At 45.6% G+C, this 72089-nt stretch overlaps 2 pseudogenes; one reads left to right on the plus strand and one right to left on the minus strand.

Moving 5' to 3' along the window:
• The first annotated feature begins 2503 nt into the window (after positions 1 to 2503).
• LOC144373548 (myelin protein zero-like protein 1) lies at positions 2504 to 26308 on the plus strand (annotated as a pseudogene).
• A 27387-nt stretch (positions 26309 to 53695) lies between these two features.
• On the minus strand, positions 53696 to 71754 carry LOC144373532 (hexokinase-2-like; annotated as a pseudogene).
• Between the last annotated feature and the right edge of the window lie 335 nt (positions 71755 to 72089).

The raw sequence follows: 72089 nt of genomic DNA on the forward strand, positions 1-72089 counted from the left end.
TTGCACTAGCCTCACTCAGGCCACCTGCCTGGGAATTGGCACCTCTTTACAGAAAAGAGTTGGTTATAACTCATGAAAGTGGCCACTACTTCAACATGATGTTCCAGAAGAGGGTGGCAGTGGGGAGTGCTTGGTCAGGGGAATCTAGCACCTCAGATGCCTCAAGGACATGTGTCTAGTCTTTACTGTATTTATTGTATTATTTTCTCTATGTAATTTTTGCCATTCTAACAAGTGAAAAGAAGATAAAGAACCGGCCTTCATTGGAAGCAACCCAATGTTCTCAAATTAGCTTACTCTTTCACATGACCCATCTTGTTCCTTTGTCTCCCACATGATCCTTCCAAAGCTCATGGTCCTAGCCTCAGTATCCTTGAATTGGGTCAGGACCCCTGGTGTTCCCTGATATAAATAACATCTCTGACCAGTTTCTGGCACTTACCTAATCTGTGTGATTCTTGGCAGGGACAGGAGAGACCTGGAATAAGCTTGAGCTAGGGGCCCTGCCTGGGTCCCTCAGATCTGATTCCCTTAAGATGTTAGGTGATATACTGTGTCCCCAGAACTGTGGTTCACCCTTGGGAGCAGCTCTTTCCTGGGACTGACCCAGCTCACTCCAGGACACAGCTCCATATCACTGCCACCATCTCCTGCCTGATATACCTGACCTGCTTCTCAGCTTGGCCTGTGCCTTTCTTACCCAAACTCCACCTAGGTATGTGGAGTTTGAGGCTGCAGGGGAGATGAAGGATCCAAGGATGCAGTTGTCAGTAGTTTTCCAGTGCCTACATCCTCCTGTCCCTTCAAGGCTGGTTCTTCCAAGGCCCCCGGTCCCTGAGGGTGTCCAACACCCAGGCAGAGTTTTCTCATTCCCACAGAAACTCATGATGGTAGTAAAGGAGGTCAAGAAAGGTTTTTGTCCCAAATAAAAACTTTTCCTTTGGTATTGGGGATTTTGTCTTGCAAGCACAACTGCCCCCTAGCATCTGAGGTCCCAGCCACCCTGTGTTTTGAACTCTGTATTAACTGGGCCTTGTACACAGCTCTTTTCTCTCATTGCTTGGCTGAATACTAATGCACCATCTGCCAGGAATTTAAGTCCTGGGTGGGAATAGAAATGGATTATCAGTTGCTCCAAATATCCTCCCATGTGACTGTCCTAGATGTTCCATCTGGTGCACTGTCACCTCCCTTGGGTCCTCAGATCTGGTTGTCTTGGTGCATGGCAGATCAAGTTAGGTCCCCTGATCTCTGCCTTCTTCCAAGTGTTTAAGATGAAGCTGGATCCCCCATCTATGCACTGTTCAATCCCAAGTACCCCACCCCACAGAAGTGACAGTGCAAACACACCATCTGGACCCTCAGGCGACAGGGCAATGGATCCCATACCCCTGAATTAAAGGTAGTCCACGGTGGAAGAGGGCTTCAGAAATGAGGGGCGTCTGCCATGCGGCCACCGACCACCGGAGCAGGAAGCCAGGAGCAGGACGCAGCCATAGGCTCAGATTTGTGCGCAGGGAGAGAAAAGACCGGCCCCCTGTGCTCCCCTCCTTCAAGCCACCAGTCCCTCTCCCCAGCTGCATGTCCCCTTAACCGTCACCCTGCCCACATTCGCGCACCTCCCCGGGTCACAGGAGCTCACCGCTGCCACTGCTGCTTCGTAGCTCTGTGTCCTAAGTGACCTACTGAACACCCCAGGCCTCGATTTCTTGGTCTGCAAAGTGGGGCAATCACAGCAGAGCCGAAGGAGTTGACCGAGCTGGCCGAGTGAGCGGAGCGCGCAGGAACCCGAGTGGCCCTCCGGAGGCCGGGCTGTGCCATTCTTCCCCGACGCTTCCTTCGTCTCCCTCCCTTCAGAGCCAGGCACGGTGCTCTCCCACCCTCCCCGACACGTGAGCTGCTGCACTGGCTCACGCCTGGGTCACCTGGCTCCAGCGACAGTGGAGCCCCTCAGCGTGTCGCCGCCAGAGCTGCACAGCTGCGCTCGGGAGCCCTGGCTCCTCCCCAGGATGTAGCGCGGAGCCCGGCTCCAGAGGTCCCAGCTTCTCCTGGGGTGCAGCCTGGAGCCCCGCTCGGGAGCCCGACTCTTCCCCTGGGTGCAGCGCGCAGCGCAGAGCCCGGCTCCAGATGTCTTGGCCCCTTTCCGGGGTGCAGCGCAGAGCTCCGCTCCGGAGCCCTGGCTCCTCCCTGGATTGCAGCTCAGAGCCCCGCTCGAGAGCCTCGTCTCTTCCCAAGTGCTGTGCGGAGCCAGGGGCAGTGCAGGTCCTTGGGCTGCAACCCCGAGCGGTGGGAAGGCTCCAGGCCCAGAGCTCAGAGCCTCTGCGAGCCGCGTATCGCGGACCGGGAAACAAGGCGAGGCGGTGAGGCTGAAGGGAGGCGCTGGGAGCCCTGTGGCCAAGGGCAGTTCTTTGGCCTAGGGGTGCGAGAGGTCCCGGGTTCAAAGCCCGGATGAGCCTAGGCTTGTCTCCACTCCCCGCGGCCCCACTGCAGGCCTTAGAAGGCCATGGGGCCACCGCAGCTCCGGAGCCCGCAAGCCAGAGGCAGCCCCGCAGGGAGCACGACCCCTGAGGGTGGAGGATCCCAGGGCGCACCACGCACCCGCTGCACCCGCCGCACCCGCTACACCCGCTGCACCCGCTGCACCCGCTACACCCGCTGCCCACGCTGCACACGCAGGTTGGGGCCAGGTTTGTGTCCCTCACACACTTTCTACGTCTTCCCGCCACTCCTCGTAGCCGTATTTGAGAGTGAAGCGTTCCTCTAAAGTTTCGCTCACCCATCCTAGAATCTTAAAAAGTTATCTCCAGATAATGGAAAATAAAATAATGTGTGCAACATTCATAGCCCAGCTTCAAAAATGTACCAAATTTTACCTTCCTTTCTCTCCCTACGAATTGGTAATCCTCTCCTGGATCTGTGAAATTTCTATTAAAAAAAAAGCATATAAACACTGCATCAAAACATGAGAAAGAGACTGGGGATATAGCTCAGTTGGTAGAGTGCTAGGCTAGCATACATAAGGCCCTGGGTTCAATCCCCAGCACCACCAAAAATCAAATGAACACACACACACACACACACACACACACACACACACACACACACACACACACGGACTTTCCCGAAAGCATATGTAACCTGTTACTAAGGGAAAACTGCTTTTGAAAGGAGTGGGCAAGCTGCAGAGTAACCCTCTAGGTTGCCACTGACACTATTTGCTCCCCTGACTTTGTTTATCTGCTGGTCATCATTGTTAAGCAAGTCCCAGGGCATTTAGTTGCTTACTTTGCTCCTAAAGATAGGAATAAAGGCTCTGATTTGATGTGGCAGGATTGCATTGTGCCATCGGGCAAGTTTGCTATTCTTGGCCCTTCTTGATTCCCACAAAGCTTTGTGGCCATTTGTCTCATCAGCAAATTCCACCCCGTCCTGTTTTTCACGGTGGACTGTCTACTCCTCTGTCCCCAGTTCCTTGGCAGGCCTTATTCCTGGCAGTTCCAAGGGAGACAACACTTGACATCTCAATGCAAAAAGTCACTTTTATAGCCAAGGGCTCTGGGATTGAGGCACTGAAGACAGTATGAAGATAAACAAGTCTCTGACAGCCGACAGGCATTGCCAAGCACCCACTATAAATTATATTTAAGACTTTCAATCACCATAGTAAGAAATGTTATGCCCAAAACATAAGAATGGAGGCTCAAGGCTCTTCCATGTTTGCCAAAGTTCAGCTTGCTAACCCAGGATTGGATTCAGGGCTGCCCCATGGTGGAAATCTCTGCTGCTTTCTAAATTTAACCCTCGAACAGTACCTTGAAAGAAAAGATGAGGCTAGAGAGACTTGGGTGTCATGAGCCAAGAGAAAATTGGTAAATCCTAGAACACACGAGCTTTCTTCGGGTGGTCCAGGGAGAAACGCAAGAGTCCAGAGGCTAAAGGTTAGAATTGATCTGTTAAGGGAAGAAGGATGTGTAGAACACAGAGATTAGAGAACCAGGAGAGAAGAGTTAGGTTCCCTCTTTTCAGTTTTTCAATTGGGTAGAACGACTTGTCCACTATCCACCAAACAGCTTCACTCAGTGCTTATTTCATGGACTTACAAAGGCCCAGGCAGGTGAGCAAATGGTGTGGCTGATAAGAGGCAAGAGGTAAAAGTGGGAAAAGTGGAAAACTCAGGTCTGTCAACAAGGGCAGCTCTCAGGTCCCACTGACTACAGCCACATCTTACAGGTTTTTTTTAGAAGGACATGAAATTTTCAGTTTTATGTTTTTTTTCAATAAAATATAAATAGCCTGGAAGCAGCCTTCAGGTCATCAGTTTTCCTCTTCTACCCCAAAAGGCCAGAGTATTCCTACCACAAAAAAATATTAACACCAGTCCCAAAGTTGCCCAGCTTCTGAGGTATCCCAGAGCCCGAAGCTAGGTATTTATTTTTCATGTGTACTTTTTAAGTTAGGGTTAAAAAATCATCTATTATTTCTCATATAATCTGATTTGGCAGAGCAGAATTCGTAGTGAAAGTGATTAGTATTAAATCTCAACAGTTGCAGACAAAAATGACACTAATGAGGAGGGGAAAGTCAAAGGAAACCTCTGGTTGTAGGTTGAAACCAAAGACTGGAAACAAGGTGTTTTGAATGACTTTGCAGACAAGGAGATGGATGGGAAGACTCCAACACAGGTAGCAGTCGGTACCATGAACAAGGCAGGCAGTAAGGGGAGTTTGAGTTTTCCTCCCCACTTTCTCCCTTAATAGGTACATGTTGGGCCGAATAACAACTAACTGCTCTTTGAATAATTCAGAGTGCTAGAAAAACCAAACCAAACAAACAAACCCTCATCTAAAGACAGTCACCACTTAATTTAACTGATCTAATCTAATCTAAGTCGTGTGGCAGGTCCGTGACAAAAACAATTGTGAGGTCTCCTTAACCCTTCATACCTATGTGCCTCAGATCCAGGGATATTTAGGATACTGCTGCAAGGTCAGGGAACATGGGTGAAGACACTATACAAAAAAAGAGAATTTTTCTTTCTGCAAAGAGTGAAAATTCCATCTGTACCTGAGAGCAGTATGTGTGTCCCTGGAGTCCTGTGAGCTTACATAAACATCTGTATTGATTTTCTTCTTGATAAAAAAGATAAAACTGTTTCTGTCTATTGGATGTTGTCATCCATGCTGGGAACTGAGACAGTCATGGGTGGCCATTAGGGGAGCTCAGCTGGCTCTGAGATGCAGCATAGAAGGATGGGAAGAATCTTTGTTTCAAAGATGAATGTGAAAAGTGACATTAGCCACTCTTGGAAGTGCCATGTCTCCAGACCTCTTTTTATGTCAGATGTTAATTTTCCCTATTTTTAAAGGGAAAATATAGTTATGGTTTCACATTCTTCCAATGAAACTATCTCAATGTTACTTTTGAGCCTTTGTTTCACCATCAGCCATAGGGAAATAAATAGCGGGGTGTTGGAGCTGGCTTACACCAGCTGATGGTTAGACTCTTCCAGATCCACTTTTGGTGACATCACATTGGTGGTTTCAATGAAGTCACATAGATGGGTTGAAATTATTCATGTTGTGAGTCTTCTTTATGCCACAAACATTGGCAAACGTTATATATAAGGGCTTTCATTTTTTTTGACTCTGTTTACCAGCCTACCACTAGAAAAAATAAAATAAAAATAAAATAATACAAAATCATACCCAGTGTATGATACGTCAAGATCATTGTATTGTCATGAGCAACTAATAAAAAAAGAATTTTAATGCAAAAATACATGTATAATGGCATAAATTGATCTGAACATACCTTATATACAGAGATATGAAAAATTGTGCTATATGTGTGTAATAAGGATTGTAATACATTCCACTGTTGTGGAATTACTTAGTACTCACTAAGTTAAAGACTTCAGGCCTTTGTGATACTTTTTTTTCAAAACATCCTATATCTAAGGTGGACTCAGACTCACGACTCATGTGGTGTGATTTTGTGATTGCTGTTGTCTTTGATACATGAGTTACTCCCACCACTTTTGTATTTGTCTACTATCAAGGGTGTAATAAAATAAACAAAAATGCTTTTAGAAAACATTGATTCCAAGTGCCTCTTCTTTTCCTCCTTTTTCTGTGTATCTGCCAATCTCAACCAAAGACTCCACTTTTACTGTATTGCCCACCTAAAAATCCCCAGCCGTGTTTCATTTCCAACTCTTCATCCAATCTAAGCCTTCCCCTTCAACTTAAGAACTTTTCTCTCTTCGGCCAAATTAACCTACATAATTTGCTTTTAAAAAGCAAACACCAACTTACGTTTTTCTCTTTCTGCAAAGTGCCCTTCCACTCTGTCTTGATTCTGTCCACATTCCAGATAAAATCAAGGGCATCTCCATAAAGGGAGCCTGACCTCTCCATTGAATGTGACTTCAACTGCACATGGTCTGTTTGGTACTGTAGGGGAGATGATGCAGGAGGGACTTACACAGGGAAAACAGTGGTATAAACGACATGTCAGATACCGACCAGGAGGTCCATAACCTCTCTCCCACAGGCCATTTTCCGGTGTTCTGCATTTGACTAGACACTGCACACAGCACACACACAGCACTTTTCAGTACACATTCCCATGTGTGTGTCCATGTGTGGTAGCTAATGAGGCTGCATCCCCATAGAATCCAGCATTTATTAGCTATTCAATAAAGAGGTGTTTTATTGACTTCTTTTTTTTAACCTTTTTTTTTGGTATTGAGGATGGAATCCAGGGATACTTTACAATTGAGCAACATTCCCAGCCCTTTTTAAAAAATTATTATTATTATTTTAAATTTTGAGACAGGGTCTTGCTCAATTGCTGAAGCTGGCCTCGGAGTTGTGAGCCTCCTGCCTCAGCCTCCCCAGTTGCTAGGATTAGAGGCATGTACCACACCCCCATTCATTATCCTTTTTGTTCTGGTGAAGCCTTCTCACAACAGGATGGGGGACAGATGTTTCCATTCTTCATGTTTTAATTCATGTCTAAGTGTGAGTGTTTACACTTGGAGCCCTTTCTGCCAGTGAGAAATTGGTGCTGATTAGTTTGGATGCCTTTACTAGATTTTCCTAGGAGTGAAGGAGCACTTCACTGGGATTTGGGGCTCATTTAAGGGCAAATTGTTTATTGTAGTAAGACATAAATATGTGCTTCTGTTTCATTAACTGAAGCTTCACGTTATAGGGAACCTCATATCTGCCTGTCATCTGTTTTAAATGTTTGACAGCTGTCTGGTCATTTGTAGCTGCTGTTGGGGTACAGAGGCCGAGTCAGGCTCCTGCCTGGAGATGGGGGTCCCTCAGGAGTTAGGGTTAACTGTGGAGCTGGTAACTAAAGGGAGTTTGCTTCAGTGGATGGTAGCCATGGTGTGTACAGGGAGTGCTGAGTACTGAGGCAAAGGGGTGGCCGCTGGGGGCTTCAACAAGCAGGCAGGCAGAGGGTCCCAGAGGCAGGCCTGGCCTCAGGATGGGTGGAAACCAGCGTCATGCGGCCAGAGGAGCACACACTGGGGGCTTGTTGGTGTTGGATTAGAACTATGGGTTCTGGAAGGCGTGCGGGAGCTTTTCACCTGGGTTTAAATAAGAAACGGGTACAGACAGGTTAGCAGTAAGCTGGGGTTTACCCAGAGCCCGCCCAAGGATAACCCAGCAATGGACCAGCTCCATTTGAGTCACTCCCTGTGTGGGGAGGATGCCACCAGCCTATCTGTGGCCATTGGGCTAACTCTGCATGCCAGTGCGGTTCTGAAATGGCAGGGTTTTGTTAGTTCTCTGGTAAACAGTTACTGATTCAGAAGGTCATAGTGCACTGCTTTGGTCTTCGAGAAGTTCAGGTCCAAGCCTGTCCTGCTCACCAGGCACGGTCTTGTGCAGGAGCTTCGGGTCCCCACATCTCACTGGTGTGCTGGAGGGTGGTCCTGTGTTTCGAATCACCCCAGGGCCTTTAAAAGGTCCAAATGCCCGGGCCACACCCCATACCAATTCAGTCAGAGTGGGGAGAGGTGGCAGTGGGACCCAGCAGTAGTAATCTTTTTAATAGACTTTATCTTCTAGAGCAGTTTAAAGTTTACAACAAAATTGAGAGGAAGGCACAGAGGTGACCCATAGTTTCCTGCCCACAGGCCCCCCAGAGAATGTGGTGTCCCCATGGGGGTCACGCTTGCTGCTGTGTGTTTCATGGATTTGGTCTGTGGTGTTGCGATGCCTCTGCCATTATGGGGTCTCACATAGAATGGCTCATTACTTTTCAGTGATTTCAGTTTGAAGGTTTTTCCTGTCTTTTGGGCCGTATTTTGGGGTGAGGTATAACCCTGTTGCTGTCAGCACAGGTGTCCTTCAGTCTCTTGTTCTGTCCCTGCAGTGGTGTTTTGTATTGAGCTCTCTAATACACTGTGAACCACCATCTGTGAGCTCAGGGACATAGGTTGAAGGTGCAGCAGTGGTTCTTGGCTTTAGGAGTCTTTAAGTCCCTCAAGCCCTGGGAAGTGTGAAGTAGGAGTATGTGTCACCTATCGGATAAGCCCCAGAGCACTCGACACAGATGGTAAGACAGGCTGCTACAGCTTATTAGAAGTAAAATTGTCTGACTTTGTGCCCAAAGTGTCTTATTTTCATCTGCTATGATGAGAAAATGTTCAGGTACTTGGTGCAGAATGCTGGGCCGCCCCACCAGCGACTCTGGCACTGATGTGTGGACTCTAGTCTTCCATGCAGCCCCACCCCACGTAACAGCCCCTCAGTCAGGGCCAGGACCCAGCCGCTGCGGCTGCACTGGAGGTGTTTGTCCCCACTGGGCTGTCAGGACCCAGGGGCTGAGGCTGAGTCCTAGCTTGTGTGGGAAGAATGAATGGCTGATTGAGGAAAGGGAATCAGTCACCAGAGAGAGCAGAGCAGATGTCGAGGGCCAGAAAGGAACACCAGGGCTTTCAGGGACCTTGATTAGTCCATGACTGGCCCTATTCAGGACCTTTTGGATATTGCTCATTTCAGAAACAGAAAGGTCTTTGAGGCTGGGGACGTGGCCTGCTGGCCATAGATCATGGGGAAGGCGTTGGCCTGGCGTGGTGACCCTGTCTGTGAGATAGCAGGCGGGAACTCCCCTTTGGGAGTCCCCTGAGAGCACCGTCTGTGCCTCCCTGGACCCACAGCGTCATTGCTGTGAATGCTGTGCTGCTTGCAGTGGTTGGAGCCACTCAGGGGCTGAAGCTTATCTTAGGGCTGAGTTATCTGAGCTGTTTGATTTTTTTTATTCTCCTTAATTTTTTTATTTACTTTTACCAAAATTCAGACAGATATTTGTTGAACACATTGCAAAAGTCCAGTGTTCATCCAGCAATAAGGGTGTACACACCGGTGAACGGGGACATCGTCCCTGCATTCTGATGGCCACAGACATTGGTCCTTCCAGCAGAGTGTGAGCCAACAGGGGAGCACAGGATGTGGGGGGGCTCAGGGTGGGGGCTCAGGGCAGATGCTGGAGGAAGTCGGTTGAAGATTGGGCCTGCAGCATAATTTCAGACAGAGTGGAGTGGAGTGTGTTCCTGACAGTGAAAAGCTGGTTTATTAATGTGTAGGGCTCATGGGATGGAGTGTGTTTTTGTTGCCTCCCCTACTTTGTGCCATTCACCTGGGGAGCTGGAAATAACAGAGAGGAGCCTGCATCAGCCCCAGGGTGGCCCAGCTCTGAGGAGCATGGCTGCCAGATTCCATGCTTTCCCTGGGATGTTCTGGAATTTAACGGGAGTTCCCTCATCACCTTACTACAGTCTTCCTTCTCTTTTAAAAAGTTTTTATCCTAAAGTGAATGTACACATGAGAGAGACCCACTTCCAGGGTGGATGTGAAGTGAGCCCCGGGTACTCCCTCCCCACCTGGGAATTGAGCCTGCCGGGCTGTTCCCTCACACCGGCCTGCCCTGGCCCGGGGAGTCATTCCTCTAGCTCTGTGCTCAGTGCATTGTTCACTCTGCTCTTTTAGTGTCTTTTAAGAGGCCACATCTGTGCTTGTTAGGAGATGTCACAGTGTCAGACTGTCATGGCATAGCGAGAGAACATAGACAGGCCACAGTTGCTCAGTGGCTCGGGGAGATATCCTGACTACATCAAAGTGCTTCAAACAATTTTTCAAACAAAACCCTCTTTCAGTTTCAAGGAAGTAGCAGGACCTATTATAAAGATAAGGATCTTACAAATCTGCATGCTGCAGGTGGACGCTACCACAAAGTGACCAGCCAGCTGAGCGCCAGGCCAGCCTCGACTGCCCCAGTGATTTCTTCATAGCGATGCTGCTCAGTACATTTCCAGTGACTTCACGGTGTGAGGGCTAGAATCACTCGGAGGAAGCTCGTCCCGGTGGGGAGCTGGGCGCCACCGTTGCTTTTGTGTTACTTTAATAATTCAGAATGTTGAAATGGGCCACCTCGGGAAGTAGCCTCTTGGGTGAACCATTCCCAAATTTGCTTTTGTCTTTGTTATGATGGGCGTTGTTTTGTATTCTGTCTTTTCTTCATTCTTTTTTCTTTCTCAAATGTCCTGTGTCTCCATCTACCGTGTAGGAACATCAAGCTCTGAATGTCAGTCGGCCATGGGAGGGATGACCCCGGCCAGCTGGTCCTGAGGACCTGTTTTCTGCTTCTCAGATGGCTTTGTAGGTGTCGTTGGTTGGGCTGGGTCCAGGCTTGAGCGGCACTGTTACTTTTGACTACATGCTGCCTTTTAGTGGTGAGATGCATGTTAGAAGCCCTGTTCTCTGGACAACGCTAAGGGAACGGTCCTTTTGGTTCTGATTTCGTTCCTACTCTTTAAACTCTGGTATGACTCAGCAGACTTCTGCTCCTGGGAGAAGGCCCAGGGAGAAAGCAGGCCCACCCACGTCACCACGCAGGGGCTCCTACATACGTTGGCTTATGTGTAATGAGGACCTAGAGCTGGCCGTCAATTCTCATTTCACTTCATTCCCTAGGCTGTTGGTTTTCCCAGAAGTCAGCAGGAAGCTTGCTTCTGGGCCAAGGCTGAAATCATGTCACAGCCTTCTTGGCCACTGTGCCATAATTGCAAATCCTAGGTTTGAAAAGAATCTGTTCTTATTCAGACTGGGGTTCCAGTCTTTAGTGACATGGAATGTAGACTAGAACAGTACTTTCTGGATATCTCAGTGTTCTTTATGTTTGCATTTTCACCATTTTAATTAGCCTGTAAAACCTCCCTTTTATGCCTCTGAGGGGAGCTGCCTGAATCCACAATACTTTTACTATGTATTTCCATAATACTCTCAGTCACTTAAGAAGGTGAGGGTGGGGCTGGACAAAGTGCACCATTCCTAATTGTTTAAGAAAATCATCCCTTGCTTGAGCTGCATGGAATGCAGGCTGAGGGGGAAACCTGTGTGAAGTTTCTCTTTCCCACACAGGAGAGCATCTCTAACAGATGCTGTTCACGGTCACATGCACTTGGTCAGGAACTGCTGCAGTGAGCTTGGCCAAAGTCCTTTGGATTCTAGGCTGGGGGTATAGCATGGTGGTGGAGTGCTTGCTAGCATGCACGAGGCCCTGGGTTCAATCCTGAGCACCACAAAGAGAGAGAGGAAAAGGCATTTGGATTCTGCAGACAGTGAGGTGCATGGAAACCATGTGCACCTTGAAGCAAGCGTTCCGACTGAACCCTCCCTACCTGAGGCATTCTCTTCCTTGTCCCCCATAGTGTCACAGTGTCCCAGGGATCCCAGTCTCCCCATCCACAGCATCCTCTGTCCTGAGGTACCTTAGTCAATGGTCACCTTTATCACAAGGTGACCAAGGTGGTTGCTGGAGCCCGAGTAGGATGGTGGGAGATGGGGTCTGAGAGGTTTGCGAGACTTGGCCACAGAATGCAAGGACTGAGCCCATCCCTATGTGGGAGCCATGGAGAGCTTGAGCAGAGACAGGATCCAACTTGTGTCTCTCACATCATTCCTCTGGCCCTGTGGACCACCGTGCCCAGTGGGTAAGATACCAGTGTGCTCAGTGGGTAAGGCCCTGCAGCAGTCTATGAGCAAGACCATGACTTGGTGGGGAAGGGAGCTTTGTGCTCTAGTCACGGGTCTCAGTAGAGATCATCTGTTTTGCCCACAGTTTTGGAGGCTGTGGTGAGCAGGAGGAGTCAGGGAAGGGTCCCAGCCCCCAGAAGGCTGGTTGCCATGTGCTGAGGGAGAAGAGGGTGGGAAGGAACGTTGAGGGGCGGGACTCAGGAGCTGAGTTTGAGGCAGCCAAGTGACACTGGTAAGGGGCGAAGCGTGTGCTTGGCATATGGAGCTGCTTGGAGTCTGAGCCTGGGTGAATGAGAAGAGGAGTGTTGACTAGTGCTCAGGCAATGACAGGGACAGAAGAGGTCAGGGAGAGCAGGGAAGGAGTGGCAATAGGATAGGAATAGAGTCAAGGGGGAGTGGGATCCAGAAGTAGGTCTGTAAGACGAGCTGAGAACGAATCCTGATCTAACCACCTTGAGGTCGCGGCAGCCCCTGAGAAGGACAGCGCCAGTGTAGTCGCCAGTGTGGTCTTGGAGGTGAAGGCTGAATATCCACATTCAGGAGAAAATGGGAGACTGGACACGGTGAGCAGGGCACACAGTTCTATTAAGATTTGTAAATAGAGGACGAAAGGGCCACAGCTGCAGGATTGAGCTTTGCCCTTAAAACTGGGATTGAGTGTGAATGTGGCACTTAAATGGCTGGCAGTGGTGATTTCACAGCCAAAGGAAAGGTCAGGGGCAAGAGGGAGAATTGCTGGATCGGCGTCCTTGGGTGGCAGGGCAGAGGAGCTGCAGGTGGCTCTGCAGAGATTACCGGCTTGCCCGTGGTGGGAAGGCAGGACCTGCTTGCCCATGGCGGGAAGGCAGGACCTGTGAGCAGATGCTGTGGGGGCAGAGGTGGCTTGGAGGTGTGAGAAGTTCCCTTCCCGGTGTTCGGTTTCTTAGGGAAACAGGAAGTCAGTCAGTAGTAAGAAGGAGAAGCTGGCAGAGGTGGAGATTTGGAGGAATGTGGGCTGGGAAGGACTTATCTGCATCCCAGATTGCCTCATGCCTAGAATGAAAACAGGAAAAGTACCCTCTGGCCTACCTGGTGCCAGGGAAGCTCAACTTGATGTTCTCTGGCCAGCACAGCCTGGCGAATCTCCATGTGGGTGTCACTGGATTTTGTTGCAGTGAGACAGAAACAAATCTGTGGGACAGGCAGAGAAATTTAACTGCTTCTCCTGGTTCTATCAAGCTGTGTGAAATTCGCTTTTCCTTTTTACATCCTTGGCTTGCTTATTAGGATGGTGGGCAGCTGAGTCTGGCCAGCTAGATCCAGGCACTGTCCCTGGTCTGGCTGCAGTGATGGGTGGATGGGATATGTGGACAGACTGCTGGGCGTGTTAGGAGCCTTCATGAGAGGCAGGGCTGTTGGGAGTAGCCGACACACACTTAGTATGCAGGAGTTACAGGTTGTCCCCACACCAGATGAGAAAGGCAGGGTCTCCTGGAGGTCAGCGACCGCCTGTGGAGGGTGAAGCCCACCCTGTGGCTGTGTGCTTTGGAGGCTGGGCAGGGAAGCAGTGCATACAGGAGGACTTGGGGAGCGTGTGCTGGGTGGCTGGGGGATGGTGGGCTTTAGCTTCAGACCTGGCAGCAGGATCAGTGAACCAGGTGTCAGGGACACTGGGAAGCCAGAGGAGACGTAAAAAAGCCTGACTGTGAGGAATGGTGAGGATGCAGGCCCTGACACAGAGTCTGGAGCACTGGGACCCAGCTGCGGCTGTCACAGCCTGGGGCAGAAGAAAGGCTACCATCACATTCCCGACACTTGACTGTGCTCCACACACTCCCCTACAACACAGCACCGTCTGGCCCAGTTGTCATCAATGCTGAGCCAGAAAACCCTGGGTTTAGGTGTGGCCATTTGGGTGACTGGCCGGGGTAGGGCCAGTCTTAGCCAGATCACCAGAAAAGGGAAGGTAAACACAGAAACCAGGAGCTGACTAATGGCCAGGGCAAATGGCCAGGGCAGCCAGAGCGCCTTGGGGAGGACGATGGTCAGCAGGGGATGAGGGAAGTGGGCTCACTGGTCGGAGTCCCTTTCTCTTCCTGGAACTAGCCGATCGTCTAGATTTGGACTCAGTCCTGGCTTCAAGAGCTGCGTGTTCCCATTAGCCAGAGTGATGGGATGGTTCATATGAAAGGCACGAACTAGTAACCAGCTTTGGTACAACTAGGTCAGGCCTGGCCTAGAGTGCCTAAAGCCGGTTAGGCATATTGGATAATATTTCTGCTCAAAATCATTAACTGTAAACGTGGCTGCTTGGCCTCGAGCCCACAGCTCTGCAGCCAGGCCTTGATCTGGCTCAAGAATCCCTAGGAAACTTGTTTGTGACTTTAGAGCCTGGCTTTCCTTGCAGGGCTTTCTGTGGAGACAACTAGTCAACAGGGCAGAGTGAGTCAGGGCTGCTAACTAGCCTCTTCCTGCATGAACTGGTTAACTGGCTCTCCTGGCTTCCTGCTTGGTTCTGAACTCCAGTGCCCGGGCCTGCTTTTCTGTTTACCCACAATAGCAAGGGACTTCTTTTGTTTGCTTTTAGTCTGAAGGAAGGGCTTGTTTTGATGTTTGGATCACAAATAATAATCTATTGTTCCCTATAATAATAATCCACCCTCTTTTAGCAGAAAAAAATCTGCTTGATGTAGTGTGGCTATCAGTTTATTTAAAAGAATAGCCAAAGTGCCCACTGTGTCCTGAGAATAAATATTTGGAAGATGGTTGGGAGGAATGGGGGAGTGCCCTCTTCTCTCTGGCCAGAATCATCCTTAATGCCTCAGTAAGGCTCTGAAACTGACCATCAGTCCTGGTGACAGTATCGATCCTTTTCTGCCTGTTATGTTTTAAGAATCATCAGAACAATGCACATATTCACTACCAACAGCTTGTTTTAAAATATCTTATTTTGAAGGGCTGGGTGAGTTTAAGCCAAGAATTTTAAAGAGCCTCAAGGAGCAGCCGAGCTCAGTGTGCCAGCGTGTGTTTTGCCCACTGAAGCTTTTCCATTAGCTGAGCCCAGGACATGGCAGCGAAAACATCCATCACTGGCTGCATGAACACAGCTCTGTTCTCAGGATCTGAAATCAGAGGCCACTGCAGGAACTATTATGGATTGCTGCTAAAATGGGAATCTTCACTCAAAAAAACAGACTCAAACTAAGTGAAGGTTAGAAACAAACGTATATGGCCCTAAAATTCTTAGCTTAAAACATATAGTCCAATGCTTTAAATGTAGGTGAAGAAAGTTCTGGGGGTCACAGTGCAAATCTGAGAGCTGCTTAGAGGAGTAGGATGTGCCTCACTTTGCCGCAGACAGGCCACGGGGGCAGCTGCCGGCTCTCAGTGGGTGAAGGAGAATTCTGGAACTCCATGCGCCAGGGACACCATGCCACAGAGGCCATGTGGGAGCTGAAGTGAACTTTGCCAGCTGAGAGGGGCCGTCTGAAAAGTCTACACACTGGTTCCAGCTGTAGAGCATCTGGCAAAGGTAGAAACAGGCCGAGAAAGGTCACCAGGGACTTGGGGGCAGTGAACCAGGGCCCAGCTGTAGAGATACTGTGTGTGGCACTGTGACAGTGGACACATGTCATCGTACCCAAAGAGTACACACAGAGTGGCACTCACATGAGCTGTGGGCTTTAGTCAGCAATGCTGTGATGGGCTTGCTGACCAGCTGAGAACAACGTGACTAACGGGAGCCAGTGGGGACATTTGTGAGAATTCTCCACTTCCTATTTAATCTGTAAACCTACAACTGCTTTTAAAACGTCTGTTGGTTCTGAAAACATAAATATTAGGTTTAGTAAAACTGATAAAACTTACACAGAGATGAAAAATTGTGCTCTATATGTGTAATAGGAATTGTAAAGCATTCTGCTGTCAAAAAATTTAAAAAAGAGAGTACCAAAAAAAAAAAAAAAACCTTTGAAAACTTAAGACCATCAGCAGTTACTCTGTAGGAAATCTTTAGAATATCCTGCCAGAAACGTATAGTTCTGTTTTGCTTTTTTTTTTTAATCTTCTTATTTTTTTGGTGGAATATTTGTTTTGAAATGGCGGTCAAACCCAGGGTTTTGTGAATGCAAGGAAGACGCTTTGCCACTGAGCTACATTCCAGCCCCTGTTTTACTTTATTAGTTTTAGTTTTGGGACAGGTTCCATGGGTGTGTGGAGCTTGCTTGCCCTGCCCTGGCCTCCTGAGTCGCTGGGCGTAGGGGCGCGCACCACCCTGCTCTGCAGTGTGGTGTGACAGCAGTGAGTTCCTGTGTCTGTCTACCTCCTTGTGTCTTCTGTGTCACCTGGTGAGTGTAGGCGTGATAGTCACACTAAGCCTCACTCCTGTGCTTTCCTTCTCTCCAGGGACAGCTGGTGTGTCAGCCTTGGAGGCATATACACCCAAAGAAATCTTTGCGGCAAACGGGACACAAGGGAAGCTGCCGTGTGCAAGTTCAAGTCCACTAACGTGACTGGTGGGTTGACGTTCGTCTCCTGGAGCTACCAGCCCGAAGGGGCTGACACCACAGTGTCGGTAGGAGTGCCCTCTGCCCCACAAGGCCTGCCGCAGGCTTCTGTCCTACTGTCCTGTGAGGACAGTCCATTCTTCGACTGCCCTTTTCCAGAATGAGTGTGGTCCTGGTTTGCTGTAGGCTGCAGGCTGTACTCCAGGAGAACATGAGCAGCGTCTGTCCTGCTCCTGGTGCCCACTTCCCACGCTCCTCCACGGTCAAGCCCTGTTGTGAAGTCCTCTTCCCTGCAGGGTGGCCTGAGCTGACTGTGTTCCCTGGTTGTGGTGTGCCTGAAAAACACTTGCCCGGTTTCCATTTCGGCTGTTTTAGGCATTCGCCTTGCTCCCTTCCCACCTCCTCCTGAGCCCACAGGCTGACTGTGGGACAGGCATGTAGGATCATCAGGAAAGGTCCCAGCACGGCTTTCCTCTCACCTTTGGACGCCTGGAGAGGCAGCTGAGGGTGGAACAGGCAGGGCCTGTGTGGGGGGTTAGTTAGAAACTGGGCGGGTGCAGGGTGGGTGCTTATTAGACCTGGGCTAGTGGTCTGTAAAGTGGAGGTGATGCCCCAACGTGGGGCGCTGGAGGAGGAAGGTCATCAGGAGGACCTGGGGAGTGGGCCCTCAAGGCACCACCCCCATGCACCTTGTTGTGTTGCTGTTGTCCTGTCACACATCCTTGGAACTTCGCCCCTACTTCAGCAGTGCTACACATTTTAGGTTGTGAGCACTTTGCAGGGACAGAGTCCAAGTAAGAACACCCACAGAAGTACCGTGGTTTGAACATCGCAAAGTCCACGTGCTGGGAATGTGACCCGTGTTCCTGCGTCAATGGAGTGAGAGGAGCTTGGGTTCCATCACAAGGTGGAGCTCTCCATGGCCCTAGGGCTCCAGAGAAGAGGAAGAGGGAAGATCTGGCACTGGTCTATCTCACCAGGCAGTGCCCCCAGCCATGCCCTGATGTAGCAAGAAGTGCCCACACCTCCCCCTGGAGCTCCGATGGAAAGGCCGGCAGCAGTGACTGCCTGCTGGCTGTTGGGGTTGCCGAAGTCCGTGATCTCGGGACTTAACTTCTGGTGTTGAAAATATGCCCTCTGCCATTGCTGAAAGGACAGAGGATTGCCAGTCACTTGTCTATAGATCATGAGCTGCTCAGGGTCTCCTTTGGGGAAACTTCAAGTACATACAAGATAATCCTAGCGAGTGGAAGAAAAACACCATTCTGTCTGGCCAATTGGCTTAATTTTTGCATGTGGTATTGCCAAAGCCATGACCTCTGTCCCCCAGGTGAAAGCTGTTGCCCTGCACTGGAACCTAAACCTGGTTTGCAGATTCCAGGACTTAGAAAAGGAGGACCTCTGAGTGGCCTGTGTGGGAGGCGGGGAAGGATGAGGTAGAGTCAGGGTGTCAAATTCATTCAGCTTCCTCACAGGGCCATGTGGGTGTGCTTTTGGGTGGGACAGAGTGCAGAAGGCATGGCCTAGTGGTGTCTGCAAGGAGCCTCCCCTCAGGTAGCTATAAGGGTGAGAGAAGACTCCATGTAGAGGTCTCAATGACCAGGGATGGAGTCATTCAGTTGCTCTAGACAGGGAGAGGGGTGCAGCCATCAGTGTCGCAGGAGGACAGACTCCATGCATGTGTTCTCTCAACAGACTGCAGCAAACTTGTGAGGCCTTCCCTTTGCTATTCTCTGAACAGGGGGCTGTTCAGTCCACAGACAATAAAGCAGTCCAGCCACATTGCTATCCTGCCACTCAGGAGCTGCACAGGAGGATCATGAGTTCAAGGCCAGCTGCGACAGTTTGGAGAGACCTATCTCAAAATAAAATAAAAAGGGCTGGGCATGCAGCGTAGTGGTTGAATGCTCCTGAGTTCAACACACAGTGCTACAAAAGAGAGGAGAGGGGGACAGAGGAGGAGAAAGGGGAAGGAACCACCGTGCAGTACCCCAGTGCTGGAATTATCCCTGTTGTGTGGGTTGAAGAAGACCTGCATAATCCAAGGCATAATGTTAAGAGCATTGCTGGAGCTGGTGAGGTGCTGCACTCCTTGGGAGGCTGAAGCAGGAGGATCACGAATTCAAATCCAGCCTCAGCAACTTACCAAGATCTGTCTCAAAGTATAATGAAGCCTGGACTAGAACTCAGTGGTAGAGCAGCCCTGGGTTCAATCCTCAGTACTCCCCCACACACACAAATAAGAATGTGCTGTTTCTGGTTCACATTTTTACCTAATCAATTTATACTCACAGTTAACTACAGAATGCAGTTACTGATTAAAGGATTCTTTATTTCTAAAATATTAGGATGCATTTAATCAGGGACCAGGTAGCCCTTGTTAGGGCCCAGCACACCTTGGATGGCTCTCCTGGTCTGTGGACCTGGGTCCCCGCGTCTGACGCGCACTTGCCCTTCCCTGCTTCTCCTTCCCCCTTGGCTCCTGTGCTCTCTGGAGCAGTCTGTGTGGAGCTCTGGCCTGCTCCCTTCCCACCTCATCCCTTCATGCTCTGTTTCCCTCCTCCTGAGCTCTAGCCTTGTGCCATCCTTACCACCAGATGCCCCAGCTGAATACAGTGAAAACAGGTGTTTTGAGAGGAGATAGACCTGTCTTACAACTGGCAGCTTGAACTTTTTAAATACTGGTTGAAAATGAGACCTGGTTTTTCTTGTGAATTTTTACTGTTTTATTCCTGTCTTTCACTAGGTCATCTTCATCAATTCAGTTCACAGATGTGATTCCTGCTGTGTGTTAAGGAGTGCAGAGAGGCACATCTTGTCCCCTCTCTTCTAAGGTCACAGTCCAATACAGGACACCTGCCAAGAAAACCCACTGCAGAAGGCGGCTGTGGGCAGCATCGCAGAGCTGCTACCACTGCTGGCCCAGAAATGCCAGGCAAGGGCAGAGATGCTGTGGGAAGGGAGGCAGACTTCTTGCTGGAAGGGCTTCTTTCCTGGGTTGAGAGTTTGTTTATTTCCTGGCAAAGAAGGGAGTGAAGGGCTTTGAGCAGGCAAGACGTGACCATTCCTGAGAGGCATTCAGTAATGGAAGAGCACGAGCCTTGGCATCGAAGCTAGGCTTGAATTCCATCAGGAGGGCCTGTGACCTTGGGCAGATTGCTGTGTTTCTGCTGGTGAAGTTCCAGGGTGGCCATGGGAGTGTCAGTCGAAGAGGTGCACATTCCTCCTGTTTCTGCGTGGCTGGCAGCAGTGCACATTGCCTTGTTCTGGAGTTTCTTGGTAAGGTGACTGGCTTTGGAAGACCGATGCTGTTCCCCTCTAGAGGGAGGTAACATTTGCTTACTGCCCAGTGTAGTAAAGACGCTGTGACTTTGGGGTGAGAGCTGGGCTTGCCTTTTGCCCACTATTGAAGATTTGGACTTGAGGTTGGGTGTGGCAGGGCACACCTGTAGTCCCAGATGCTGGGAAGGCTAGGGAGGGGATCACTTGGCCAGTTCAGGACCAGCCTGGACTGCAGCAAGACCCTGTTTCAGACAACAGACAGAGATCTGGGCTCTGTCTTGGATTCCTCGCCAGTGATGCAGGCTCTGCATGTGCAGCATCCACCCAGGCCCCTCTGGGCCATCCCTGGGGTCTTGGAGGCAAGGGGAGCAGGTCAAAGCTTCCTGCTGCGTCCTACATAATAAGGCTCATCTCCGAGTCTTCTTCATGGAAGGAAGTCTTCCCCGGAACTGCCCTCCCACACCCCACCAGGAAATTTGTTAGTTTGCAAGTAGGTTAAAACCTCAGACCCTTCACAGTTTCTGATGAGTATTTGGGTCAGCTTAAATGCAGGGTATATATTGGATAAATAGAAATACTAACAGTTATTTTATTTCTGCTTGTTGGTGATCATTTAGCCATTTTATTTTTATTTTTATTTTTCTAGTTGTAGATGGGTACCATACCTTTAGTTATTTACTTATTTATTTTTAGGTGGTGCTGTGGATTGAACCTAGGATCTCACACCTGCAGGGCAACTGCTCTCCCACTGAGCCCCAACCCCAACCCTCATTTAGCCTAGAAGGTAGATTAGCCTCCACTCAGACTGGAGTCGACCAGTTGAGAGGCCACTCTGATGAGCATGACTCAGGTATTGCTATGGAAATGTGGAGACAGGACAGGGAACAGCAGATCCGGCAGCAGGGTGGGAGTCACCTGGAAGAAGGCAGGGATCAAGGACCGCTCCAAGGCTGGTGGCTCGAGTGAGTCTTTTCTGTCTGAGCCCATTTTGTGCTGGATAACATGTAAGGAACTAAGGTTATTTCCTATTGATGGAGGCTGGGCAGACCAAGATCAAGGGCCCAGCACCTGGCGAGGGCCTTCTTGCCGTCCAGCTCCATAGCAGAGGGCCAAGGGGCAGGAGCATGTGCTCTTTTGGTTGGACCCCTTATCATGTCATGGGCCTGTCCCGAGGGTGGAGCCCGCACTTCCCAAGGCCTCCTGCTCGCCCCCTCTTGACACTTTCAGCACGAGTTCAGACAGCAGCCTCGGTAGAGATGAGATGAGTAGACAGAAGTTTACAGCAGGTGACAAGCTTGGAGGGCAGGGCAGCCACCCGTGAAGTGGTGGGCCATCAGGTGAGAAGTCTGAAGCACAGGGACACTGTTGATGCCAGGCCAGGACATGAGCACTCACAGAGTAGAGGTGGTTATGAGGTCAGGAGGTGGGTAGGGTTATCTGCCAAGTCACTGTCCCCAGCACCACGTCACTTGTCCAGGAGGAATGAGAGCACAGGCCCCCAGCACAGCTGCTTGGCTTAGATCTGAGCACTGGGACGGTCCCCTTCCCATGGTTCTGGGTCTGAAGGTCTTTGAGAAAGTTCACTGCCAAAAGCAGGTCTGAGGAGAGCATGATGACACTGGAGGATGGGGCTGGAGCTCAGCCTCCAGAGGTGGGCACCTCTGGCTTGGGTTTCACATCTGAGACCTGTTGTGGGCATGGCATTTCTTCCATGTGGAGTCATGTGTGGTGAAGGGGATCAAACCAGGGCCTTGTCCATGCCAGGCAAGCACTACTGTCGAACCTCACCATGGCCCATCCAGGCTCCGGGGATTCTGCCACTGAGTGTGGCTCACTCTGCTCTTGCTCCAATTGCAGTTCTTCCACTACTCCGAAGGACAAGTGTACCTGGGCAACTACCCCCCGTTTAAGGACAGAATCAGCTGGGCTGGAGACCTGGACAAGAAAGATGTGTCCATCAACATAGAAAACGTGCAGTTCATTCACAATGGCACCTACATCTGCAACGTCAAGAACCCTCCGGATATCGTTGTCCAGCCTGGGCAAATCAGGCTGTATGTGGTGGAGAAAGGTACTCGGCCATTCAGCGTTTCCACGGTGGTGGCCGTCCTCTATCCCAGGCTCCACTGGGAATAAGAGTGACCTGTTGGTTGTGTTTGGAGGGAAGGCTTTAGCCAGACAGCTGTTCTGCCTGTGTTTGTGGACCTGTGGCCCACCCCCCAGCCCTGGCTGCTGGGAACTGCCCATTGTCTGGCTGTGTCACTGATTCCCCCATTAGGAGCCTGTGGACTGATCCTAGGGATATTGGCTTTTCAGTGTTGATTGTACAGAACCTGAATTGATGGTGGCTAGTTGAAGAGGACAGTGGGAAAGAAAAAAATCAATGCTGTTCTGATGTCTTCTAGCAACAAAAATTTGACATTTCTAAAAGCAGTACAAATATTTCCCCCTTTTCTTTTCAAATAAGCAGGAGATTCATGTTTACTTTGAGTAGAATGATAAAGTCCACCTCTCAGTCTTGCTTTGGTTTTAGGACCAGGGATCAGAAGTGCTCAGTTCTGTAGTTGGTTCTTTATAGCCAGCGTTTGCGTATCCTCAGTTGGGTACCGGTGTCTGGCTGGGTGACAGCTGAGTGGACAGGGAAGGTGGTGCCTGGCTCGTGGGCCAGGCCCATCTGCATAGGGAGCTGCCTTCCTCCCTGCAGAGTCCTCACCGCTGTCGTCTTCTCTCTCCAGAGAGTCTGCCACTGTTCCTAGTATGTGTGGTGGTGGGCATAATCACTGCTGTGGTTGTGGGTCACCATGATCCTGGCCGTCCTGTACCGAAGGAGGAACTCTAAGCAGGATTACACTGGGTCAGAGACTCTGACTCGGGAGGTGGAGAGACAAGGCAGGGTTTGCATGTGTGTGGGGAGAGCTTGTGAAGAGTGACCTGCATTGCCTCTGTACCCTAACTGGCCTTCTCCAGTCAGTGCCTCTCCCAGCTATGGACAGGAGGCTGGCCCCTGCTCTGCAGGTCCCTTTTGGACAGGATGGGCTGCACTGTTTGGGATGGTCCACTCTGCGTTGGGATTCTGAAGCTGCAGACTTCACTTGCCCTACCTGAGTTTAATTTCTTAGCATTAACCTAACGAGAGTCTTCTTTCTCATTGGGTCGATACAAAACTCTGGTCAGGAAGTCCTAACAGTCCTAGCCTGGTGTGATGATGTGGGGCTCCTCCTTTTAGTAATTTCTCTCCCTACCCCAAACTGGGGCAGTAAGAGTTGACAATACAATCTACCAGCAAGGGCTGGGGATGTGGCTCAGTGGTAGCATGCTCGCCTAGCATGCGTTAGGCACTGGGTTCAATTCTCTTTACCACATAAAAATAAAATAAGAATTTTGTGTCCACCTAAAAACTAAAAAATAAATATATATATTTTTTTAAATCTACCAGCAAGGAAAAAAAGTTTCTGTTTGTGACTTCTCACAGGACACCTTTAAGCACGGTGTGTCTGATTGCAGGACCTTGCCTTTCCTGCCTGGGCTGGAGATCTAACCCACATAAGCTATGTAGAGCTTGTGTGGGGACTGGGGCCCTGTCACAGGCATAGTGCTGCAGGTGCGGGACATCCTGCAGGGCTGGCACAGCACTGTGTGCTGTGCACTCTCTTGCTGGTTGACAGTGGATCCTCGTTTGCGGACTGCTGGCATGGAGCTTAGGAGTGTTGCGAGTGGACGGGCTTGAGTGCTCCGGTGCTGGTGCGGCCCGCGTGGGATGCTTCTCTGGGGCTGGCTTGGTTCGCTTGCATGGCAAGAGTTTTCCTGAGCAGGCAGAGGGTTGGTCTCAGCACAGGACTAATCCAGGTGGTGGCGTGCCAGCTCTTGCCTTGGGGCTAATAAAGGCAGAGCGACGTTCTTTAGGACCCTGCATGGCATCACAAGTGCTGCTCTTCTCACTCTGTTTTTTTTCCCTCCCCTGCCTCCATCCCTTGGTGTGCTGGCCGGCTGCCTCTCCCCCACTCCTAAGGAGAGCTGACGTAGAAGACGCTTGGCACTGTGGCAGGCTGGGCTCCTCCTCTCCAGTAGACACGTGATAACTAATCACAATGCCTGTTGCTGTTCACGTTCCTTGTCCATTCAGCTGTCTCCCTGTGGCCACTAACCAGCTTGCTTCGCTAACCAGCAGTCCTCGAGGTCTGTCCACAAGTATGTCAGGCAGCTGCACACAACGTCCAGATGAAGTTGGTTCCTGTGGCTGTGAGTGCTCTCATGGGAAATGTGCACGCATGTGTGTGTACGCTTGTGTGCACGGACGAGTCTTTGTTTTCTTTCTTCTTACATGAGTTTTATCATCAGTCACTGAGCCTTCTTCCTGTCAGGGTAATTACACGACCTTGGCTCAGCCAGGCAGCCTCCCGTCCCAATGGACACAGTGTCTGTGGTGTGCTTCAGTCTGAGCACTGACACTTTAAATGTGCTCCTCCCCAAACCCCAAAGTTGTCAGAACACTGTCCTAAAGGATTTAAGCTGTGGGGCTGGGTTGTGGCTCAGTGGCAGCACACTCGCCTAGCATGCCTGAGGCACTGGGTTCGATCCTCAGTACCACATAAATGTAAAGTATTGTATCCACCTAAAACTTAAGAATGAATATTTTTTTTAAAAAAGGACTTAAGCTGTGCTGATGACACATCACTTAGGGACTGCTGATGACCCCTTCCAGGAGCTCCTGTCCCCTCTCTCTGTAGCCTTGCTGCTGAAGCCCTCTCACTGGGAGAGTTCACCTGCAGAGTGGCACTCCACACTTCCCACCCTCATGACTTCCTGGGTGGTCTCTTTGTCTGCTGTTTGTCTTTTCTGTTGCTTTTGGTGTGGTTGTGTTACCAGTGGTGAAATAGAATATGGGGAACCAAAGGATGGGGGAAGAAAAGCCAAGACTCACTCTGGATGTAGTTTTTAAATACATTCAGAGGACGTTTGCTTTTGACGATAGCAAAAGCAGATTGCATTAAGGTATAAGCTCACTCCTTTGGACCTTTGTCCCAAAGTAGGGTTTAAAAAGCAGCCCAGACTGTGTTGTGATCAGAACCCCCAGTTTTCATTTGAAACGGGGATGAAGGGGTGGCACCACACTGATTTCTGCAATAGATTCACCACTTAAAAGAACGAGTATCAGGTGGAAAACCGTCTTCAAGGTGGGTGACCCTCGGGTGCCCACTGTCCGCTGTCTGTTCACCTATATTCGCTGTGTCTAGCCTCACTCACCGTTCTGTGTTTGTTTTTATTCATTTTAATTTTTAATTTTCTTTTTACATTTGTTCTCCAAATTGCCATTACATCAGCTGCAACACATCAGAGAGTTTGTCTCCAGTTAAGCAGCTCCACGGAAGTCCTCCTCCAACACAGAGGGTCTGGTAAAGAGTCTGCCTTCCGGATCCCACCAGGTAATGGCCAACAGCAGTCCTTCCCCGGCACCGAGCTCCAAACTTTGGTCTCTTTCCCTTCTGGGTTCAGGAAAGAAGTAGAGCTGAGAGAGAGAAAGAGAGAGAGAGAGAGAGAGAGAGAGAGAGAGAGAGAGAGAGAGAGAGAGAAAGCAAGCATGAGCGTGCTCAAGGTCCACTCTCGAGAGACCACAGCCTTCGTGTGTGGAGGACACTGCCCTGCTGAGGTTTCCACCCAACAACACTAACACATTATTTGCTCAGAATGTGACTCCTGTGGCCCAGGTAGAATTAAGAAATGGCTTGCTCAGCTGAGAGAGTCTTCAGTGAATTGCCCAAGGAAAATCGAGCAAATTGTGTTCTGAACTGAAGTCCTCTAAAAGAAACTCACAGGAAAAGCCATCTTCCTGGGGTTGAGTAAAACAAAAATGATTTTCATGGATTCTGTAGAAAAACATGGGAGGCTTTATCTGGATGATCGTCAGGCTCAGTTCCCAACTACTGCAGAGATGCAGGAGAAGTGACTTCAGTTGGAATCTGGCACAGAGTGGCCTTGTGGCATTGTGGGCAGCACCATCTGGCCATGCTGTGGCCTTGCCGGGCAGCTGCCTGGGTGCCTGGGACCACGTGGTGCTTCAGGGTGTGGAGCCGGCTGAGCTGGCCAGCTGCCTGCCCCACGGAGGTGCTAGTGGGACAGGGGCTTAGAGGAAGTAAAGACGGCAGCCGTGCTTGAGAGACCCTGTGGGTGAGGCCTGCACCTTGCTTCTGGCATGCTCCGTGGATGGAGTTGGAGAATATTATGCTAAGTGAAATAAGCCAATCCCCAAAAAACAAAGACCAAATGTTTTCTCTGATAAGTGAATGCTGATCCATAATGGGGGTGGGGGGAAGCATGGAGGAATGGAGAAACTTTGGATAGGGCAAAAAGGAGGGAGAAAAAGGGAGGGGGCACAGGGGTAGAAAATATGGTGGAATAAGATGAACATCATTACCCTAGGTACGTGTATGAACACACAAATGGTGTGACTCTACTTTGTGTACAATCAGAGAAATAAAAAGTTGTGCTTCATTTGTGTATTGTGAATCAAAATGCATTCTGCTGTCAAGTATAACTAATTAGAACAAATTAATAAATAATAATAAAAACAAAATTAAAAACTCAGAGATTCTTACTCTAACCAATGACTTTGTCTTTTGCTTTTGTAAATAATTGTGTATAAACAGTCCCATCTGCTTCATGCAAGAAACTCTGGAGAATCTGGAGAGCTTTTTTTTTAATATAAATTTTCTTCTACCTATTTTACCTTTATTTTGTTTATTTTTATGTGGTGCTGAGGATAGAACCCAATGCCTCATGTGTGCAAGGCAAGCACTTTACTGCTGAGCCACAGCCACAGCCCTGGAGAGTTTTGATGACCATTCCTTTCTTAAAATAGTTGAAGCCCTTATGGGCTGCATAAAGCTGGCTAGTACAAACCCACAAATACTTTAAGTTCAGAATCAGAGCCATATGTGAGTTGTATGAGATGATTTTCAGTTACCTATTTGTAAAAGATGGTATTTTAGTCAGCTTCTGTCACTGTGAGGAAAATACCTATTGAAGAAATGCCCTCTGCAGAAAGAGCCCCAGACAATGGTTTTGAATTATTTTTGCCATTAGAAAGAATATTTATAAAGGAAAAATGGTAGTTCACTGCCATTAAACATTTGAGCCATCCAGTTCCCTTCATCTGGATTTCATGCTCACTGAGCAACTTTCTGATATTTACCTTCCTTAGAGGTTTGTCTTCAGTGGAAGATGATGTGAGAAGAGACAGGCATTCCAGACACAGAGGCAGTTCCAGTCCTCTTGTGAATCAATAAATTGACATGCTGGTTTCATGCATCAGCTCTTCATGCTTAATTAATTAAAGCTGAGAGATGGATCTGCACTCAGTCTTCTAAAAATCCAGTTCTTAAACCTGCAGGGCCCTGGACAGTAGTGGTGCCACCCTGTGAGGTCTCTCAGAGATGCCAAATACTCATCCTCTGATGTACCTCACCTTGCCTTTAGCAAAAAAAAAAAAAAAAAAAAAAAAAAAAAAAAAAAAAACTCCTCTAGCTTTATATGTATCTGCTGACTCTGAGAGCATTAATTATGAGGAACCAGATATGGGTTGGCAAATTGGCAAATCCCTGCTCATGATTAGAGAAAGAACACTAGACAGAAGAGGATAATACAACCCTCCTCCCTCAGCAACTAAAACAAGTCTTAATGTGTTTTGTGTATGAGGATGTTATATAGCCCTGGTCCACTTTCAATTAATTTTAGTTTAGGAAATACATTTGTGTCCCAAGATTATGAGTATTAACTGTGTTTTCATAGCTGTCAATTTTCTCCACATGAAAATAAGTATAATAATACTTACCATGCCCCCATTGATTTTCTAATCATTGGTTCATTTAACAAATATTGAGTGCCTGCCATATGAGAGCTACTATGCCAGGCATGGTGGTATTTGAGGAAATAGAGATGCATGGTTTCTGCCTTCTAATGGGGAAGACATAACTTAAATTAATTGCATTAGTCCATTAATTGCATTAGTACAAACCCCAAAATACTATACACTGGGTGGCTTAAACAACAAAAATTTATTGCTCACAATTTTGGGGGCTGGGAAGTCCAAACTTGAAGTGTTAACAAATTTGGTTTCTGGGGAGGACTTTTCCTGGTTTGTAGAGGGCTGCCTTTTTGCCATGCCTTCACATGTCCTTTTCCTTGTGCATCCTCAGACAAAAAGAGAGAGAAAAGCAAAAAGAACTCCCCGTTATCTCTTTTTATAAGGGTACCAGTCTCCTAGGATCAGGGCCTTACCTTCATGACCCACTTAACCTTAATTACTTCTGTCAAGAAATTTTCACCAAATACAGCCACATTAGAGATTAAGGCTTCAACAAACGAGTTTGAGGGAGAGGATACACAAACATCACTGCTGGCAAATTATTAAGGTGGTCAGGATTGAAAAGAAGAAGCTAAGAAAAACCCTTTGGGGAGAGTTAAATGATATCACCTACCTGGTTCTTTGACCACTCCATTTCTTTGGGTAGTCCATTGTCCAAGACAAGGAGATGTACAAAACAGCCCCCCACTAACTTACCTAATAAGTTCCATTAAACTTTCTTTCCTACAGAACTTCATTGTCAGCAAAATTTGCAAGCAAAACTCCCTAAAAAATTTTTCATAGTTGCCAGTATTGAAAAAAAAATCTGTAGCATGAACATCATTCAAAGATGCTTGTGTATTTCTGGTTTCAGAACCTGCTCTGCCTCTGCCGCTACCCCTGATGCCCCCTGAAGAAGGCAGCCAGGGTGACCTTGGCCACTGGAACTACACTGTTCTTGCTGCCACTAGAAGCTAGCAAAGCACATCTCCTTCAATGATAACTCCTTTTTGTTTTTATTTTATCTTCCTGTTTTGGAGACCTTAGAATAAATTTACTCAGGACTTGACTCAAAGAAATCCAACACTTTTCTACTGAGAAGGATTTTCTTGTCTATCCAGAAGACTTTTTTTTATCTGAGGGATTGGAGAATGCTCTACCCTCAATTCTCAGGAATATTAATACCTCACTCAATTATGTTCACCAAAATTTCACATTGAGGTCCTACCCCAGTTTCTCAGAATGTGACCTTATTTGCATGGAAGGTCTTTAGAGAGATGATTAAGTAAAAATGAAGAGTAAAAGTAAACAAACAAGCAAAACTGGTATGAACCTTAATCCAATATGACTGGTGTCCCTACAACAAGGGGAAATATGGAGACAGACACACAGACAGGAAGAATCCCACAGGACTAAGAAGACAGCCATCTACAAACTCAGGAAAATCCTTCCCTCAGAACCCTCAAAAGAAATCAGCCCTACCAACATGGCAATTTCAGATGTCTAGCCTTTAGAACTATGAGACAACCCATTCCTATTGTTCAATTCATCCAATTTGTGTGGGCCAGTCCCAAGGCCAATGCAGAAAATAATCTGCCTTATTTGGTGTTGAGTAAACAAGTGACTCCTGTCATTGCCTGTCATGCCTGCCAGCACATGTCTTTCTTGAAAGTGGAAGTATTCTCAGTTTGGGAAACAGAAGACAGCAGGGGTTTGGGGCAGGAGAATCATTCTTGCAAAAGATACTGAGCTTTGGCAGAGTTGATAATGACAAACACACCAGGCAACTCGGTTACCTTCTGGTTCCTGGGGACCCTGTGCACCAATGTGTGGTTTCCTTGGTGACAGGAAAGCTGCTGGAGAGACAGCAATTTGGGGGACATCTGACTGGTTCTGATGCTAACTGGTTCTCACAGCTTTGATTGGGATGGAAAGATTTAGAGTCCCTACTGGTTTTTACAAATTAAACCCTCCTCTTCTGCTTATAAACATTGATTTATATTAGGGGATTCTCCTGTGACCAGCAAGTTCTCTACCATAGAAGTTGACTTGGTAGAGCTTCTGGCAGGATTCTGAGATTGGGATCTTTGGAGCAGGCAAACAAGGTACAGCTACACCCTAATGTGTTTCTTAGGTGGTGCTTCTGAGGGCATGCATCAGGCAGATCAAGCTAGGAATACAGGAACCACACCAGTTATTTCAACAATAAATTTAATCTAGGCAATTGGTTAGGCAGGTACTGGAAATTGAAAAGGCAAAAGGGGAATATCAAGAAAAGCAACATACTGTAAGAAGCAGTCTTGCTTCTGGAGCTGGAGAACAAAGGGATGAGATTGGAGTTTTAATTATTTAGAAGCTTGGATGAAGGGCCCAGCAAAGCTGGGACCCATACCTTCATGAGTGGTGACTGCCTAGTACTTCTGTAGCTGGAGCTCAGAGCAGAAAAACTAGAAACAGAAACCCATTGTTTTTGGAATAAACTATCACTGCAAGGTTTAGAAAAGCAGAGATGTTACCCACCCTCACTCTAATATGCACAGAGCTCTTGAGTTTACTGTCCTCCATTTTCATGCCTATTTCTAAGAATATTTTTTCTTTCTTTTTTTTTTTTTTTGGTACTGGGGATTAAACCCAGATGTGCTTAACCACTGAGCCACATCCCAAGCCATTTTTATATCTTACTTTGAGACAGGATCTCGCTGAACCTGGCTTTGAACTCACATTCCCACCTCAGCCTCCCAAATCACTGAGATTAGAGGCACATGCCACCACAGTCTGCTAAAAATCTTTTACTACAGAGAAACTCAGATAAATGCAAACATAGGTAAAATAATACAGCAAGCTCACATACACCTATCAGCAAGACAGAGCAATCATTCACATTCAGTCTTGTTTTATCTAACACTGCCACCACCCACCATATTAGTTGAAGAAAGATCCACAAGTGCCATTTTGATTCCCCCATTAATATTGCAGAGTATAACTCTAACAATTATTATTTTTTAAAAGTATGCCATACCACCACCACCATGGCGATCTGCATAAGGAATGGGGAATATTTTGAAAGTTGGATGCTACAGACCTGGTACTGGAAAGGGCCTTGTGGGGGGCAGTTGTGGAGAAGTGGTTATCCTCATTATTTCCAGCTCCCTTCCTGAATCTGTAGATATTGATATCAATGCACAACCCTTTAAGCCATGTAGGGAGTCCCACCTTGGGTCCAGGGGCTTCTGGCCTTCTTTTTTCAGGGAGAAATGCTTGGAAGTCACTCTTTGTTGGAGGAGGCCCTTTTTAAGGGGTTCTGAGTGATGTTTTCACCACTTTGGCCAGTTTGGAGTCTAGGTAGGGGATCCTGTCAATAGGAGAAGTTTGGGGACTGTCCTACTTCAGGTGTTGAAGGATCAGATCCTTGGATTCAAATGCAAGAATCTGACTAGCTTTTTAACTGTGTGTCTCAACTCAGTGCCTCGGTAACCTTACCTTTGAGACCAGGACCCAAAGAAATAGTGGGGCATGCCCAGGGAGCCTGGGGCTAGCACTGAGCAAGGGGAACAAAATCCTTTCCCACTCCTCCCCACAGAAAGAGAATGATGAAGTTCAAGTAAAAAAGGGATTATCAGAGATTAGCCAAGCGACTTTTGCTTCTCAAAAAGCTGGGTAGTTTTATCATACTATGTGCAGCTGAAGACCCAGCCACAGAAGGGACCACTGATAACAGAGATTCTGGGTCCTTGTCTACCATGCTGTTACTGCTGTTTACCAGTGACAAGTCCTTACTTCCCAGATGCAGAAATATAACACCAGAGAAGCACACAGAGGAAAGTTTAGAGTAGAAAGTAGAAGCTTTATTAAAGGACAGCAGAAAAGACTTCTCCCAGAGGAAGAAGGGGACCTAAGAGGTAAAATCCATGGAAGGGAGAGGTCTTCCCTCTTTTTATAGCTAAGGTCTCCATTCAGCTTTCCTGAATTCCTGTCAGCATTCCTGTCCTTTGTTCTGTTATCTTGCAGTGTTAGAATGTAGGCTCTGGGCTTGGGAACATTAACATTTCAATTTCCCCAAGTGCTGCTCTGCTTTTCTGGGCTCCATTCTCAATATGACCTTCATTCTGGCCTTCATTTTTGATTTTACTCGATATTAGACCTGATTTAACCTAATTACACTACCTACCTATCTTCAAATCTGGCTTCAATGCCACATTGCTCCTGGTGGCTTTCACATGGTGGGAACCCCAATCTTTCCCTTCCACATGAGAGGGCCTGCCAACATGCATGTGAGGTGGGGGTGGTGAGGGAAAACTAAGGACAGAAGTGGTGGCAGGCCCATAGGGAGGGCAGAGGAGTTGGCAGTTCTGAGACTCCAGGATGATCACATGCATAGTCCTGGATGCTGTGTGAAGGTGGGGGCCACACTTATGATCAAGCACAATAACCCATGCTTAAAAGTGTTCCTCACTTGGTTTAATAACTTGCTGTCACCATTTTGAAATTCTTGAAGTTTTTAAACTAGAGACCTAGATGTTCATTTCACACTGCACTCCACAAGTCAGGTAGCCAGTCCAGCCTGGCAATAACCCATCAACTGTGTGAACTGCAGCTCCCCTGAGCATCCCAGGTGAAGGACAGAAAGCTGATCCAGCCAGGGATGTCATCTAGCACAGCTATTTACAAGGAGACAGAAAAGTTGAGGAACCAGCAAGTAAAGGGTTCAAGAGATCAAGCTAGATTGTATCTGGGATGGGAAAGGAAGCAAAGCCAGCAGCAGACTGGTGTATTAGAGGAAAAGGAGAGTTTCTAAACAACTTGGGAGATGCTGTCTCAAAATTTAAAAAAAAAAAAAAAGAAAAGAATAGAAAGAAAATGCTGGGGGATATAGCTCAGTGGCAAAGTGCTCCGGGATTAAATCCCCAGTACCTGTACCACCAAAAAAATCCTATTTAAAACTTCATTCCCAATGTGCTCAGACTATCATTTACTTTTCCCATTTATTCCTGTAATCAAGATGTTTTGTGGAGGCCATTTTGTACCTGGCTCTATGCCAGGCTGCTAAGACTCAAAAGCACACAGCCTATGCCCTCACAGCACTGCTCAGCCTCTAACATCCTACCACCCAGGGGTGCCAGGCTGCCAAGGATTCCCACTACAAGGGATTCAAGGGCTCTGCCACCCTGTGCTCTTGTCCTTGGCTTCTAGGCCCAGAATCAAGAGCTTAAATGGCCTCATGCTGAGTGTGGAGCAGGGCTGCCCAGACACAGACAGCACTAACACAGTGAGAACTGTGGAAAACTCCCCTCCCCAACACACCTACCCAGATGCTTTCCATCGCCTTGTCAGTTTTGGAGTGTCTGGGCTCAGACTTCATGTTGGTGGCCAGTGCGAGTTGTTCTTCAGCCTTCTTCCATTCCTCCTTCTTGGCATAGAGGAAAATGATGTTATACAATACCTGGAAAGGCAGAGGCCACTACAGAAATCTTGAGGCTCCTTCCTGTCAAAAGCCAGCAAAGGGTATGTGTACTCACAGGGCATGGCACCTGGTGACACTTCCCCTCCCAGCTCCCCTGGGTGGCACATTAGTTTTGCAACCCAGTTCTGTCAATCACTAGCCTGATGCTAAGATAGCATCTCATGATGGGTCACCTCAACATCTGTATGTTCTTCCAACAACCAAAGGGGGCCCAAGGGGACAAGAGCTCAAAGGGACTGTGTGATTTTAGTATGGAGATGAGTGACTTGTCCAAAGCCCCTTGAAGAGGCAGAGAGAGGACTGTGACCTCCCAGTCCATAGGACCCAATGTATAAATATAAATAAATAAATAAATAAATATATATATATATATATATATATATATATATATATATTACTTTACAATGATATAAAAGTAATATGTATTCAGCAGAAAAGGTACTGCAATTTTTTAATTTGATCTTCTCTTGGTCCATCGATATGCACTACAACAGACTTGCAATTTGGGCAGCGGCAGTGAGCCCCAGCTCCCAGTAACCAAGCAATCATGGGGGAACAGCCCCCACCCTGCAATGGACTGTGTTGCCAAACTGTGAAGGTCAGTAAGTCAGGTGCATGACATGCATTTTCAACTTAGGGTATTTTAAATTTAAGATGGGGGCACTGGGGCTGGGGCTCAGTGGTAGCACACTTACCTAGCATGTGTGAGGCATCATATATAAATAGATAAGTAAATAAAATAAAGATCCATCAACAACTAATAAAAAAATTAAAAATAAGTAAATAAATTTAAGATGGGTTGATCTGCACAGGTCTGGAAGCATCTGTATGTGCTCATCTACTCCTAATCGTGGGTAGAAAGGAAAGGAGAACTCAAGGGGGTTCAGAACATCTTGTTTGGTTCTCAGCCACCTTCTCTTGAAATCTTTACCCACAACAATTTTTGTGACTCAGTGACTAGAAAAATCTTGAGACTCCTTGACATGAATGCTGTGATTTCTCAGAAGGCGAGGAGGTGAAACCCACGTGGGACGAGATGAACGGAATCAGAAATAGGGAAATGCCTGTGACATAGAGGGCTTCAGGTCCCCAAAGATGGAGCTCCACTTGCAAGGAGACCCTCTCAGTCAGCATTTCCTGTTCCTTGGGTCATTTCAACCCCTGCTACAGAAAGGATGTCCCTTTCATGGAGTTCTGCTGGGATGTCACTGTGACATGATCCTTTCTCTAGTGCCACTTGACCCCCTAACCCTATGTTCTGTGTAAGTGGTAATGGGATGACTTGCAATGTTGAGATAGTTTCACCACCACAACTGAGGGTAGGGTACCTCTGGCATCTAGACGGTAGAGTCCAGAGGCAAGCATCACCCAGTCCATTGTAACAGCAGTTCTGTGGCTGAAAAGCTCACCTCTAGAACAGCCAATAACAAGCCTCAACTTCCCAGTCTGTGAGAGGTAAAGAAAAGCTGCTACCCTGCCCTGGGGCTGAGATGTCCCTAGGGACCCTGGGCAGCTGTGGACTCTTATTTTTAGTCCTGAGTGACCCTGGGTACACTTGACTTCTTTTGCCTGAGAAACTGTCAGAGGAAAAGGAGGGTCTAGAGTCTGTTGGTCTTGTAGACACCAGCAGTTGTTGGAGGGGAGACATAGGTGTGATTAAGCCAGAAGGTAAGGAGGGCTTCAGAGGTAGAATAGATGGGAAAGCTGGGCCAAGGCCTAGAAATGCAGAGCCTAGTGGAGGATCAGGCAAACTCATACTGTTGATGATGGGGCCAACATGGGGATGGGAAAGCATGGGAAAACGGGGGTGAGGGGTCTAATTGGTAACAGTCCAATAAGCAAGAGAAGCACAGTCCCTGTTATTCAGAAATCTAAGCAGGAAGGAAGTACAAAATAAGTTGATCACCAAGGACAAGAATCCTATCTACCATGCAAGGACTTGGGGACAAGACTGGACTGGTAGGGCTGGGGATATGGCTCAAGTGGTAGCGCGCTCGCCTGGCATGTGTGCAGCCTGGGTTCGATCCTCAGCACCACATACAAAAAAAGATATTGTGTCCACCAAAAACTAAAAAATAAATATTAAAATTCTTTCTCTCCTTTCTCTCTCTCTCTCTCTCTCTCTCTCTCTCTCTCTCTCTTTCTTTAAAAAAAGATTTTCTTTTAAAAAAAGATGTTGTGTCCTCCAATAACTAAAAAATAAATATTTAAAAAAAGACTAGACTGGTAGAGACTGAGGGCTTACCAAAGCCCTAGAGGACTAGGGAACAGACAGGTTTCCAGCACAAAGACCAGAGCACCAGTTGCCAAAAAGAAGGTAAATAACAAGACTGGGGTAAAAATTGCATCTCCCACTCTGCACAAAAGTCCACTTCAAGTAAATCAAACACTTAGGAATTAGACCAGAAACTCTCCAACTCCTAGAAGAAAATGTAGGCTCAACACTCCAACATCTTAGTACAGGCACCAACTTTCTTATCAAGGCTCCTAATGCACAAGAAATAAAACCACCTCAATAAGTAAGATGGCATCAAATTAAAAAGGTACTGCCCAGCAAACAAGCCAGAACAATGAGAAAGACTACAGAATGGGAGAAGACCTTTGCCACTAATGTCTCAATCAGAAGATTAATATCCAGAATGCATAAAGAACTCAAAAAACTTAATAACACAAAAAATTCATAAATGGGGAAAAGAACTAAACAGAAACTTCTCAAAAGAAGAAGGACAAATTACCAAAAAACACATGGAAAAATGTTCAACAACTCTATCAATCATGAAAATACAAATCAATATTACACTGAGATTTCTTCTTACTCGAGTCACAATGGCCATTATCAAGAATACAAATAATAATAAATTCTGGTAAGGGTATAGGGGAAAAGTTACATTCATACATTGTTGGTGGGACTGCAAATTAGTACAATCACTTTGGAAAACAGTATGGAGATTCCTCAAAAATCTAGAAGTGGAACCACCATATGGCCCAGTTGTCCCATTCTTTAGTATCTAAACAAAAGAATTAATGTCAGCATATTATAGTGGTATAGCCTCATCAATGTTTAAGGAAACACAGATCACAATAGCCAACTTATGAAACCAGCCCAGATGCCTGTCAATAGATGGCTGGATAGAGAAAATGTATTATATGTGCACAATGGAGTTTTACTCGGCCATTATAAACAAGAATGAAATTATAGCATTTTCTGGTTAGTGGATAAAACTAGGTCATCATACTCAGTGAAATAAGCCAGACTCAGAAAATCAAGGGTCAAATGTTATCTCTCAAATATGGAAGCTATTATTATCATCCTGGTTTTACCAAAGGGGGGAGGCAGATTATATCACTTGCTCACAAGCTCCCAAAAAATAGAAAAATAAAATAGTGAGGGGACCCCATAAAAATAGAAGTGAGATCAGTGAAATAGAATAAAGGGATTGGGTGGGGGGAGAATGAATGGGAAAAGGGAGGAACACCAGAATGAAATTGACCAAAATATCATATATACCACAGTGAATTTCACCTTTATGTATATCCATAAAGCACTAAAGTGCTAATCAAAAAAAATATAAATAAGTAGAAGACCAGTAGAACAGAGGAAAGGAAACAGGAAAGGGACAGGCAGAGGAAAAGCCTAGAGATGGAATTAGCGCCAACTATATTTCATGCTTGTATAATCATGTCAAATGATGCCCAATATTATGTATAACTATAATGCACTATTGGTGGGAGGAACCCAAGTGGGCTGCCTGGGAAGGCAGTGAAAAGGCTGGTACCTCCTTTTCTGGCTCCTTCCCAGGCACTTACTGCTCTGCCCATCATTCCCACTGGCCACATCACTCTCCCAACATTTTGGTCTCCCCTATCAGTCTGAATGTTCCAGGAAGGGTCACTTGTTTACCTGCTGATACTCAATGCAAAGCAAGCCACTTGGAACATAGTAGGCCTTTAAAATTGTTGTCTGGCTATCTGGGTCCTAGCTGGCAAGACAGCTCAGTGGTCCCTCGGCTAGACAGCAGGTGGCTGTGGATAGCTGGGAGCCTGTTGCACACTCAGGTACAGACTGCCGGGGTTCTAACCTTGCCTCAGCTATTGCTAATTGGGCCATATTGTGAGGAATTCAATCCCACTGCATCTAATTTTTCTAACAAGATGGGAATTTATACTTTTTTTATCTTATTATGTGCCTTTCAGTTGATGTATAAAGAACATAGGATAGTGCTAGACATGCAACGCACTTGTTGTTATCATCTGATGACAGATAAAGAACATTCTGTATGTGCGCATATTGTAGCTGTCACAGCCAGCAGCAGAGGCTTAGCATCTCCCAAGGAGCACGGGAAGATGGCAGCCTCCCACAACCCACCCTCAATTAACATTCCTTAAATGTTTGCACCATGGCCCAGAAGAACAGAAAGGAGATGCATCCCTGAGGCAAGTTGCACATCCATGGGGGAAGCGGTGCGTCAGTCGTCAGGTCCCCATCTCTTTGCTCAGGGCTGGTGCAGCTGTAACTAACCCGCTCGCCTTCCAGGAAGGGGCGCCTGCTGTTCCCTGCACCTCCGAGAGGCGGGCGCCTCCTGGAGGCCACCGCTATATCTGCGGGGATGCCCACCTGCATTTGGGGTGGTGGCCGGGTGAGGAAGATTGTGGCCCAGGAGGAGGGTTCATTCATTCTATTTTATGCATAAACATTTATAGACACTGCTGTGTGTTAGGATCGTTATTTCTGGGGGGGGGGGAATAAAACGAACATCTCATCTCTCGGTGCATTCATGGCATGATGGAGAAGATAGATCATCAACAGGTAATTCAATGTGCATCACAAAGAGCTGGGAAAGAGATGGATATCAAGGAGGAAATAACTAACCCCTTCATTCCTCCAAGCTTTGATTTGTCCTGGTACTAGTTCAAGGCACCAAAAAAATAAAGACAGGAACTAAACAGTCATCCTGCTCCCGAGGAGCACATAGTCCCATGGGAGTACAGACAGGCAAACTTAGAACTAAGAGGCAAACTTAGAAATAAGGGACAAGGCAAGAAGGGACCAGCCAGGCATAGGAAGAGTGGTCAGGGGAAATACTGCAATATTTTGCAATGAAGCCTGGAGAGTGTGCACGATTTCTCCAGGTTAAGATGTGAGAAACAGTATCTTCGGTAAATTTGTAAAAGCAAATGGAAATGTATGGGTTAGTGAATGGCGGGTTTGTTCTGAATCTAAAATACAAGGAAGGGCAAGGATGCCAGGCAGGAGAGTTGGGGGACCTACAGGACGCATCAGAAATTCTAGAGTAGAAATTCACACTATGCAAATTCAACCTGAAATGCAGAGTGAGGGCTGATAAAAATATAGACCACTCAAACTTGATGCCCACCACGTGCAGAACACTGGGCACCATTACTTATTTTAATCTTTTTAATGGACTGAGAGGGTAAGTACCATTATTATCCCGAGTTTACCTGAGTTTAGGAGGGAAACAGATTACATCACTTGCTCACAATCTCCCCAAACAGGCATCAAGTATTTGCTAGATCAGGTCAGCCAGATGCTGAGCAGGAGCCCTTTCATGCTACTGAGCTAAGGAAAGCCAGGGAACTACAGACAAGACCCCTGGGGCAGGTGGAATCACATCACCTAATGACTTATCTGGATGTGGAATGTGAAGAATAGGGAAGAGTCAAAGATACAATTATAATGACATTTGTTTTTGAGATAATACATTTTCAGACCTGAGAAAAATCTTCTGGGCCTTTGAGAACAAAACCCCCAGTTTTAAAACCACACTTTCAGCCAGGTTCAGTGGCATACGCCTGTAAGCCCAGTGGCTGAGGCACGAAGATCAGGAGCTCAAAGTCAGCCTCAGCAACTTAGTGAGGCCCTAAGCAACTCAGAGAGACCCAGCGTCTAAATAAAATATTAAAAAGGGCTGGAGATGTGGCTCAGTGATTAGGGCTTTGGAGTTCAATTCCTGATACAAAGTAAAAAAAAAAAATCTTCAAGGATCACTGCAACTATGTGCAACTGTATCATAGCCCCTGTTCCTCCTAGTAGAAAGGATGAGTGGGGTGTGCTCCTAGGTGTATTCCCCATCACACACCCTTGATCCTGTCCTGTACCTACTCAACCACATTACTTCATCAATTTTTCTCTGTCTCTCCTTCAGGAACAATTTTTTGTCTTTTCACTGAATCATCTTTATAATCATCATATATGTGTATGAAAATCTTCCCCATAGAAAAATAAAAACCTTGACCCCAAACCTCAAGCCTCCTCTCACCACCATATTATATCCATCCTCTTCAAAGCACTTATTCATACTCAGACTCCACATCTTTTCCTCTCATTCTTTCTCAAACTCACTTCAATCAGTTTCATTCTCATGACTCTGCCACAACTGCTTCTATGGAGTTCATTAAATGACTCCACATTGCAAATCTCAGGGGCCATTGAGAGTCCTCCCCTGAGGTGACCTGCCAGCAGTATTTCACACAGGTGAGTCTCCTCACTCAAGTGCCTTGCAGCTGCCTACCCTCTTCTCTACCTGCCCTCCCCTCCTCCCTGTGCTCACTACCTGGCTGCGGTCTAAAAATTCCCCACTGCCTGTTTCCAGCCTGATCTTCTCTCTGAACTTCAGGCCCATCTGTCCCACTGTCCACCCCACATCTCGGCTAAACACTGAAACCAGTGTGTGGTCTGTGTGAAATGACCTCACTTCTTCACTCTGTTCTCAGTGTGGACAGCTATGGAGGAGCATAGCAAGAGCATGGCCTGAGCCATGAGGACGCTGCTAGAACAGTGGGCACACACTCCTGTTGGCACCAGAAGTCATCAATTGCTTCTCGGTGCCACCAGTGAGTGGAGGTGAGGAATTTGCCAAGAACTTGTGCAAAGGGCCCAATAAAGTATCTCCAGATGACCCCAGCCTGGGCTGGCATGGGCTTTCACAGAGTGCCCTGTGCTGATCTGTGAGCCCTGAACCTATGGGGCCTCAACCCCATTGCCTCATTGTGGATGCAGCTTCCAGAATAAACACATGGCCATCAAACCTACATCTCCATGGGGAGACCATGGGGGCAATATTCAGGCTTCTGACAGTGAAATATGTGTGTCATGACACCAAATGCAATTGAGTTGACCGCATTGTGACCTGTTTCAGGATGTTCTGGATGAACAGGGAAATCCAATCACTAGTTGCCCTCTCTCCCACATCATTTCTCTCTGCCCCACACTCCATCATTCCCATAAGAATAATTTCTCCCACTTAAAATAAAACGACTCTGTTGACCTCACATGGCTCTCACCGCTGCCTCTGTATTGCAAATCTCCCCTAAACACTCAACTGCCTCTCATCTCCTGTCTTCTAGAATCCATGCCACTTGGGTTTTTCTTCCCACCCACACTGCAAACTTTTTTTTAAAGAGAGAGGGAGAGAGAGAGGGAGAAATTTTTAATATTTACTTTTTATTATTTGGTGGACACAACATCTTTGTTTGTATGTGGTGCTGAGAATTGAACCCAGGCCGCATGCATGCCAGGCGAGTGCACTACCACTTGAGTCACATCCCCAGCCCAACCACCACAAACTTTTTTTAACCCAAGTAAATGATGGCTGCCAAAGGTAACAGCCCCTCTTCATCCAGCATGCACTTGACTGTGTGCAGCACTTGGCACTTGAGTGTGCCCATCCTTCATAGCATGCTCTCCCACTTGGTTGGTCCCCAGGGTGACCCTCCCGCTTCTCTCCCTCCCTTGTTGGCTTACCAGTTCAAAGCCAGCCTCTGCAACCTAGTGAGGACCTAAGCAAGATAGTGAGATCCTGTCTCAAAATAAAATCAATAAAATTAAAGTGGCTGAGGATTAGAGAGAACCACACAGGGTGTTGCTAGGTTGCCAGGGTCTTGCTAAGTTGGCTGGCCCTGAACTAGTGATCTTCCTGCCTCGGCCTCCTGAATCACTGAGTTTACAGACATGGGCCATCCCTGGCTCTTCATTTATAAATTTATAAAAATTTAAGATTTTTTAATTTTTGTCTCTAGCCTTAACACTCCTGAACTTCCTTCCCACAGACTCAACTACCTATGCAACACCTCCACCTGGATAGCAAACTACCTCCTCACTGTAAGGTGTCCCAAACAAAATTCCCCTTCCTTCCCTTTCTCCCTCCCTGCCTTTCTCTTTGCTTTCTTTTCTTCTTTCCTTCCTTCCTCCTTTTCTTTCCTATATTTTATCTTTGACTTACTCCTTATAATAAGGGATTTCAAACATCCACAAAAGTCCATAGACAGACTGGTGTAGCAACTCCCCCACCCATCCCACAGGCTTGGTGACTATTCACTCAGGACCAATCTTGTTTCCATTCTCCACCCCATATTATCTTTCCCAGACATACATGTTGCATCATTCCATATATATCTTTTTTTTAGTTTGCATCTCTAAAAGACAAGTCCTCATTTTTAAACATCATCATGCCCTCATTGTCCTCATTAAAAAAAAAGACAATTTCTTAACATCATCTAATAGCCAGTCAATGTTCCATTATCCATCTACCTCATAATTTTTTGGAAGCTTGAATCAGAATTCAAATAAGGTCTGCACAGTGTGATTAATATATCTGTAAGTCTTTTAATCTCTAGATTCTCCCTCCCATTCCCTTTTCTTGGCAATTTATTTGTGGAAACTAGGTCATTTGTCTTATGGTGTTATCCTTTCTTTGGATCTCACTGAATGCACCCCACAGTATTGTTTGGTATGTCACAACCTCCTCTGAATTATCTGAAAATTGGTATTTGGATTCTAGAGGTAGAGACAGATCCTTCTATTGAGAGGAAAATAATGTCTCTTTTTTTTATCATATTCAGAGCAGTTTATGCTCATTGCCTGGACCCATTACCTCATTAAGATGGTGTGAGATTCAAATTCTACCATTCTTCTTAATTCATTAGCTGGAAGATTATTAAAGAAAAATGCCCCCTCAAATACTATTTGATTATCCTAGGTATAGTTTGCACATAAAAGGCAGAATAAATGCTTATTCTTTCCCTTTACTATCAATCATTTTTCTCAATACTGAGTTGGTTTGCCATCATTCTCCAACAAGCACCAATTAAAAGATCTATTTTAGCATCATCATAAACACATGGATTTAAACACATTTGATGACATTGCAATTCATTGCAGTTTTATCCTTATTAATGCTTACATATTCTTCTTTCTTTCTTCTCTCTTTCTTTCTTTTGATTTTTTACTGGACCTAGGGCCTTCTACATGCTAAGCAAGTGCTCCACCACTAAGCTACATTCCCAGATCATTATCCCATCCTTATCCCATCATTATCCCTCCCTTCTAACTGGCATTAGTCCTTGGGACCAGACCCTAATCGTCTTTGAAAGCTTCCTTGCTAGCTAGTATTTTCAAATACCCCAGGATCCTATGGTCCATTTCCTGCCCCATACTTCTGGTCAGCAAACGTGGGAAAGAGTACTGCAAGATCACAATATGAATGCTGGCATGATTGTTGTGCCATTCATTTGAAATAGATCTCTTGATTCTGTCCTCAAAGCCTACTCCTCCCTCACTCTTCCCCATGCTCATGGGTGGCAACTCCCTTCATCTAGTTACTCGGGCCAAACACCGTGGAGTCAGCATTGAATCCCTTTCCTTCACACCCATGTCTGCTCTATCAGTAAATCTGCTGACTTTGGCTTCATATAATGTATACATCTCGGCCACGACCACTCCCTGAACTGTGGTCTCACCTGCTGCATTGTAGGAGCCTTATAACTGTTTTTTCTGTCTGTTCTCTACAGGGCAGCTAATTGGCTCTTTTGAATAACATGACTGAGACCTTTGCACTCCTTTGCTCAACATGATTTGCTTCTACTTGTGCTTGGAGACGAGTGCAGACACGTTATGACAGGCTGTAAGGCCTGCATGATCTGGTCTCAAACCCTTCCCCCACCCTCGACCTACATGTGCTCACTGCCTAGCTGCTTCCATTCTCTTCCTCAACAGTTCTTGCCTTTCCCTCTGCCTGGAGAGCTCTTGCTCCCTCTCTCTCTCTCTCTCTCTCTCTCTCTCTCTCACACACACACACACACACACACACACACACACACACACCTCTTCCCCACCTCCTCATTTCTGCTGTCTTCACTTTATCAGAAAGGCCTTTCTTCACTCCTGTATAAAATAGGTCTCACACGGCCCCACACCAACATCTCTGTCCTTTTACCCTGCTCTTTTTGTCTTGAGAGCACTAAGCACAGGGGACAGCTGTGCCCATTCTCTCACTACTAGGATACAAGGCAGGAATTTGTCCATTTTGTTCACTGCTGTACCCCGAGAACTAAAACAGCAGTCCTGGAAATTGTTCAACTGATGTTTGTTGACTGACTCAATGAATGAGTGAATTAAGGCAGAGGAGAGAGGGAACATGTGGGGAAGAGACAGATGTGTTAGCCAAGTTTCCATCCCTATTACAAAATACCTGAGAGAATCAAAGAATTTGGGCTCAGAGTTTCAGAAGTTTGGGTCCATGGTTGCTTAGCCCTGTTGCTTTTGGACCCATAGCAAGGTAGTCCATCATCGCTGAAATTTGGGGCAGAGCAGAGCTGTTTGCATCATTGGTAAAAAGGCAAAAAGACAGAGGAAGGGGCCTAGATCCCAATATCTCTTTCAAGGACAGACTCCCAATGACCTTCTGCAAGGCTCTGCCTCATAAAGCTTTCACCTTCTCCCAACAGCATTACAGACTGTTGGCCAAGCCTTTGATGCATGAGGGGACAGTGGAAGACTTGGAGACCTCTCATTTAGCCTTTGGGGCAGTGGTGGCATTGACCCTTAATGAGATGTTGCCAGTGGGAAAGATGACAGAGCTCTCTCCTGTTCCAGACTTACCTTCCTGGACTTCAACAGAAGAGGCCTCATCCGGTTTTAGCAATGAACCATAAATAAAACCATTTATTACAGAGAGTTGTGGGAACATGATATAAAGATGAACAAACAGTGTAGAGGAGAGAAATGAGCCATCTTGATTTTCTGTAAATATCAGAGAACAAGAGAACCCAGAAGTCTCCCTATTTAGCTACTCAAACAAAGTTTAGCAAGGCCTTTGGAAGCACCCTAGCAGAAGGCAGGGTGTCCAAGTGCGTATTTCAGGGAGCACATCATAGTCAGCCCATCTCTGCTTTCATTAGTGTTCAGGTGAGGAGTTTAAATCACTGGTTTACAATAAACCTAAACAAAAGGGTCATTTTCTTTTATACTGGCAACTTGTCTGGGGAAATTTGGCCATTTATTTAAGACCATCAGCTGTCTCTAGTGGGAGACTGGATCTTTTGAAGGCAATCTATGCAGGATGGGGTCGCAGAGGCACTGGAGGGGACAGGGGAGTTTTGTGGATGTGGACAGTGCCTTGAACATGCTGGCCAAAGCTCTCTGCCTGTTCTTCCTTCCCCTCACCCCTGGTTCCCCCGCCCTTTCTTTAGAGGAGACAAACCTTCTTAGCAACTTCTTTCTTTTCCCTCTCTCCCTCCTCCCTTTATCCCCATTCCCTCCTCCTTTCATTCTTTCTCTCTTCCTCTCCATCTCTACTCACCTCCTCCCTTGAAATAATGTCTATGACTTAAAAAAATGGAAATTCATGATTTTAAATTAATCTGCTTGTTGGGGAAATCTAAATGGAAAAGATACATAGCAATGTCCTGTCTTCCAGGTGCATCAGAGGCCATATTGAAGTTTAGGATCAGGTTTAAAAGCAGAGATGGCTCTGGCTGAGGAAGCAGTTCCGAAATACAGCCACACGAGGGCGCCTCTGGGGCGGAGCCGCTGATAAGGAACAGGCATTAGTCAATTGCAGTGCCCAGTGCCGCCTCCAGGGGCACCATCTCTCTGCATCCCTTGACATGTGTAAATTACATTACTACCAGTGCTTCTGGCGCGCCACCACCCACCCCCTGGCTCCGTGAGATCTCGAACAGGTCATCAGGATTCAGAAAGCAGTGATAGCTCAATGGGCTGAAGATGGGAGGCCTTCTGCCAAGTGGCTCTGATGTGTGTCATCTCCCACTCCATCCAGGGGAATACCTGAAATTGGACAGCTCATCTCCCTAGTGAGGGAGCGCTTAGGACTAGATTTAATTTGATTTCAGTACAGTGACATTTCATCCATCCCAGTACTTGTGCAGCAACTCCATAGTCACTTTATGCATAATGTATTTGAGCTGAGTAATACACGTGCACAAACATCTTTTCCCCTATATTTTCATTCTGTGGAGCATGGGTAAATGGCCTTAGAGCGACATCTGAGGCTTAGAAATACAAAAGAATGTTGCCAAGAATGGGGTCGCCAGTCCTACAAAGCAGAGCCTGTCTCCTGGGGCAACTCCAGTACCCTAAGGTGAGGCCTTTCCTAGCACTCCTGAGCAATGGGAAAATGGCAATGCTCAGAAGCCCTGTGCTGCACCTTCTTCAGTCCCCAGGATCAGCAGCAGCTGCAGATGGTTCTGGCATTTCCCACTACTTATTAAGATGGAAAACATTCAATAAAACAGAGCACATGTTTGTCCCTTGGAGGACCTGAGGACCCAAAGCTGCCAAGGATACTAATTCCCGTTTATTTCTACACGTTTTTTGGGCATGTTTCTTGTCTGCTTTCCCTGGAAATTGGCTTGCAGCCTGGAAAGCAGACAGCATGATTTATGAAAGAACTGTTTTTCTTGCTAAATAAAAGCAGGGAAAAGGCCACATCATTTTCTGAGCATGCAGTGAGAAAGGCTTCATTCCTCATAGCCCACTATAGTGGGTGGAATACTGTACCTTCGGGCCAGGTTTGTGAGGTTTCCTGTGGTGGCATCTGAGAGTCTGGATCACATCCATAGACCCAGAGATTTCAGGTAACACCAGCTGCAAGGTGGAGCTTACAAAAGCAGAATATAAATGTTCAAGCTAGTTGGGAGCTTACAACCCCTTGTTTTATAGGGTTGAGATGGAAGGTCCGGAAGTGTAGGTGCTATGATTGGATATGGTTTGTCCCCCTAAAGGTTCATGTGCTGGAAGTTTGGTCCCTGGTGAAATGGTATTGAGAGGTGGTGAATCTGCTTTAGTGGAAGGTGATTAGGTTTAGAGGTATCACCCTTGGAAGAGATTAATGCCTTCTGGAGGAAGTGGACTAGTTCCCAGGAGAATGGATTGTTATAAAGCACTAACTGTGGTCCCTTCTCAGTCTTGCTTCCTCTCTCTTCACTCTATCTCATGCACATAATCGACTATGTGATGCCATCTGCCACATTGTGACACAGCAGAGGCCCTTACCAGATGCACTCAGCCAACCCAGCTGCCAGAACTGTGAGCTAAATAAACCTCTTGCCTTTAAAAAGTTCACCTCCACATGAACTAGGTGATTAACCCAGATGGTCTGCAATGGCAAACATTACTCCCTCCACTGTTTGGCTGGCCCAAGGAATTGAGTGGCATGTGAAATCTCTGACATTGTTTTCAAGGCTGTCTGAAATCATAGACAAGTGAAGACTACCACTACCTAAGAAGAACAAACTAAAAATATCCTGTAATTTCACCATCAATGAACTCAGAAAAAAATTCTGGAATATATCCACAGTCACTTTGCCTCTGTACTTTATTTCTCTCTCTCTCTCCCTCCCTCCCCTTTTCTCCCTCTCATTCTCCCTCTCCCTCTAATTCTTTACTCAGTACCACAGAAAAACTGTTGTTAAGCACAGATATAGAAGGGTTATGAAACTGACCATGTGCCAGGCCACAAAGGATTAATTGATAAATACCATAGAATAAAAAATAACAAACATATCATTTTCTCAGACTCTAATACCAAAAAATTAGAAATGCATAGCAAAAGGATAGTTTGCAAAACATATTGCTGGGAAATAAATAAGATTAAATTTTAAAATGTAAAAAAAGAAAACATATAGCAAATTAGTATGCACTCAGAATGTCAATGAAATGGTAATCATTTAAAATTCCTGGGACTTAAAACAGTAGATGGAGGGAAATTTATAACTTCAAACAAAAACTGTTAATTCAAGAAACTGGAAAAAATTAAAAGGGCAAATTTAATAAACAAGAAAGAAAAATAAATAAAAATAAGGACAAGAAAATCAATGAAGTAAAGGAAGAAAAGACAAAAGCAAAAGCAAATTCTTTGAAAACTTCAATAAAGTAAAATTCTAGGCTGGGGATGTGGCTCAAGCGTTCTCACCTGGCATGAGTGCTTCCCGGGTTCGATCCTCAGCACCACATACAGATGAAAGATGTTGTGTCCACCGATAACTAAAAAAAATAAATATTAAAAAATTCTCTCTCTCTCTCTCTCTCTCTCTCTCTCTCTCTCTCTCTCTCTCTCTCTCTCTCTCTAAGAAAATAAATAAATAAAGTAAAATTCTGCCAAGGCCAATCAAGAAAAGAGGAGATGAAAGCCAAGCACAGTGGTGCGCACCTGTAATCCCAGCAACTAGGGAGGCTGAGGCAGTAGAATTGCAATTTCAAGGGCAGCCTCAGCATTTTAGCAAGGCCTTAAGCCACTTAGCAGATCCTGTCTCAAAATTAAAAATTTTTTAATAGGGCTGGGGATGTGAGTCTGTGGTAAAGCACTCCTGGATTCAATTTAAAAAAAGGGAGAGAAAGAAATTGCAAATAGATAAGACTAATTGAAAGGGGAGAAACAATTATAGATATGACAAAGACAAAAAATGATGTAATAACAATAATCCCTTTGAAGTAGCTTTGTTAGATTATCACACCTAAATCTGATTGAGGGTCAACATTTAAGAATCAATTTGCAGAAATACAGAGGACAGGAAAACATGTCAAAGTGGAGATGCAATCATGGACAATTCTAGGCCATGACCCATGACCCAATTTCTTCAAAGGAAGAAAAATAGCTAGAAGGGACCAGAGATATTAGAAGACACATCAGCCAAGTGCAATGGATAGACTTCCTCAGATTCAGATTCAAACAGGCAAGCTTAAAAAAAAATGACATTTGTGAGATAATTGGAAGCTTAAACACTAATTGGGGTTTCTTGATATTGAGCAATAATTACCTGGGGAGGAGTGGTGGATAGACTAAAAAAACACAGTTCTTAACTTTTGAAGTTCCCTGCAAGAGCATTTTCAGTTATAAAAATGCCCTTGATAGCCAAACTCAGTAGCGTACAACTGACATCCCAGCTATCCAGGAGACTGAAGCAGAAGGATTGCAAGTTCTAAGTCAATCTGGGAAATTTAGCAAGACTGAAATAAATAAAAAATGAAAAAGGACTGGGGATATAGCTAAGGGGTAGAGTGCCCCCAGATTCAATCCTTAGTTACCCCCCCTCCCAAAAAATGCCTGTGATTTGCTTTAAAGCATTAAGAGAGCAAGGCTGAGGGCTGTAAATACAAGATTAGCTGTGAGTTGATAACCACTGAAGTACAGGAGATCATTAATCTACTTTTGATTATGTGCTTAAATTTTTCTAAAATAAAAGTTTTCAAAGTATGATGAACAACGATATGCTAAATATTGTGAAAATTTGGATATTGTGATAAGTTTGTGATGCAATATGAAATGTCAAAATATGGAATACATAGCCCCAAACCCAATTTACAATCATTAAACTTAATGATTTTTTTTACTCTATAATTTCTGCTCTTTCTAAGTCACCAGTTAATGGAATTTTTTTATTAGCAGCCTAAATGGTCTAAAACACTAAGAATGAAAAAGAAATTCCAGGAATTGTTACCAAAAACCTATAACAAACTTTTTTTTGGGGGGTACCAGGGATTGAACTCAGGGGCACTCGACCACTGAGCCACATCACCAGCCCTATTTTGTACTTTTTATTTAGAGACAGGGTTTCAATGAGTTGCTTAGCACCTCGCCTTTACTAATGCTGGTTTTGAACTCAAGATCCTCATGTCTTAGCCTCCCAAGCTGCCGTGATTACAAGCATGCGCCCCCACACCTGGCTAACAACAACAAAAAAAAAATTATAAGGAAAATTTCAGTATATTTCCTTGCCTCTCAGGTATAGTTTACACATTTAAAAAAATAATAATATAAGATGCCTGGTTAAGTTAGAATTTCAGATTAAAAATTATTTAGTATAAGCATATCCCATGTAATATTTAGGATAAAATACTGGGTATCCTATATTTTATCTGTCAATCCTACTTTGAGGGAACATTCAGTATCTGAAGACATTCTCATCTAAACTGGGGTTGGGGTATTAATGACATCTGCTACAGAGCCTACAATGCCAAAGATGGTACCTCTCACACACACAACAAAGTAATGATTCTAAGGTTAGAATCCTATGTTATACACTTATAATAACCGACCAAAAATATAAGAACCACACACAGCAACTATGAATGATATGGGCATTAACTTAATTCATAAAATCTTTATAAACTTTAAAACTCTAACAAATAACAGAAAAGATTTTATAAATAACTAGAGATTTTTAATGCTTTTGTGAATATGTTAAAGGTTAAATTTAACTCCATGATCAATAAATACAAAATTCAAAAATTTAGGTAGATTATTTTCAGAGGTTACTTATTATTCTAAATTTTACATGAAGTAATAAAGGGCCAAGACTAGCATAGTCAACTTTGAAAAAGAAAAGGGAATACTAACTCTGCTAGATACTAGGCACACTACCAAACCTTGGTAATAGAAACAGAATGTTACTGTCCCAAGAACAAACAAACGGGATTAATTAGAGAGACGGAACACTCAGAAATGGAACCTTGCAAGCCTAATATATTTTAGAAAAGTTGTCCCAAGCCAGTAAGAAAAGATATAAATCACTAGTAACATGGAAAAAAAAACTAAATCCTATTTAATATTATATAGAAAACAAACTTCTTCAAGGGATTCATTTATCCTTTAAGGCAAAAAATTACCAATAAATAAAATTAACAGAAGACCATTTTAGTCAGAAAATTTAGAAGAACCAACTATACAAACAGTAAGCAGGTGTGGTGGCACACACCTGTAATCCCAGCATCTTAGGAGGCCAATTTAGGAGTGTCAAAAGTTCAAGGCAAGCCTCAGCAACTTAGCAAGGTCCTAAGCAACTTAGTGAGACCCTGTCTCAAACTAAAAAAATGAAAAGAGCTGAGAACGTGGATCAGTGGTTAAGAGCCCTTGGGTTCAATTGCCAGTACCAAAAGAAACCCTGAAAAACTGTATAAACTGTAAGCAAAAATGATAGGTGGATTTGATTACTCCAAATTAAAGGCTTTCTAGTCCACAAAAGACACCATAGACACAATGAACAGGTTAGAAGATACCTGCAATATCTAAAGCTCCCAAAGGATTGATACCTGCATTAAATAAGGAGTTCTAGTGCATCAGAAAGGAAAAAGAACACTGGTTGAATACAAATATTAAAAGGGAGTCAACTAAGGGAAATCCAAAAGCAAACACATATAAATAAATGCTGAAATCCACAGTAATGAGAGAAATGTTGATTCAAGCAACAATAAGATTCAACTTTACACTAATAAGATTAATTATGAATAGATGTCTAGACAATGCCAAGTGTTAGTGGAGATTTGTGCAGGTGACTGACAGCAGGGACAGCCTTTCAAAAGGGTAAGCTGGTAGTGTGGGGGTCAAATGTGGCAATTGCACATCCTATGATCCAGCTGTCCTGCTCTTGGGTAGATGCCCAGAGAGATGATCACAAGGATAATTATGCGGTCATGTGCAAAGAAATTAATTGTAGTGACACTCATTGCCATGTTTGTGTATCCAGAATTGAGTCAATGCACATGACCACTTTTAAGAAGATGAATGGGAACACGGAGTGAGTATATGCACACAATGGGATATTTGTGGCAATGGGAAATAATGCATTAGCTGAGCACATGACACCCCTGGGCCTTTGAAAACACGGTGCTTTGTGAGGTGGGAGACAGAAAGAGACTTTTAGCCAATAGAATTAGTATTTTTTAAAAAAATGCACACAGAGGCTGGGGATGTAATTCAGTGATAGAGCATTTGCATAGCATTTGCAAGGCCCTGGGTGCCATCCCCCCAGCATCACAAACAAACACACATAAAATTAAAAAGCATCAAAGCAATATATGCTTCATAAAAACACATACAAAATAAGTTTCACATGGAGCACAATGGTTGGCATTTGGAAGTGGAGAATATTAATTAAAAAAGAGAGTGAGGATGAAAGGAAACAAGAAAATTAAAAAGCAAGAAAAGTTTGTGCAATGATGAGAAATTACCCTGAAAGGATATAGCAGTGGCCTTCTGCTCCTGGAGGCCCAAGCTGTAAGAAAACAAAGCAACCAAGAAAGAAAAAGTTGTATGGTCTTGGTTGAATCTAGAAAAGATATTTCTAAGATGTGAGTAGGTGGTGTACGGACCTTATACTTGTTGGAAGGGAATAATTTCCCCATGGTGAGGGATGGAGCATGAGCATGGAGAATCCAGGGCTCTGAGATCCTCTCATGCAGGAATTGATCTTAAGAAATTTAGAAAATTATATGCTAAACATCCTGTCTAGTACTAGGATTTGGGGAGAATTAAGGGTCTATGCCACTCCAAACCCACACCCCACAAGGGAAATGACAGAGAAGCTCTTCTGAGGCTTTAAGGGAACCCACAGAGACCCAAGGGCAGGTACCAACATTGCACTGAGTAGCCAGGCTAGGAATGGCAGATAAGGCCAAGCCTCCCAGATGCCCAGAGGGGTGGGAAACCTTTGGGGAGCTGCTGAGGAGGGGGCTGCCTGCCTTTACCACAACAAATCATTGAGGCAGAGGGGAGACTCAGGGAAGTCCACTACACCTGCTGTCATATAGTATTGTATTTAACAACAATAGGATCATAATATAGTCATATTTCTGAGCATCATGGAGGATTGATTTCAGGACTCACCAAAGATACTAAAATTCATGAATGCTTAAATCCATTATATAAAATGGTATAGTATTTGCATATAACCTCCACATATCTTCCCATACAGGAGAACGTAAATGTCTAGGAAAGTTGAAATACTTAATATAATATAAATAGTTGTTATATGTATTGTTCCAGGAATGATAAGAGCTTACATGTGCAAACATCAAGGCCTAAGTACATTTTTAATTCTCAATCCATTGGATCCCAGGATGCAGCTCCCTCAGAGGGCAACTGTTCAGGTTCTAACACACTGGGGGCATGAAGCAGCATCCTCTGAACATTGTCCTTGTTATTAAATATTCTTCTATAATGCCTATAATATTCTTTGATAACTCCATATAATGGTCTAATCAAAGATCATAATGTAGGGCACATGCCAGTTACTTTGCTAATTGCTGGGGTCCAAGTCATCCCACCACCCTGCTCTTTATCCCATTTCCCAAGGTCCCTTTACCAACTAGGTTCAGCCATCAGGAAACACTGCAGAACACTAAAAGGTGGGAGGGAGAGAAACCCTGGTAACTCTACATTCCCCACCCAGTTTTGTGGTTCCAGTTACTGCCTCTTCACTCCCCCTGACCCCAGCTTTTGCACTCTGATCTAGGCAGCAGGCTAGAAGCACCTTTTCCTTTTTTTTTTTTTTTTGGTTTCAGGGATTACATCCAGGGGTGCTTAACCACTGAACCATATCTGCAGTCCTTTTTGTATTTTATTTAGAGACAGGGTCTCACTGAGTTATTCAGGGACTTGCTAAATTGTTGAGGCTGGCTTTGAACTTGCAATCTTCCAGAAGAAGCTTTTTTTTAAGTTGTCAATGGATCTTTATTTTTTATTTGTTTCTATGCAGTGCTGAGAATCAAACCCAATGCCTCACATATGCTAGCTAGGCAAGCGCTCTACCACTGAGCTACAACTACAGCCTCAGAAGCAACTTTTCTTGATGTCATAATTTCTGGGTTGCTTCTCTGTAGTATCTGGCTTCTCCATTTTCCATCACCTGTTTAATCACATCACTGAATTATAATGTTTGAAAAAACTAGAGACAAGTTTTTACTATCTGGACCCTGAAACAGGGTGAGCCAAACAGTTTATTTTTAGCTATTATAAACCATATAATAGTCAAAACCTTAGTTCCCAATGTGTATTTCCTTAGCACAAATTTCTGGAAAATTATGTAAAACATATATATATCACCTATTTCCCCACTGAACAGGTTCTACCAATTTATACTTTGACCAATTTACCAACTTATACTCCCATGGTCTCAACACTTTGTTAAAAACAATAGGAACTAATTTAAATTTTTCCTTTATCATTGGCTCTATTATTCTCTTAGCCTTGATCTTTTTCCTTTCTCAGTTATTGTCAAGCAATTTTCCACAGAGATGTGGAATTCCAGGAGGAGGGAGGGGTGCTAAGGATTATTATTATTTTTTTAAGTTGTTTGAGAACCAATGGGAATGGTTGTGACCAGTATGAACAGTCCTGGCTTCTGTATCTCAGGAAGGCCAAGACTTGGGCACAAAACTTTACAGTTAATGTAAAAAAAAATCCCAATCCAACGGGGTCCTCTCTGCCAAGGAAAAGCTGAGGGGACTGTGTTTCTAACACAAAAAGATGACTCCTTATAATTTAAAACAGGGAATAGGGGGAAGCAGAGAAGTCCCTTCCGAATTCGGGGGTTCTATCGCTGACAAGCCTCACAGGTGCGACAGGACACGGCAGTGATGAGCGCGGCCCCCTTCCTGCTGCCGTCCTCTGACTCCAGGAAGGACACTTCACATTTAGGGGCCAGGTCCTTCACAGTCTCATGCATGACTTTGGCAAAACTGGAAAAAGGGAGAGAAAGACAAAAGAACAAAGCACTTTAATAATGACAGATTTGTGTGCTCAGAGGTGAGAAGTAATGTTGGCAACACACAAGTAATTAAGAGGAGGAGCACAACAGCTACACTGTGGGTCTATTTATTTGTACCAGAAAATTAAGCCTGGGAGATGCTAATAATCTGTCCAAGTTCAATATCACAGTGTACCCATTTAGCTCTTAACTCAAGGGAGCTAAGATTTCACTCTAGAAAAAATGCCTTGGAATTCTGGTGAACTGTGCTCTTAAAATGAATCAGTGAAAGAAGTTCAACAGTCCTGTGAGCCACCTATGAGTCTTGCAGAAGTGTGTAACCTCCTCTGCAGGGGAGGACCAAATCCTGTGCATGTGGTTTCTATATTTTCCAAGGGTTATTACTTCACATCAGACCTACACTGACTCCAAAATGCCACTGAAGGCAAGAGGGGCAGATGTATAGGGTTTCTGTTAGGACATTACAGAGATCACAGATCATCTTCCTATGGGACTGGAAAAAGAGACAGTCACCATCCAACCCATCCCAATCCAAGAGGGTCAGGATGCCCTCTCATCTGTGAAGCTTAGGATGCCCAGTCCCAGGGTCGGGAGCTAAGTTTCCATCCCTGCTACAGTTTGGATCTAAATGTCCCTCATGTAAGAGGTGGGAGGTTTTTAGGTCACTGGGGCTATGCCCTTGGAGGGAATTGTGGGACTCTGGTCTTCCTTTTTCTTTCTTTTCCACTTTCCAGTCACAAGGTGAGCAGTTTGGCTCCACACACACTCCTGCCATCATGTGCTACTTTTCCACAGGCTCCAAAGCAGCAGGGCCAACCAGCCTTGGACTGAAACTTCTGAAACTGTGAGCCAAAATAACCCTTTCCTCTTTATAAGTTGATTATCACATGTATTTTTTGACAGGAAGAGAAAGCTGAATAAAAGTCCCTTTCCCAACCCTCATCTGGAGCCAAGACTCCTATTTTTACAATGAGACTTATCACTGAGGAGAGGGACGTGGATTTTTGGAGGTCCCTCCCCCTCTTTTCACTAATAGTGCAGACTCAAAGAGCCTCTTAGGTCATTAAAATAAATGTGGTGACAGCTCAACTCATTATATCATAATAGCTAAACTATGGAACCAACCTAGGTGCCCTTCAATTGATGAATGAATAAAAAAATGTGATTTATATTAAGAAAATACATATACATATATGAATATTACTCAGTCTTAAAGATAAATGATGGTATTTGCTTGTAAATGGATGGCGCTGGAGAATAAGCTAAGCAAAATAAGTCAATCCCAAAAAACCAAAGGCTGGTGATTTTTCTGATATGTGCATGCTAATTCACAATAAGGGGGTTGGTTATGGGGACAGAAAGAATAGTAGAATGAATCAGACATTACTACTCTATGCACATATATAACTATAAAACCAGTGGGATTCTACATCATGTGCATCCAGAAGGATGAAAAATTATGCTCCAACTATGTGTGATGTATCAAATTGCATTCTACTGTCCTGTATAAATTAAAATAAAAATTGAAAAAAATCAAGTAGCTGCTATGTAGATAGTGTATAATACTGTCCAAATATATTGAAACTATGTTTATAAATAAAAATGTTGATATAAACATTTTGATTTAGGAAAAAAATACACAAATGTATTTGTGGGAGAGGTGGTCACAGTTTAATCCAGGATTCTCCACCCTCACTTCACCCCGTGGGTACTGTGCAGGCTGGGCACTGCTCTACTCCTTTAGCTTTAAGCTTAAAGGCTTTCAGAAGAGAGTATATGGGCTACTTCCTCACTTCAAAATAAATTATACAAATAGACAAGTGAGAGAAGACAGAAGCAAAATGGTAATAAGAAGGGAGAAAGGAGAAGACAAGGGAAACAAGGAATACAGTTGAAAGAAAGGGGAACTTGATATTTCCATATTGAGGGCACAGCAAAGGGCCAGGCAGCAATCCCTTTCAGTGTCACAGGCCATAGGGTCTGTCTGTGTCTACTCCTCATGGGTAGTATGAAAGCGGCCATCGACAGCACATAAACACATGAGTGCCACTCTCTTCCAATAAAACTTGATTTACATGAGCAATCATGGCTATTGATTGCCAATTCCCTGACCTAGATCATAGGGGGAGAATCTTGCTTGAGTTCCAGCATGTTTGCTAGAACATTCACAGCAGCACTGTTTGTAATATGAGTCAAAATCTAGAAATAATCCACATAGTACACACTTGGGAGGCTGAGGCAGGAGTATTGCTCAAGACCCAGCAGTTTGAGACCCTGGACAACATAGCAAGACCCCATCTCCAAAATAAATAAACAAACCATAAATGCTGTGTGAGAAAAGCCAGTCACAGAAGAAGCCATGTGATTCTATTCATGGCAAGTTCAAAAATCATGCTCAATTTCTAGTATATGTTTACTAAACAATATAGATGTGTAACATAGAGACTCGGGGAAAAAAAAGCAAGAACTGAGTTGGGGCAGCCCTTATTTCTAGCAGAGTAGGGAGAGGGTGCAATTGCAGGGCGGGGTGGGGGGCAACACATGTCCAATACTGAACACAGGCTTGATTCTGGTTCTGATTACTGATCTCCAAATTACAAACATTAAAAACAACTATTTAATAATAATTTTCTATAAAGTTAAAAGGGGAATGGGGACAAAGACAAAGCGATAAAGGTCTGGGGTCAGGAACTCACTGAGGATGTAGAGGGTCCCATCCACACCCACTGAGACTTTGAGGGTGTCCAGCCCACGGTTTTCCTGTATCTTGTCCACAAAGACAGCCATGCCTGCACCACAGAGCTGGGCTGCCCGCCATGCCACCACAGTGCACACCTCCTTGACGATGATGCTGTCGTCACAGGTGCTCTCGAGGCCCAAGTGGTGCAGGATGGCACGGACTTGCAGCAGGGCCAGGCAGTCTCTGGGGTGGAAGGGAGACGGTGAGTGGTCAGTCAAGAGCAGAGAGGGCTGGAGACCCCTCTCTGGTTGGCTCTTTTATCCTGAGAGTGACAGGAAATTTTAAAAGAAGGTCCTCATTCTACTTTGTGCAGGGAAGGTAGAACACTGTCACTACAAAACATATCCAAAACCAAAGGAACTTCATTGTCTACTCATTTGGAAATAATAAAGACAGTGGCCATGCTGGCATGTGGCATTTCTAGCTGTAGAACATGTTTATGTCCCTTCTCTCATTGCTGTCCCTGGGTCTTCAGGAAAAGCATTAACTCACTAGCATTACACTCCTGCTTGATTTCCATTCCCCACACTGGGTAGTCTGCATTCTGCTTGTGTCCTTTTTATGAAATAGATGCACATAAAATTGTAGTGAGAAAATAAACCCTATTTTATAAAGAAAACTATTTTAGAGACCTAGAATCATCTCCTCACCCATCAACTGAGCAGACTCTGTTCACTGGTGCAGATGCCCTTGGGGCCCACTCAGGTCAGTTACCCAGTTCCTGGTCTATGCTTTGAGAGTAACCATAGCATTAATTTTTTAAGGGCTCTGAAATTCACCATTCTAATTTGGAACAGAGTTTTCTGCCATTAGACCAGAGGACAGAGGCTTCAGTCTAACAAGACACAGCATAGCATGATTCTGCCCTGCCTGATGTTTACTTAGTCCTTGATAGAGTGAAGCCTGTCCTCTTTAATCAATCCTCATTGCCTGATTGTTGCAGCCAGCAGTGAAGAAGAATCCCCAAGCCAAGCATGGATGCTTCATCACATTATTTTCCTCTGCACATTTTAATTTACATCCTATAATGGGGTATCTTTCTTGTTCTATTTGACCTAAATATACAACAATATCCCTGTTCATGTCCCCATGCCATGCTCAGCACCATCTTTCATGTGTGAGCCACTAGACTGACTTGTGTGAGCCCTGCTCTGATCTCACTTGAGCTGTGAAATCCTTCAGCTTGTCTGTCCATGAGAAATACATAGGACATGACCGCATCCTCCTCCAAACCCTAAATCAACTCTCACCTCTCAATCTGAGACAAGAACTTTGTTTCAAAGATTCCCCTTGTCTTGAGCTGCTCTGAGATGCGACCGCGGAAGAGCAGCCCACGCTTGGTGAAATCGATAAGGATGTTACGGACAATCTCGCCCAAGTACATGCCACTGATCAACTTCTCAAACTTGTAATTCATGGAGGTTAAATAGGAAGGTGGTGTGATGTGTTGAGACAGAACGGAAAGTGGAGTACAGCATGGCAGGAAAGGAATGCCACTTAATTCACTTGAGCAGGATTCCTAGTGTCCTCTCACACTGATCCTCCACCTTCAGCAAAACTGAGCATGTGCTGTCTGCTCACACCCTCCCCTCACCCGACCACCATCACCACCACCACTCATGGAGCTTTGTGATGCTGGCCCTTGAGCAGTTCTGGCAAGAGAGGGTGCTTGACGCTGGATGGCTGGGGGAGGAAGAAAGGATTTGCTCCTGTGTGGGTGCCCCAGCAATGCTGTTTTACCCTGGCAGCAGCAGTGGTCCACTCATCATTTTTCCCTCACAGACTCAGCCCTAGGTTTTGATCCCACCCCCACCTCCGCTTTCCCGAGCCTCGAGGTGGAAGCAGCTTCCTCATGTTTACTAACTCAGAACTTTCTAAGAAACCCATTGTCATCTCAAGATAATAAGCTTCCTTGCAAATGCTATGGTGGAGTCTCCGATAACTTATTGCTGTCCAGTTCTGGAATACAAGGCCCTCACCTAGTTGGGTGCCTACCTCTGTTTGCCCAGGTTGAGCGAAAGATCATCCACAGCCTTGTCAAATTCCGTGCGGAAGTCGTCCAGGCATCCATTGCCCTAAAGCCCCCCCCCCACTCTATGTTGACGCACATCTGCCCCTCTTCTCCATCCACCAGCTCCACATTTCACATCTCCTCCATGTAGCAGGCGTTGCTACCCATGCCTGCCAATCACAGGGACACCAGGTCTCACTCAGCTCCAGCCTCCCACCCATCCAAGGCTGTACCCCCCGCCCCTGTGGGGAGGATGGTTGATAATGTTACCAACAATGAGGCCAACCTCACAGTGAGGGTCTTCATAGCCACAGGTCATCATAGTTCCAACTGTGTCATTAACCATAGCCACCACGTCCAGGTCAAACTCCTAAGAAGGCAGAAGCAGATGCCTAGTCCACAAGTGAACCCCAACATTCTCCCTTCAGACATTTGCAAGGACACTTACATGTATATAAAATACATCTCAAATGCTGTGGCTCACTCCCTTATTTCATACTAGGCTCGCTCAAGGCTTGCATGAAGACTTCCTTATTGTGCTGCTATTAAGATTGCCACTTCCCTGCTCACTTTATTTGCTCTCCTTGTCCAACTTCATTTATCTTAGCCCTTAATAACAGTTGCCATTGGATTATGGGTTTATGTTTGAGAACAAACGTTCTTTTTTGTTTTGTTTTGTTTTGTTTTGCTGTCATTCCTGAATCCCCACACCCAGAACAGAGCTTTATGCACAGTGGACACTCAACCATTGCTGAGCTGAGTGATTACATCAATTTTCCTGCCAGCCAAAGCAACTGCACTCAATGTTGGCCCTCACAGATCACTTCAAGCATCAAGGAATCAATGCATGGGGTCTCCTTTACCTCTCGCCTGTGGATCACTTCCTTCAGCAGGGTGACCATGTCCTCACCCTCGCATCCAGATGCCTTGAAGCCTTTGGTCCACTTAAGGAGGATACTCTAAAAAGCACAGAGAAGACCTCAAGGGCTGCTGGGTCATTTCTGGGCTCTCAATCTTTTAAACTAGACAGATTCCCTGGAGTAACTAGCCATCTCACCTACCAGTGATCCTCAATCTAAGGTTGTTCCTAAGGTTGCTGCTTGGATTTACTGAGTACTTTCTGTACACCAATGCTGGTGCATGATATATGCTACACCATTTAATCCCCACAGCCATCTTTGGAGAACATTTATTATGATCACACCCACCTTTTACAGGTAACCCAGGCACCCAGGTGACTTGCCTAGGCCTAGTTTGAAGCTAAAAGCAGGACTCACCTCCAGACCTGCTGACTCCAATTAATGGCTCATAAGCACTGTGCAAATGTCCCAATACATGTTTCCTTTACTGGGCAAAGCAGTTTTGCCCTGTACCTGTCCTTCACTTAAATCAGAAGGGTCAGTACATCTCTTAATTTTTCATACTTCCGTATCCAGTGAACGAGTACCTGGACACAGCTGGGGAAGTGTCTAGGCCTCACATTTCTTAGTGAGAAAGCTCTCTAAGGCTTCTCAGAGTCCTCTGTGGGCCCATCTTTAGTGTGGCCCTTGACCATGTCACAGGGCCATCTGGAAGTAAATGCCCGGTGGCTTTGCACGTGGGAGGAATCTTTGTTCACTGGAGCCCTCTGTGCTGCCGAACACCAGGAACCAGTGTCAGCAGTCCCAGATCCATTTCCCAAGAGGCTGGACCCATCAGTGGACTGTGTGCTCACTACCTCCCACTTGCACGGTGTCCCCAGGCCTTGCTTGGTGGTTCATGCCCATCACCTTGGCATCTCATCCACCTGGATGTGTCACACCATGATCAGATCCCAAGAGACTCAGAAGAACAAAGCGCATTCCTGTGGAGCCTTGGTTTACACACTCACATCCAGACAAGGGTGTGCTCACCTCCACCCATCTCTCTCATCTGCACATTAGCTTCATATCTCTGGCAAAAGTTTGACGTGTTAAAATTTATAGAATGTCCAAGTAATATCACTTCAGGTAATCCTTATAAAAAGACACCAACAGGCCCCAACAGCTGGGGAGACTTGCCCAAGGCCAGTGGCGAGTAAGTACAGCCAGAGGCCCTCAGGCCTCCTGAGCACCTGCTAATACCTCATCATCAGGATGACCTCATCAGCTAACAGATAGAATCGTCTTTCCCTTTGTTTGCTGTTCATTTTTATGATCCTAGACATAACATGTGCTCTTTACAGATAATTGGAACATACAGATTAAGATCCAGCAGGATGACTGTTCTATTCAGATAAACTACTTCTATTCAGATAAAAACAGTTATCATACCCAATAAAATATATAAATACATGGTATGAAAAGATAGTGTCTGTTTAAAATAAAATAAAATAAAAATTTGTAGGAAAAGTCTGGAAGGACCTTGTTGGAATGTTATTTTTACTTTTCTATTAATCATTTTTTCTTCTTTTCTATATAATATAGATATTATAATTCTCAAAAATTTAAGAATAAATAAATAAAACCTCTCCCCATCAAGTCATTCTTCTAATTTACTCCAAGTACTCCTCACCTCCTCCAGGACTGCACTCAGATTATCACCTCACTGCGTCTTCAGAGCTGTAGTATCCCATTGCCATGGTCCAAACAGCAGCTCTTACTTTCCTGAGCTTGCTTCAACAGCCCAGTTTGGAAGCATCTAAGGCAGGAACCATGCCTTTTGCACCTGGAAACTGCATCCACAGCACCATAACCCTGCAGCATGCATGCAAGTTTCTACATAACTGGCTATGTCAGAGAGGAACCACTGTTCAAATAAAAATACTCTAATATCGAAGCCATCAGCCCAGATCCCAGCATTGCCTACTCAGCTGTCCTCCATCTCTTTATGTACTCTTATCCAGAACATCTGGGAACACCAGATCTTCAATTCCTCTTTCATTCATCCAAGGCAAGTTGAACAGGAATGAGAGGCAAAAGTGAGTCTAGAAAGACCAGAGCATCCACATTTACAGGAGACAAAATAAAAATGCCTGAGCCTGTAAAGCCTCAGGAGCAGGAGAGAGAATTTGAGCTCATGGGCTCAAGACATCAGAAAAACAGAATTCAAATAGTGGCTTGGCTACTCCCAAGCTAGATGACCTGGAGCAAGGCACCAAGTACCTAAGTAGACCTTATCTTCTTTACTGAAAATTAGGCATATGAACACTTAACATAGATGGTTGCTGTGAGGATTGAATGAGATAATGCACATGGGAAGCTAAATGTATAATGTGGCATACAAATAAGTGCTTAAAATATGTGAGTTTCATGTTTTGTTTTAGCATCACCATCATCATTCTTCCAAAGAAAGTTGGATCCTAACTAACCCATTTAACCTTCACCAGCCTCAACCAACTTATTCTTATCAATGGGCCCTTACTCCCCAAGGGTCACTAGTGCCCTTCTTTCACTCATTAAGGTCAATAAAGCCCATAGGAGAGCCCTGTGGGAAGGCACTGTTACCTCATCCAAGCTGTTCTGCTGGCAGGGGAAAGAGAAGTTGAAACCCAGAGGCAGAGACACACCCTTCATGCCCATGTGCTCCAGAAAGTTAGTGATGCATTGGATGATGTGGTCAAAGAGCTGTGGGGAGAAGTTGGAGCACTAAGAAAGAGGCCCTGGCCTAGATGGGCTAGCCCCAACAAGACCTCAGTAGGAGCTCAAGGTTTCTATCCAGAAGAAATGAAAGCTCAGGCACAAACCCAGAGAGCAGCCTGGGCCTGGGGTGCACCAACCTTCTCCAGGTCCATGGGTGAACAAGGAAAGTGCTGTCATTGAAAGCAAGAAGCTTCCTGGGCCCTCCTGGAGGCTCCATGCTGCTCATCTCCTCGCCTGTGCCATGCATGACCTCCCGTGGGATGGATTAGATCTTGTTGTGCATCTCTACTCCTCACTGCTTCCCATTTCACACACGCACTAGCAGGACCTGGAAATTGGTTCCTACAAGGTCCAAGGCCGAGAAGTCCCCTTTCTCTGGAAAACAAATCCAAGGAGGTAATGAGCTGGGGTGACAAAGAGTGACAGTTTATGTACCTTCCCCTGACAGGGCCCACTCTACAGCTTCAGCAGCCTCAGGGGGTGATGGAGTGTGAGCTCTATTTAATGATGAAGAAAAAAGATGCCCCAGGATGAGATCTCTGCTGGCTCCTTAGTGACTCTCAAATGAGTCCACATGCTGGGGGCCCAGAAGTCAAAGTGAGCACTGCAGAGCTCTGGGGATGCTGATAGAGTACATTTAAAACTATCTAAATATGCTATTTGTGCCAAATCAAATACCACCTTAGGTTAGATTCCAGACTAGAGAAAGAAAAAGAGAGTGTAATTCTTTAAAAGAATTAGAAGGAAAATCTTTTAAAATGAGAAAAACTTCCACCATTAGGCAATTTCAGTGTGCCACAAGCCTCACACACAGTCCCCATCCAACACTTAGGCCATCCTAAGGGATACAGTTCATTCCTTTCTTATGGATGATCAAAATCTGGCTGAGATGGACAACATTACTTATGTAGAATCACATCAGTAGAAAAGGGGAGAAGGATCAAACCCTAGTCTCTGGAATCTATACTAACTGCTACATTGGCCTGCTCAGCAATCATTTTCTCTTATTTGGGAAAAGACCTTGATTTATTAGGTTACAAGACCCACAAGAGGGTTTATAGTGATGTTTTTCTGTAAAGGGACAGACAGGAAACATTTTAAGCTTCATGGACCACATAGTCTCACTGCAAACACTCAACTCTTCCAAGGTAGTGCAAATCAGTCATGAATGCTGTACAGACCAATGGGCATAGCTGTGTGCTGGTAAAACTTTATTCACAAAAGCAGGCATAAGCCAAACCTGGCCCAGGTAGTACAGTACCCGGACCAAGTGATGGTTGTGAGCAGGGGCTCTGGTACCTAAATTCCTGGATTTGAATCCCAGCTCTGACTTTTGCTAGTAGCGTGAACTTGGGCAAGTTTGTTAACTTCTCAGGCCTCTGTTTTTTGCCACATACAGCAGTTGGTTAATACACAAAAGTAACTACTAATCTTTAATAGCTAACAAATATTAAAGGAATTAATAGGCATTAAGTGTGTTGATACATAGTAGGTACCAGTAAGTACTGTTTGATTTTAGCTGAGGTATGTCTGGTTGACTCTAGTATTATAGTAATATAGCTTCAAAAACAGGTGGCAGTTCAAAAGTCCAAGGCTAATGCTAACGGACCTCCCCAATCATCGATGCTAGGACAAAGGCCTGCCAGGAGAGCATCTCTGCTGCATACCTATGCCATCGGGGGTATCACACACGTAGGTGGGCAGCATCTTCACAGGGGAGATGGAGTGTGTCTCCTTGTTCATACCTCGCTCCATTTGAAGCTCCATCCTCCTCTTGACCTCCAGCAACTGCTCATGGCTCAGTTTTATAGGCTCCAGGGTCTTCTGGTGGGCTCTTTGTTGATCAGCCAGTCGGTAAGCCATCGCAGTCACCATGGCTGCCCCTTTGCTGCTGCCACCCTCAGAGCCGAGGAAGTGAATGACACAGTCAGGCAACAGCCGACTTACAGCCTTGTGAAGACGCTTGGCAAAACTGTAGCCGCCCAGGTGAGATAAGAGACAGGTGTCCACAGTTAAGGTCAGTGGTATAAATGGTTGCACAATGGCTCACTGCTTCAGCCCAAAAGTTGGGCCTGCAAGAGCAGAGGCTGCCCTCAGCCTTCTCCCTCCACATTTTCCCATGTTAGGAATCCCTGTATAAAACCTCAGATGACCGCCCTGGTGGGGTTTATCCCCCACTGAAAGGAAAGGACACTTCTTGCAAAACACTGTTCCCTATGTGCAGTCACAAAAAAATCTCCTCTGCCCAGGAGATTGCAATCAGCCTCTGCAGTCTAATAGAATCAGGTGGCTCTAACATTACCCATTTTTCATGTTCCATAACTCATTTTATTTGAAGATGTAACTTCTTCTGCACTCTCACCTCTCTTTTGCCAATTTCTTCCAACCATCTCAAGGTATCTGAACAGCTAAAGATAACATGTTATGTTTGGCAAGAAACTCTCCAGGTGATGACTGCTTTGAGGTATCGCTCTGGTACTCCAAGTGTGGTCCATGAGCCAACTGCCTCATTGGAGGCTGTGAGATGCAGGATCTCAGGCTCACCTCAGACCTTCTGAACCAGAATCTGCCTCTTAAGATCCCCATGTGATTCATGTGCACATTAACTAAAGTTTGGGAGGCACTGAGCTAGGAGATTAGGGGACCTCAGAGCTGAGACCTTCCACAGTGACCAGCTCAGTTAATGATGCCATATTGACCTGGCACTCATGTTAGGAGAAATTAAATGAGTGCAACAAGAGGCATCTTCCAGGTCCCAACTGAAACTTGAATATCTGGATATATATAACCCAAGGGATCAAAACATGCAGCATGGCATCAATTCAATACCCAAATCAGAGGCTGGTAACCCCCAGGACTGAGGTGGTCCCTGGCAGAATACATAGCACATATAAGAACCACCAAGAATCATAAGAGTAAAGAATGAAACTCTGTCTTATAAAGAAGAGGGTGGCCAAGAAGAGTACCCAGCATGCAGGGGAGCTCTGAGTCATCATCAGCCTTCAGAAATCACCTCCACCCACACCAGGAATGACATCCTCCAGTAGCCACTTGCTCCATTGGGAACTATAATTCTACAAAGACCCCCGACACCTTGGGATGAAAAACAGAGCTGCCCGATGGAGTCACCAGGTCCCAGGTACTCTGGGACCTCCTTCACTCCTGGGCCCAACATGCTGACTCACTGAAGGTGTTTCTTGTAGACGGAGCCATCAATCCCAAAGGTGGAGCGCACCCTATCCTCACCCTTGCTCTCCTTGATATGCTGCAGCACAGCAGCCAGGGTGGCTGCACACAGGTTGGTTGAGCGTGTGGACACAATCTGGCAGATCCCTTGAGTGGCCACACAGTCCTCCTGCAATGGATTCAGACCCAGCCACACCATCACCTGGTAGGCCTTCCGGATGCCATCCTTATCGCTGGGAATGAGAAAGATAGTGTGTGTGCACTTGTCTGACCCACTGTGGCCAACAGGAGGAGGGTGTGGGTTGGCAAGGAAGCCCATCAGCTCCAGCAAACCCCATCTATCAGTGAGGACACAATTTCTCTTATGACCTTGCTACCTGTTTGTGAGCAGGGTGGGGACAACAAGGAGGGAATACAATGCAACATCGCCACCTTGAGGTATCTTTCCCAGACATCACATACACACACACACACACACACTCTCTCTCTCTCTCTCTCTCTCTCTCTCTCTCTCTCTCTCTCTCTCTCTCACACACACACACACTCACTCACACACTCACATACAGTGCTAACCTGGCTCATTTTTCCCCCAGTAAGTAAAACCAGTATTTCTTTTCTGTGTGCTAATATGAAGATAAGACCTGGTTCATGGACCTTCTGCACTCTTTTCATTTGCCATTTACTTGTCTTAGGGTAAAGAGACAGAATCTCTGCCTCTATAAACAGTCACCTCTAAACATGTGCCAGCTGTGCTGCCCATCTGTTCTCTCTAAAGCAGCCAGAGTTTGTCTGTGTCTGAAGATGGTGGGAAAAGTTAGGTGATTTGACACCATAAGTGCCCTTCTCAGGGGAGCCAAATGCCTCACTATATTGAGTACTATCATCCCCTTGGGGTGTAGCAAGTTTAGCCACTGTTTAAAGGTTCCACTCAGAACAAAGTCCTTGGAATGCTTTCACTGCTTCTTTTGGCACTGAAATCACCTCCTCTCTCTACCTGGTTCCTCAACTAATAGGACCCCCTCTATTCACATGAGGAAATAGCAAGAATGAAAAACTAGCCCCAGCTATCAGGATACTATGGGCCATCCTCACTCCCACCCCCGGGCTGGACTATGAGTGGGTAAATATATCTGTGGGCATCCAAGCACCTATTTTTCTGTTTTGAAGTAGGGCTCAGGGTAGTCCCTTTTGAGAACTGCTGATAAGAAAAGACATGTCAGAAATTCAGGAGAAGAACAAGGAGATAGATGCAAACAAGTGTTAAGGTGCCCCCGTTAATGCCTCCAGGATTTAACCCAGGGCAACAGCCCAAGTCCCTGCATGCGCAGGCCAACTGTTTCTAGAACCCTGAGTCACTTCATTAGCATCACCCTCAAAATCCACACGAGCACAGACAAGTAAGTAGAGTGAATTCACAGGCCCACCATGGGTAACCTTCAAGACCCTATTGTGGCCAGGTGACATGGCACATGCCTATAATCCCAGCAGCTTGAGAGCCTCAGGCAGAAGGATCATGATTTCAAACCCAGCCTGAGCAACTTAGTGAGGCTCTAAGCAACTCAGCGAGACCTTATCTCTAAACAAAATATTTTAAAAAGAACTAGGGATGTGGCTCAGTGGTTAAGCACCCCTGAGTTCAATCCCCAGTATCACCCCCCAAAAAAAAAGGCAATCATGTGGACCTCCTGCTCAAAGAGTCAAAAGCCAATGCCTCATCCATGTTCTCCAAATGCCTCTCCCCATAACCAGACACTTGGTTATGGGGAGAGGCATTGGGACCAGAAACTTACTCTTCAATATCTGAGACATCTTTGGTTTCAAAGCTGCCTGTGGTGAGCAGTTCTGGGCTGAGCTTCCCCTGGAACAGCAGCTCTTCCTTGGCCATCTTCACCAGGATGAGCCTTACCAGCTCCCCCATGTACATCCCACTGATCATCTTCTCAAACCTGCAGGGAAATACAGACCAAAGCAATAATACCCCCCCACTGTCCGTGAATGCACAACTTTCCTAGGGAGGAAAGACACAAATATGTGAGATTCAGCATGCTTTAGAGGACAGTATGATTAAGGATTAACTTTTTCAGGTGTGTGTCGACCTGACAGCTGGGGGGCTGCAGGAACTGTGGGATTAGGACTGACCCTCAGGCTGGTGAGTCTTGAACAATGGGAAAAAACAGGACTTAAACAGATTAAACAACCAAGTGTATAGAACATTCTGGACAGACTGAATTTTAGGTAATTTAATTTTGTGTAGGAGAATGTTTTTTAAAATTTCTTCTCTCAAAAAAAAAAGCTTCTTTGAAATAGAATCTCACGTAGAGTCCCAATATTTTTTTTCAAGAGGAAAAAAATTCAACCTGATTAAACATAGGCACAAGCCTCTTTAAGGCAATTTGTGGATTCCTGAGAAAATGGTGGGGTGGGGAGACAAGTTGGGGCAGGAAGATAGTGAGGCAAGATTACAAGACCAAATTAGAACAGCTCTCAAAGAGTCTGGGGGTAAACACAATGGAAGTTTTGGAGCAGGCTGGTGATAGAAGAAAGGCAGAGATCAGCTCCCAACCTGAGGCAGTTTGGTAATTTAATTTTGCAGCACTAGGTGACACTGTTTTCTTTAGAAGTCTTTCCAGCGACGACTATGTGGCAGAGGAAACTCAATCTCTTTTGGGCAAAGAAGTCCCATTGGTCTCTCAGAAAGCCTCTGGGTCTTAGAGAGAGGAGGATCCTAGGGCTACTGGTACTGTCTAGGACTGGCTTCAGTGACAAGGAGGCCCAGAGCAGGGGTGTGGAAGGGAGTTGGACATTACCTACAAAGAGACAACTTAGGCCAAGTCGGAAAGCATTGGAGCTAAGGGACAGGTGGCAGCATTTGTTCCGAGCACAAGGCACATTGAAAATGTCAAAGCACCAACATGGGCACCCGCCTTGGGAGTAACCTGGCTTCAACAGTGAGGATTCCACATCTTCACATGTGAAGCTGGTTGTATAGAAGCTAAGGGAAACACCCCCAGGGCAAGCGGGTCTCTACAGTGTGATGTCATTGCTCATGATTTTGGGGCTACCTCAGCTGACAATTTGAAAGATGACTTCCCAATCTTTTTTTTTTTTAATGAATAAACCAGGAATATGCTGTCAAGACCTGGTGGGGAATTTTGTCTTTTGATACTTCAAAGGGTACAGGACTCTTTGGAATGACATGGGTATGTCTCATTAATGGAGGCAGGCATTGAGTGAATGACTTCTCAGCTCATAAACCTCTGGCCACCTATGGCAGACACAACTGGTATGTTCCTAAGTTCAGGTAAATGGACTCACATTTCAACACGTAAAAAAAAAAAAAAAAAAAAAAAAAAAAAAAAAAAAAAGCTTATGACTTAATGAAACCAAGCTTTGAGGAAGAAAGGACTCCCCAGTAAAGCAAAAGGCTGCCCACCACTGACCTGGTATATAGGGCTAGTTTTCCTTTCTAAGTAGAGATCTGTGCGAAAAGACTTCCCAAAACAGTCCCAACACCAAGAAGACCATAGAGATGCTGCATTGCTCAAAATGTTTTGTAACTATGTTTAGTGCTTGTAGCAATCCAGTCTCAACATCTTCAGAGACATTTGGCAAACGTGAGAATGAAATAAGGTTGTGTAAGAGTCGAAAATAACATAAAACCAACTCTGACCTGGCTGGAGTGTAGAAGATTCAGGTCACAAAATGCTGGGGCCTTTTATCCGATCTACTTCGAGATTATGGTTGGGCCACGGACCAAGGGTGGAGCCCAAAAAGGCTTCTGAGAAGCCAGCCTTTCCATAAGCCTTAATCAGTCTGCAACTGAAGCAGGAGGCCCTGGGACTCTGTGGGTTGGCAGTGAGCAGCGATATGATATAGCCTGGTCCTTTGTGGGGTGCAGTGGTTGAGAGCTACTAAGGGGCTTTTAAGAACTAGGATATGGCCTTCCAAAGTGAATGTGTTGAAGGATGATTGGGTTTATCACTCACACTGGTTTTAGAGCCCTCTCAGCAATTTATATTCCCAAATGTTCCCATAATTGGTGGGTACCTTGGCAAACTTTGGGGGACAAAGTAAGACTATAGAGATGACCTGAAAACAAATGCTCTGTCCCTGAGCAGCCCCAACCTCAGTTCCCAACACACACCCCCAACCCCTCCCCCCAAAGGCCCACTCACAGTTGCTTCCCAGGGTTCAGTGAGCCCATGTTCATCTCTCGGTCAAACTCCGTGCAGATGTCATTGAGCACGCCATCGTCCCCAAAGGCCCCCCACTCCATGTTGATACACATCCGCCCCTCGTCGCCCTCCACAATGTCGATGTGGCACATTTCCTCCATGTAGCAGGCATTGCTGCCAGTGCCTGACCAAAGCAAGGAACTGCTCAAGCACCTCCCTATGCATCCCTCCCCTGCCCCCATCTTCCTATCACGCTACTGTCCAAGGCTGCTCCATATTAGGATCCCTTCCTGCAGACTCCTGGACTACCCAATATATGATCCAGAACTCTACTACCCCCAGCTCCACAAGCCTTGGCTTGGCCCTCCAAAGAAACTACATTGTTATCTTCAAATATAACCCAGCCTACAGGTCACTCCCTTCTTTTCAGCCCACTCCGCCAACTGCACATCCGGCTCTCATACCCAGAGCTCACTCACCCACAATGAGACCAATCTCACAGTCTGGTCATCATAACCACAAGTCATCATGATCCCAACCATGTCATTCACCACAGCCACAATGTCAATATCAAAGTCCTGTATGAATGAAATGGAGGGTTATGACCTTCACCATCACATAAGTGATGGATACAGGATGTGAAGATGGAAAAAGAGCAGCAAGACACACAGCTCAAGTGCAACAGGCTTACTAACCAAACTCAGAGCCAAGGAAGGTTCGAGCTGGAAAGCTAGATCCACACCCAGGTGAACATCGGGCAACTCACTCCCACCCTGCTTGTTCTCATTGTGGAGAACCATTTTCCTGACACCAGCCCTGTGGTCTAGTTTGTAGCCATTACTGCACTAAGAAAAGTCAATCTTGTTGGCTTCTTCTACTTCTCTTTCTTCTCCCTCTCACCTCCCCTCTTCTTCCTTCTCTCTCCCTTTTTCTTTTTCTCTCTCTCCCTCCCACTCCTATGACAGAACTTTATCTGTCCACTCTCGGCCCCATTGTACTGTCATGTCACCATTATGCCAACTTCCTTACTTGAAATGATATGAAGTCTTCTTCAGGACTGAAGGTTTTTTCTTGCACCAAGACTAAGATTACTTTCCACCATGTTAATCTCAAAACCCCAAAGGCATCTGATCATATATAAAATTACTGTGTAATAGCAGAGAAGAAGAATACCTCCCCTTAAGCTCTACAAAAGCTTCTCAGGCTGAGTTTGAGCACAGACTTCAGGGTGAATCCCAAAGGGCCTGCACACCTGAGGTCCCACCAATCCACACTCACCCCTCTCTGCTGGATGGCCTTCCGGATCAGAGCCACCACGTTTTGCCTTTCACACCACTGGACTTGAAGCCCTTGGTCCATGAGACCAGGAAACTCTACTACAAAACAACTAAGGAATGAATATTGATTTTCTACAATTTAAACACAGGCCACATTTTGGCAGGCATCATTAGTAGAGCTCTCTGATGCCCAGCTAAAGTCATGATTGAATTTGTAGACTGTCTCCTGACTAGCGGAGGAAAAAGAAACTCAGGATCCTCCCAGGTTCAGGAAAGGAGATCAAATGAGTGATTCCTTCAGGATTTACTACCTCTAAGAAATAGAAGGAGCAAACTTTAGACTTGCCAAAATAAGATATGTATATCCTTGAATCATTAACTCATGAAGCAACCTTCTTCCAAGACCTTTCATCAAAACACTCAGGATCAAAAGAGTTCCTAGCTTTTCATTCCTGTCGCCCTGGGTGGGATTGGGACACTGTGCAATAGGTGTGAAATGCAGAGTAACAAAGAGCACCCACCTCCCCGATACTTTTTCACCCCTCAACACCTCCACACACGCACAGTCACCTGGAGCCCAGAACTCTAAATACTGAATCCTTAGCTATAAAATCCCTCAGTGCTACTGCCGACACCACAGCAACAGATGGCCACCACGGCGTTCTTCCCAGTCCTCCCAGCTCCAGAAGCGAAGCAATGCAGCAAGTCTTCTGAAGAACCCATCTTACTTCATCTAGTTTACTCTGGTGGCAGGTGAATGAGAAGGTAAAGCCCAATGGGAGCTTCTTGTCTTTAATTTGGAGCTTATCCATGAAGTTGGCCAGGCATTCAGCACTGTGGTCAAATAGCTAAGGACACATGATACAGGAAGATGAGCAGGCAGAATGGCAAAGAAATTAAGACCTTGGGCTCACAAAGGAATTAGTTGAATTTGTACCAGATCCTCTTACTCTCTGAGTCTTCATTTGTTTTTCATCGAAGAAATGGGAATGGTAACTAGACTGCCCATAAAAAGTTCCCCAAATGATTAAAAGAGTCAGTTCATATAAGGGCTTAATACTAGTTAGTACTCATTAAAAGCTGTCTTCCATTTAGACTATTTATCTAAACATCTGTCAAAATAACCCTGAGAGGAAGGGGTAAATCGTGGCCAAAGTTATCAGAATGTCCTCGCACGCC

Source organism: Ictidomys tridecemlineatus, unplaced genomic scaffold (assembly GCF_052094955.1).
Source record: "Ictidomys tridecemlineatus isolate mIctTri1 unplaced genomic scaffold, mIctTri1.hap1 Scaffold_42, whole genome shotgun sequence".
NCBI classification, from domain to species: domain Eukaryota; kingdom Metazoa; phylum Chordata; class Mammalia; order Rodentia; family Sciuridae; genus Ictidomys; species Ictidomys tridecemlineatus.